This window comes from Chiroxiphia lanceolata, chromosome 3, assembly GCF_009829145.1.
Source record: "Chiroxiphia lanceolata isolate bChiLan1 chromosome 3, bChiLan1.pri, whole genome shotgun sequence".
In the NCBI taxonomy this organism is placed as follows: Eukaryota; Metazoa; Chordata; class Aves; order Passeriformes; family Pipridae; genus Chiroxiphia; species Chiroxiphia lanceolata.
In genome coordinates this window covers 43531413-43603501 of record NC_045639.1, presented here as the reverse complement: position 1 = coordinate 43603501, position 72089 = coordinate 43531413, and the positions used below count along the sequence as shown (strand labels likewise).

Sequence of the window (72089 nt, the reverse complement as noted above, 5' to 3'; positions counted from 1 at the left end):
GAAAAATTGTAAAGTCTTTCAATTCATTTTAAATTCATTAAATTTCATTAAGTTTGCAGCAGATCGTTTTCAATGAAAGCATTTGGCAGTAGATACTGTTGTGACTTTTTTTTCTAGTACACTTACTATTACACTGTGTCTGTTGTATCTTGTATTTCTCATTAATATTTGTGACAAAGGAAACAACAGACAGCTCAGAAATACAGTACTGGGTAGTTTTTATGGCCTTTACTTGTACCTATGCAGTGTTTCCAAATATGAAATACACAGAAGGCTATAAAAAGCTACAAAGACAGCATTTCCAAGAACCATAGACTCATTTTCACAGAACCATGGAATAATAGAATGGGTTGGGTCGGAGGGGACCTTAAAGATCATCTAGTTCCAGCCCCTCTGCCATGGGCAGGGACATCTTCTACTACATTAAGATGCTCAAAGCCCCATCCATCATGGCCTGGAACAATTCCAGGACTGTGGCAGCCACAACTTCTCTGGGCAACTTGTTCCTCCCCAACCTTACAATAAAGAATTTCTTCCTAATATCTAATCTAAACCTGTTCTTTTTCAGTTTAAAGCCATTCCTCCTTGTCCTATCACTTGAAGTAAGTTAGGTGCTTGTCATTTCCCACTGGATTTCAATGAGAGTTGGAGACCTGGTTCCTTTCAATATTTTAGGAAATCTCATCTAAGAGATGAGTTATAAGTTCTGTTGCTGTTACATTGTATTTAATTAGGTTCCTAATAAGCACAAAGTTAGGGAAGTACAGTATATTTTGCTGGAAATTCATGGAAAACAAGCCTGTGGCCTGAGGCAGCCACTGAGTTGGTGTGCGGGTTGTAGCCTGACAGAAGTGGATGTTATCTGCCTCACTCAAGCAAGAAGCAGCACTTAGGTACAACTTCTCTGACAGCAAAGGCTGACAGCAGTGTCAGGGCCTGGTGGGGGAACAGATGTCCTAGTGTCTGTATCAGGAGACTGAGCCTTGACCAACATGCTACACTGGAGTCCACTCTTCGTCCTGCCTAGACAGAGTCTTTTCGGTTTTCTCCTATGCAGAACAGAGCAGAACGTAGCAGGACGGGACATAACTTTATCTGGGAGTTTTTGAGGCTGCAGTCATGATCATGAGACACCATTCATCAAAAGTGTCAACATCCAGAGTTATCACTTGGGCCTTGAGAAAACTTTAGCATTAAAAAGATTTATGCCAGAGAACATATGATTTGATTTACAATGCATCATTATATCTGATAAAAAGAAGTGCAGAACAGTTGCCAAGAAAAGAGCAACAAGGAAAAAAAACAATGCAAGAAAACTGGTTTCATTTAGTTCACCTTTAAGAAATTGGCTAAATATCTAGAAATAATTCCCACATATATTTATCCCAAGCATGTAAAATGTTCCTTTCTGATCACTACAGAGCCTTTGCAGAATTTGCCCAGGTTTTCTTAGAGTGTTTTTCCCTATATGAAATGTCATGGTTTCAAGTACTTCCAAACAGTTTCAAATTCCAAATTATTAACTAGAGAATGAACAAATTTCAAATCTTAATCGTGCAAGGTTAACTCGGACAAAAAAATACAGTAAAATACAGTGAGATTAATAAAACAAGAGCTTTATGGGATATCACAGAGCAAAAATATCAGAATATTTGGGAAAAAAACAGATTAAAAACCCTTTTAGGTTTAGCTCAAGAGGACTTCCTAGAAAGATACAATTTATGAAACAGAGAGTAAGTTGCATCTTCATCTAATGAAAAAATATAGCTGTTCTGCATGTGTTCTGGACAAACATAACTGAATGGAGAAGCAATTCTCTCTTAGGACAAAAACGAAACCTCTGGTTTCAGCAGAGGATTTCCCATCCAAGAACAGCTGAACCAAGTCTGCCTGTGTAAACCATGACTGTAGCAATTAGTGACTACTACAGATCATGTCAACAGCTAGCAGTGATGCTATTCAAAGTTTTTTTTATAATCCCTGCATCTGATATGGTGCAGCGTTCTCTCAACAGTAAGAAGAGGTTTTGTAAGCAACCACACTGAAAAGTAAAGCTCTATTGCAATGGATCACTTTCCTTTCTTTTTGTTTCTAGTCCATTTTCTACAGTTTTATTTCACTTTATTGCACAAAATATGTCCTTCTAAAATAAAAGCATATAGAATGAGACATTTTACTCATTCTCTGTAAGTGGCATGACTACAGCTTACAAGGACAAGTGAAAGTTTGACTCTTAAATGTGCCCTGACAACAAAAAATTAAGGCACTGGCATAGATGTAATCTGTCTGTCATACTTAAAATTTTCTATTAAATGGGAAATGGTTTTCCGCATCTGCATATCACACAATATATGAAACTTAAATTTTTGGTTGTTGCTTTCCTAGGAAAGCATTATTTTATAGTGTTAGAACTGAGTAAAAATGTGAATTATGTCTACTAATTGACATAAATTTTAAGATAATTTGCTAGAATTACTGATTATCAAAACCTTACATTAGAACTAGAGATCAAAAGATCTCATATCATAAAATAGGAAAGTACAGTTTATCTCGTTGTAAAGAGCCAGTGAAGTTCAGATTTACTCTGGGTTTGAAATACCATAATTATTAGGTTTCCAAATCTGGGTATCAATTTGAGTTTTTCTGTTTTTCAACAGTATAACTTACCATCAGAAACTTTTGTATTACATTTCCTAAGGGATCAGAAGCCAGGATCATTAACCTGGAATACTGGGATGAGGTGAAAATTCATTTCACTAAATAACTGACTAACCTATGTTAAGATGCAGGTAATAGTAATATCAGAGCATCATAAAAGTATCTAAGCAACTATTGCAATATGAATGTAAAGAGAGACATGAAACACATGATTCAACTGTCTGAAAAATGGACAGCAATGAGACAAAGGAATAAGATCAGGCTAAAATGCTTCAGAACTCCACAGAGGACAAACTCTATGGTGAATGTTATGTTTTTTGAACCACAGAACCATCTATGAAATTTGAAAAATTTAACAGATGATGAAATTGTGCACAAATGACACCAGTGCAGAAAAGCTGACATTTATCTAAGCAATTTACCAAATTAATAAGTGAACATGCCCTTATTTAGGTTTGTTTTGTTTTTCTTATCACATATTATTTAAATGGTAATGGTATCCTACCTACACAATAATCAAAAAAGGAATAATGAAAGCAATTTGATTCTATAGAATTATATTTGCTTCTAAAAATAACATTAATAAAACTCTCCTCCCATTTTTTTACTTCCTCCCCTCAGTTGTGATTGAACTTTTTCTCCAGGGTTTAACTGGTTCATTCTTACATGCAACAGATTTCAACTGAGCACATGGCAGCCTAACGTGTATTGTCCCTGGCACTGCCAGGGACCATGACAATATGTACAGACTTGTTGAAACAGAAATTCCCTTTAATCATATCATCTGCTCTCGCATAATCACTCTGGCCGTTCTTCCACTAAATTATGTTATTACTAGATAATAAATGGAGAAGAGAGGCCTAGCTCAGCTTCTGTACAAAGATGTATCTGTTCAAACAGGTCTACCCTTCTGTCCTTTGTTCACTTTAATGTAAGCCCTGTAAATCAACAATGTAGTCAGGACTAAAAGAATTTTCTCCTATCTATTTATCAGCTGTCACTGCTTTGACACTGATACCATCCCAAAGCACTAGGAAAGGAGTAATTTAAGAAGGAACTGAGTGTGCTTGCCTAGAAGTGGCTCAGCATTGGCAGGATAGAGGACTAATAAGGGTACTACAGTAAGTTCTCCAATCATTAGGAAGAGTAAACATGTTCTTCTGGAGCAGTGGAAAGTATTCATAGCACAATTACAGTTACAAACATTTAGTATAATTTTTGAAAATTAATTCCCCATTTACTTCTCTCTGTGTTGTATTTTCAAAGTAGGAATTTCAAACACTGTAAGATCACCTATATAAATCTGAAACACACCTTTACATTTTGTTTTGACTATATCGTACAATTCACCACAGACAGCATTTCTCTCAATTTAATCCTGTGTTGGATCTGTCTGGGATGGAGTTAATTTTCTTAACAGCGTGGTAGTGTGTTCTAAATTTGTGACTAAAACAGCATTGATGACACAAACTGCTGAGCAGTTGTTGCACAACATCATGGTTTTGCCTTTTTCTAACTCAGCACCTCAATGAGTAGGTTTGGGATGCACAAGAAGTTGAGAGGTAATGCAAGCAGGACAGACGACCCTAACTGACAAAGGCGTATTCCATGCCATATAGCATCATGCTCAGCAATTGCTCAGTAATAAAACAAAATGGGGAGATTCTGGGATTATAGACCATGCTTGGACATTGTCTGGGCATCAATTTACTTGAGGGAAGTGATGAATGATTTGCATATGCATTACTTGTTTTGTTTTCTTTCTTCTTCCTATTTCCTTTGCTTACTTAACTTTCTACCTCTATCTCAACCTATTAGTTTTCTTAGTTTTGTTCTTCCTATAATTTCTCCTGTCCCACTGGAGAAGGAGAGAGGGAGAAGGTGGTTGAATGGTGCTTAGTTGCCTACTAGAGTTAATCTATAGCAGATCCTTAAAATGCTCACCCCATCTGACTTCAGCTATCAACAGTCATGGTTCAGATAGCAAAGCTAACTGATGTTACTTCCCCAAGTAACTGGGCTCATTTGCCCGGTTAGTTATTCCTGAACCTCTGTCGTAAACGTAGTCTTCTATGCTAGTCCAAGGCCATGTCGTTTTTGGAAAGTATAATATGCTGTACGCAGTAAGATGTAAGGAAACAAATGAAACAACCCGTCTATGAGAATCAGACCTGCTGGGCATTTTTTCTGAGCATGAGTAATAAATTTGACGTGTGCATGAGGCATTTAAGTTCTGCTGCATGTGCAGCCCACATGAGAAGAGCAGGTTCAAGAGGTTCAGCCAGTGCTTCCCAGAACTTGTGCAGTTGGGCTGACTGCATGTGGTAATCCACTGCAGCGTGCAGGAACAGCACTTCCAACCAAGGCACGCAGCAGTCTGGAATCCTGGGACATATGACTGAGAGAATGCCTAGGGTCTGCAGATGAAAAGTCTAATAAAACCATCTGCCCTGCAAAGGCCACCAGTCAGCCTAGGCACGTCCTATTTTTCCATTTCACAAAGAGATTCAAGGTGAGAAATAAATACGCCCAGGAAATCCCAGACACCTGATAGGCATTCCCACATTGGCTTCTGTGGTATCACAGCTCTCTTGCTAGCATTACCCATCAGCCTGCTGAAATCTTAGAGAGGTTTGTCTACACAAGGCTCAAACACAGTATTGAGTGCAGTGTGCAGACAGTAATTTTATTAATGTTATGACTGGAACAATAGAAAGAGGTGTGCTGCCAAGCACTCTTCTGAGTTGCAAAGAAAAGCAATGGAAGCGTGAGGCAAAATATTATTTTTGGATATTGGAGAATGCATAGTATGGAATATTTTGGAATTCATTTGTATTTGGTCAGTGGCTTGTTTGTTTGGGACAGATAGCATTTGGATTTTGTTTTGTGTTTTTTCTTCTTACTACATTTTTTGACTTTTAGACATGAAACAGTATGAATGGAAAATTAGGAGGAAAAAATTATTTCCATACTCTGAGAGCTCTTCTTTCCCTCTTATGTCTCTTTCTTTGCTCTTCAGGTTTTGTGACACACCTGTGTTAAAAACTCAGTGCTGAGCATGGAAGATAATACAATCTCCTCAAACTGCACAAGAATGTCTCTTAGATATCACTACTGACTGTTTGGATTGAAAGTGCATGAATAAGAAGAACATAGGGGATATGCTGAACTTAAAAAAAAAAAAAAAGGAAAAAAACCTCACACAAAAATGACTGATGAGTAGGAAAAAAAGATTAAAAAAATTATTTGCCATGAAGGTTCCTGCTGTGCCTTTGATGCTCATCAGTAGCATTTCAGAGTGATAATCTCTAAACTATCCCTATGAGGGGTGCAAATGGAGCGGTGAGTGAGTACTATGAATTAGTAGTGATAGCTGTGTATCAGTTGCTAAACTTTGAACTCAGGTCCTAAAATCAATCATCGTGGTGCACATCCAAACGAATCATCTTCCCTGCAAAAAAACATCGGGTTGTAAGTATGAGTAGCTAATATTCTCTGAATATGTCATGCTCTTTTAGACCACTTTTCTGTTTCAAATCCCCAGGAAAGTGACACCATGAGCCACTCTCTGCTCTGTTCATATACATGACATAGTTGGGTCTTTCAGATATTTTTCTTATCAGAGATTGTGCTGGTAAAATATGTGTATTAAGAGTAAAATTTCTGCCCTCAGAATTATCATATCTGGCACAGTAAAGAATTTTTTTTCTTAGAACATAGATTGCGACCATACACAGTGCAGCTCTTTTCCTCTTTTAACTGTTCCTGCTTTGTTTTCTGTCTCTTAGACAGTTCCCATACTGGAGAGCTCCTGGAAATAATTTTGGAGTCCGAAATTCTTTCTGTGTAAAAAATTTGAAACTTCCTCCAGCTGCGGGATATAAGCCAGCAGACAGGAGATTTGGACTTGCTTGCCAAGTCTTGCACAGTGCATGGCAGAAGAAAGGTCCATAATATCATCAAAGTTTAATGTGGAGGTTTTTCACTTCAAAAACAAGGTGGGAATGAGTGTTTAACACTAGAACAGAAAGAGAAATAAAAGTGTGATCTGGTTATTCAGGGCAGTTATGTATGTAGCTTTTTCACACTGATTTCCATGAAGAGTTAACAGCATCAGATGTGGCACATGGCCCACTTACTCCTCTCTCTGGCATGTCTCTTCCCTTTATTCACTCCACAGCCTGGACCTGGACCACACATAAGGGTTTATCAGATTAATGGTACCACATGAGAATCCCAAGTCCCCATTCCAGACAGAAGGGAGAACTGTTCCCAGAATGACTCCTCCCAGAACAACCTCAGGGGGACATGGTCTGCCCTGGAGATGGGAAAATATGCCAGTGGAGTCATAGGGGGCTAACACTTCTGTTTGCAAGATTGGAAAAAAGCGTACTCATTATGAGTGAAATTTGAGCTCTAGGAAAAGTCAAGAAGAGGTTGATATTAGTTTCAGTGATGGCAGGATTTAACTCTGTGTCTTTATTGTCAAATTTAAAGTTTTTTTAGGTAAGTACTGTAAAACATTATAAACATAATTGAAATCAAAATAACTCTGATTTCCCTAGTAAAACTTCCAACCAACCATGAACTGGTAAATTGACACCAGGTTATTATTTTTTATCGGTGACCTGGGCCAGCCCCGGAACGCGTCCGGTGTGGCAGTGTGGCCCGGCCAGCCCCGGACGCACGTGCAGCAGCCCGGCCCTGGGTGCTGCGACCCGGCCCCAGGTGTGGAAAGGAAGGAGAAAATGGGAGCTTCGCCTGTGCAGACAGTGCCATCGTGGGAGAGGAGAGGGGAGCCCCGGAACACACAGAAGAGAAGGACAACTCTAAACCCGGGTAGATGGAGCTCGTCAGCCCTGTAAGGCCATCCATCTAGGAGAAGGTCACTCTAAACAAATCTACATCCTGAGGACCTCACTGCCACCATCCAAGCTCGCTTGGCCCCAGCAGATGAACCTTAGGATTAAAGGGTGGGCTCAGTTCAGCACACACTGTGTCTCACCTAAAAAATCCATTACGCAGGCTCGAAGGCTTTACCCGCATTTGCAAAGCCCTGTATCACCAGCACACTTGTAACCAATGTGGGTGGAGACCTTTCCCAGATCTTTGTTCGCGAAGATGGGCCATGATGATGATTATTTTTTATCTGGAAATATTAACTGAGGTTACTATTAGTTCAGGAGTCTCTTCATGTCCTGTCGCTTTACTCATTCTAGGTTTCCCTAAGACATGTATTTTAAATGCATTTAAAATTAATTTAAAATGCAAATACAAAACTGGACAGAGACAAGGCCAAGGGTAGTGGTATCCAAGCTCGAAAATGTATGAGGAGAAGAGTATTTATGATTAAGAGGTGCAAAAATACATGTGTAAAAGGAAACAAAATCTTTAGGTATTGGACTGGAGTAGTAATTTATCCTTTGCCAGTTCCATCATGGACTTTTGACTATGGACCTCAAATGGGTCTGGCACCAGGGCTCTGATAAAGCAAATGAGGACCAAACTTCAGTGGCTGGCTTGATAGGACAGGCAACTGGACTTTTTCCTTTCTTTAATGAGATCTGCTCCAGCCATACTTCACCACAGCTCATGTTGCTACTGCTGTGCCATGTCCCATGCCATCTACCAAATGCCATGAGAACGAGCAGCAGAAGCAAACACAAACATTTATTCCTTGCCTCATAACAAATTCACGGTGTTTAGCTATGGTTAAAATGCTTAGGTATATGCTTGTCGTCTGTTTATTGCTGTGGCTTTGTTTTATGCTAAATAATATTTTTATCTACCTTGAAGTTCAGAAGTGGATTTAAGGGAGGGGAGGAGACTGATCTAATGCACCTCATGAGGGACAAATTTCTCATTTCCTCAAGGAAGGAGAAAACGCAGTGAATTTTTTAAAAATGTCTTTCATTACAGAAGCCAGCTACTAAGGAAAGAGTCTGCTGGGCCTCAGGAGCCTGAGTGAATCATAGTATTTAATATTTAGCCCTTACCTAAGCACTTTGCTAATACATGCTATTTAGTGTAGTGCTTTCTGAAGTGAGGTAGAGGCTAACCTAGCCATTCAGCATCCAAAGACACAGTACCAGAAAGTTTTGGTCAACAGCTGCCTAGCATCTGCTACACCTACTTAAAGGCACCTACTCCTCCTTGCTGATGCTTAGGTGTTATGGTCAACAGCGTTTAGTCTGTACAATCGAGAAAGCTTTATTCTGCTGCCCCTACACAGGCTGCTTCATTGGAAATGTACTGGGTGTCCAGGGGATCCACACGGGGCTGGCAAATATGTATAGGACCTGCGGGAGATCAGTGACTTGCTGGGGGTTAGATGGATGCCTTGGGGCATTAAATGCCCATGTGCAAGCAGCTGTATGGATGTTGATGAAATCTGGAAAGGTATTTAGCTAACTGTTGCCAAGTATCTGCCATAGGGTCAGGTTAATTATTCCCTATAGGTTCCATTGATTTTATTGGCTGGACTGCAGTGAGTGCTCAGATTTTAGTTCAGGTACAGAAACCTGAATAAAGCTGGAGCTGAATCCCACCCTCACTGAGCATAGCCTGGAATGGTTTATTCAGACCTTTTTTGATCTTAACACTGCTTTATTGCAATGGAGACAAGGATTCTCTTTCCTACTTAGAAAACAGAGGCAAGATCTCAGTTTTTCAGTTTTCTGTGCTTTTGATCACTGAGGTATTAAGTATCTAAGAATTTGTTTTTACCTTAGAATGTCTAGAAGCAGAGCTGGCCTAATTCCAATTGCCATGTTTGACCTCTTTAATTTGGGAAAATTCAGATCTCTAAATAGGCACAATTTCTTTGAGCATATGTCCACACATGGGCTTCAGCCTCCATATCCACATACCACAGGCTGGATTCCTCTGGCCAGGACGTGCCCAGGCTGTGTATGCAAGCTCAGCACTTCCTGGCCAAGAGAATGCTGACTGCCATGACCAAACCTCTGCTCCCTTCCCCCTTGCTGTCTGAGCTATATCCTGACATCTCCTTGTATGTAATTAACTGTCTCAGCTACAGTGTTTTCCAGCTGCAGGATTTTTACCCAATGACTCATTAACCCCCCTGCCAAAAAAGCTTTGGTTTTTTCCTTCTTTTTTTGTTTTGCTTTGCTTTGTTTTGTTTCTGTGTAACAGACAGCCAAACATGTTAGCCTTTCTTTACAGATTCCCATATTCTGGGGAACTGTACCAGATTCAAATCTTTCTCAAAGAAATTATCAAGACAAAGAAACATCAATTATACACATTTTTATTTTGTGACTAGGCAAGACCGCCTTCCCAGATTTTGGTATTCCTGGTCCATGACTCAGTCCATATTCTTCCAAAGTGTGCTTTCCTCAGCTGTGGATCACACACTTAGTTTAGACAGTCTTACACTCCCTTGCCACAGGCCATTTCTGCACCATTGTTTAAAAATCTCCCTGGTAGACATTGATAATGCAAACAGTTGGGAATCAAATGCATAGCTTTACAGAGAAGCATCAAGATAGATCATTTGATTGGCAGAGGTGTGCAGCAGTCTCATCTTACTTAGATTTCAGGCTTTGTTTGCCTTGGATGAACTAACTGTTCCTAAATCCCCCAAAGTGACATGTATGCATGAACAAAGCAGCCTAAGGTACTTCACTTAATTCTAGTTCTTTGAGAGGTGAGCAGGCAGACAGGCAGTGACCTGAAACTTGTGATGAAATCACATCTGAATGAAGGATCTGTGGCCATCATCTCCTTCATAGCATCCTTCACACGGAACAGAATCCACAGATAAAATTTGTCCAAAGGATCTGACTTCAAACTTGTGCAGTGCATAGTTACCTAAAGTAGAACATATTTCAGGGCAATATGTGGATAAATGTTAAACTTACTATACAAACACTTGGTATAAACACCATTTTCCAAAGAACTTTTTTTTTTTAATTGAATATTTCACTAGAGAATATATGTATTCACATGTGGGTTTTTGCCAGCTACTTTCAAGATAAACCTACCTAAGTAACATTAAAATCACCAGTGGCTTTAGCCACTGTCAGTGACTTGAAAACATATTGCAATCCAAGACAAATAGGAAGCACAGAGAAAAAGTTATAGTGGACGTGACAGAATTTTTGCAGTGCTGAGAGAACAGAACTTGTTTCACAAATAGCATTTTTTTAACCTACAAAACCAAACAATTTAAAAAACCACATGATGTGTCCTTGAATGACTCTTTTATAGAAATTGGAAACAGCAAAAGGAACTACACAGTAAAATGTGGTGCAACTCTGAATATGGAAAATGCTGTTGTGAATCAGAAGGGGGGTAGTTTCAAACAGACCTCCTTAGTTCTTTCACATGGCTGAAAATCATGAAATTATTTTTTGACCAATCATGAAATCTTTCTCTGTTGGTTGAAATGAAGTTTTTATTTCTGATCATTTCACACACATCAGGACAGAAGATTTTTTAACAGAGTTGAGATTGGAGTGTTTTTAATTGTTTTAAGGGCTGATGCAGATATTATGAAACAACAGATACATTTACACTTTACAAGATTAAGAATAATCTATTCCTTAAAGTCAGGATTTTTTTCCCCTACAAGACAAAATAGGACATAACAGATCAGGGAACAAACAGAAACAATTTTGCCCTGGTTGATTTAACACAGCGCATAAATGAGTTTCTGGGCACTGTAACACACTTTCTTTCTACGCCGACTTGGCTGAGAAAATATTTTAATTTTTTCTCTCAATTAATCTTTTACTCTGAAGTTCAACTAAGCAAAATTGACACCGTTCTACTCAAGATACCTGCTTTTTCCCCTCTAACAGCTTCCGAACTTCTAAATTTAGTGATTAAAAAAGCATTTTCTCTTCTCTATTCCAGGCCACACTGTACAATCTCTTCAGTATGATTTTACATAAATTGTGATTACAGAAGATTTATTGCTAACCCTGGAGCTAGAAAGAGCTCAGATAGACTTTTCAATTTTGTGATTAATTTTTCAAGGTTCTTAGCCAGTTAAGACACAATCTTTTAGTCATAATCTGAATAGATTTTATATGGAACTCCCGAAAGACAATATATACATATACACTAAAGACATACTCAGGCAGAATATTCAAACCATTCTAAAGTTCTACTGACATAAAATTATTAAAGTTTCCAAAAGGACACTACTGGTCTTTCATCTTTAATATCCAGGCAGAACTTCTGTCAGAACTTAAGTTACAGGTTTTTTTGTGAAATGAATATAAAATGGACTGAATCATGCAATGCACTTATACTTCTCTTAGTCAAAATGACACTTGTAACGTTGGCAGGCTACAGAGTAGCTGGTACTATTCAAACAATTATCTCTGTGATCTTAGCACCAGTGCAGAGAGATGGACGGAAGATGGTAAAATGTTTCTCTTTGGAATATTGGTAGCGTCTGTACAAACCTGGTCATTCAGATTATAGTTTAGTAGAGCTAATGCAGTATACTTAAATATTTCCAAAATTGCTAGTAAATCTCTATTAGGACCTCCCCAGGCTTATCTTCTAACCAGTTCTAATGTTCAAGTCCAAGCTGTTTTAAAAATGCCTATATATTGTCAGTGGAATCTGATTTTTTTTTTTTTATTTCTTAGGAGGCCTCATTTACATGGCTTCCTTGCTACAAAATTGATAATTCTGGATCTTAAGTGCAGAAGTGCAAAAACCATTCTTACTGAAGAGATAATACTCTGTTGATAGATCTATGGCAACTGAAGAAAACAATACACTGTCCACTGTAAAGCCACTCACACAGCTCCTGATGCTTCATCCTTTCTTTAGAACAACAACAAGCAAAAGCCAGGTGACTTGATCTTTTTCTTGAGCAGGTCATTCACTTCTTAATCTTCCTAAGGTGAAATCCATCCTGTTGGAATGGGATATATATTCGGTTTACATGCTACTTAGTCCTGCCTAAGTCCCACTTGTGTTTAGGAACATAAGTGACTCAGTGTTTGCACATGCCTTGTGCGGCCCACCAGAAATAAGCAGTGGTTAGAGATCATAGATAGTGATCTCTGTCCTAATACAGGCAAAAATTCACAGAATATGTACTGAGGGGTTTTTCCCTCTCCTGAAATTCATGGCTCCTCCTTATGTCTGACCCAAGTACACCACGTTATTTCAGGCTTCAGCAAAACTCCTCCTTCCTCCTTCTTCCTCACTTCCACCAGGCTTACAAATTGTCCTCATTCCAGTAGGGCAGCCACTGCTGGAAAAATTCATTTGGCTAATTCATTTGGCTAATTTCAATCTCGAAAGCTGAAAGCTGGAAACCTACTTTAAAATTAATAGAATTTAAATTTTCTCACAGCTTATCTGATTTGATCACATAACTTAGCAACGCAGACTGTATAACCAAGATACAATGTATCCCTAGTGAATTTCTACTTGGTTACCCATTTCACAAATCAACTACAGTGTGATCCAGTAAAGATATCAATTAGCTTATTTTGATAAATTTTTAAAAAGTTAAAATGACCAAATGTTTTCAGCAGCTTGACGTAAGCATAAACAGAAATTTTTCTGACAAACTTTAAGGAGTGCACAAAAATATATCATGGGGTAAGATTCAATGGAAAACCAGAGCATAAATATATGCACTAGAGAAAGAAAAGAGTCCGGAAAAAAACTGCATTTGTTGAATACTTACCAGTTGAACCCTGCTCCAAGAGTCAAGGCCAAATGCTTTTGGAACAATAGGCTAGGGCTAAAACCCATTTTGCAGTTGCTACTGTTTTGCTTGTAGTTGTTTGAGGTCCTTTTTTAAAATCTCCTTTTGCACATAAAAGAATCACGTGACTCCTTTACTAAATTGCATATTTGTAGTGAAATAGTTTGACATATAGACTCACAGAGAAGCAGTGACTAATACAATTTCTGTTTGATTGTTTTTCACATGTTTTTCAAAACTTACCTGGATTATTTGGATGCTGCCTTGTATAACTGAGTAAGCTTACATTTTTTCCAGGTCATTCATAAGTTTTACTGTAAAAGAGAAAGATAATGTCATTGCAGTAACCAAGACAGGAGAGGAGAAAAAAAATATGCAAAATCTTGTCTCCATACAGCTTCAACTCTACAGAGGAACCTCTCAGGGGAGAATAATTAGTTTTTAGTAAATTTCATATCAACTAGAATTTTGAACTGTATTCCAATGATAACTTATTCATTCATTGAAGTTTATTTAAGCTTTTGCGGTTTTTCTGATGGATGGACTTGGAAAGTGCCATGACACTTTTCGGCATCATGTCACAGCTAAACCAGAAAGATGATGTGGGTACTATTTTATCAGCTCTGCACTTTTCTGTATTTTTACTTTCATTTCCTCTAAGTATCAAACAGTTATATTGGCTTGGTGTGAGACACACAAACATTTTAGCCAGTAGCAATCAGGAGCAACAATGGGCTGTCATCTGGGCACTTCAGACTACCCAACTTGAAAACCAGGTGACCAGGAGTTAGCTCACAGCATGAAACCAAAGCAAGATTTGAGTTAAGCCCCAGTGGACCTTCAGAGAAACACCTCTGTTTGGAATGTTAAAGGCAGGAAAAAAAGTGGATGAAGGGCAGGCAGATCTGCCACTTCAGGGAGGGACACATTACTCCGTTGGTTTCAAGGATGGCAGACAGAATACTCTAGTTTTTGGCTGTCCTGTGGTCTGACATCTCATTGGCAGCAGCAAGTCATGGGGTTTTCTTCTGGAGTGCATTTGCTGATTTCATTTCATTCAAAAAACATCAGGTTCACGCACTCCAGGATGACTCTGCAGCAAGAATCACAATGTGAATAGTGAGAGTGATCAGGAGATTCCCATCAAAAGCACACATATCTACAACACTAAAATCCATCTGAGTTCATTTCCTAGGGTTTTCAATTAGACCTTGGAAAATTCCACAGATAGGGTCAGGAGGGAATAAAGTGATCTAAAACAATAGTCTCTCTCTCCTTCACTCACTGAAGCTGTACAGGGAAGGCTAACGATAGGATTAGGCATTATTCTACTCTTCCCGTCTCAAGGAGTTGCACAATAGAAAGAAAAATCTGTGTTACAACTGTACTGAGGATTGGTTCTAGCACTAAATATTTTCTCAGGGATCTTCAGGAATTGACATGGTTGTGAAAATATGCTCTCTACCTAGTTAATTTTTCCTTCTGTTCCTGAGCAAGGTCACCTGTCTGACTGAAGAGAAAGTTCATTCAGTTCACCGTCGTCCCTCATGTCTTTTCTTTTTCCTTTCATACCCACCATTGCTCTAGCTTACATTTGATATACTGTCTGAGATACAGTAAATAAAATTTTAGCCAATATATCACTGGATAAAAGCTGGAATAACTAAAAAAAAAAATAATTTTGAAACAACAGATTTGCAAATAATCGTGTGTCTTATGCCCTTCTATCCTTTCCTGAGCCTGTTTTTTAACACTGCAGGACCTTTCAAGAGAAGACTATCTCTTACCCTCTATTTACAGAATCAGCCCTTATGGTTACTGGAACCTCCAAGGACTACTGCATTTTAAACAAAAAGCAAAACAATAATGCACAAAAGAGAAGAATGTGTCTATCAGGCAGAATTATTTAGTTCTTCTATCTCTATTGCATAAATTTAATCAGATATGACCAAAATTTTTCATTCAAGTTTTCATTGCCAAGGAAGCTTTGATAGATCATTTTGACCCAGACAAAACAATTACAGAATTGTCTGAACTATAAATATTCCTGTTTCCTTCTTTAACCTTGGCTTGCATTTCATCTTCCTCTGCTTAAGAGATACTATTTCATTCTAAAAGGTTTAAGGAGAGTGAATAAAAAAATTAATAAATAAAACAAATAAAAGATAGATACATAACAGAACCCCTCTATGGTTTATCTAACCTTCTCTAGTCATGAGAAAAGAGCTCTGAGGTCTTCCAAGGGTTATACCCCTTGGGCAGATTTCCAAAGATTTGGAAAGATTTCCAAAGATTGAGACTACAGAGTTACCATGAATTAATAGCTGGTGTTCTCCAATCCCCTCCAAATATGATGTATTTGTGTGCTTATGAAGCAACTTGGGAGGTTAATGAGTAGAAGTACTTATTCCACATAATCATTTAAATTAATTATATTTGCAAAAAAGAATTAACACATTGTCTGCATCTTTGGTTTTGGGTATCTAATAAAATATGTTAAATGTTTCCTGATTACTATTATCTACTTATGTCTAAATAATATCAAACACTAGGTATTCCACGACACTTTTTTCTAACAGATTTTTCTGTTACTCAATTCCCTACATCCCCAATCCCACCTGCAGAGTTCTTCGGTTACAGGTCCATAACTTGAGGCCAGGTGATTTATCTACCAGTGCTTATATTAAGCACTTCTCTTGCCATATCAAATGTGATATGGCACCTTGTGAAACCATAAGTGTCACTGATAGGTAGGAACTATCTCACAGCAATTAAGCATGACAGAACTGTCCTAGGCCACAAGTTCATAGAACCATATATTCAGTACTTACTAACAATGTAAATATATACAACTACAAAATTAGTCATATTTTACAGTGGGAAGAGGCTATTACAAAGACTTTTTGCACTCTTAAAAACACAGTTAGACCACTGATGTGCAGCTGCACCTGGTTGCTGTGGAGTCCTTAGTTCATGCTCAACCCTTTCTGTTGAGGTACAGAGTGGTACTGTGTGGGGTACAGAGTGGTTCCTCCATCCATCTAAACAGTGCTGCAGGGCTGAAGTTTCATTTTGGAGTGTGCACCAGTAAGAGCAGAGATGAGCGCCATGAAAATGAGGAAACAATTTTATGACTTTTTAAACAAAACACTAGTGTTTCTCCATTACAGAACTTCTTGAAAGAGAAAGATGAAGCCTCCTCTACTATCACATCCTGAGTCAATATCATAACTTCTCTGAAAAAGCTGAAGGTCATTTCCAGTGGGATGCCAGCAAAGATGAAGCTCCATTTCAGTACAGCATCCCAGTTAATTCCCTAGTGAAGAAGCAGCAGAAATTTATGCAGTGAGATGACTGCTGTCCTGCTGGAAGGTAAAGCGTGGTATTGGAAAAGCAGAGGGAGTGGAGGGAGGAGGCGGGGAAATAGCTCTAGGGAACACATTCTGGCTCTAATTCCTATGTGGGATTAAGCATTTTATGTTCTGGTTTCTGACAAAGAGAGCATGAAAGCAATTGTAACTGATCTATACGGCTTAAAGAAACCTTTCACACAGTTTACAGCTCTGAACCACCTGGTCTGGCAGGCAGGACTGCTTTTTTGCTTCACTAAAAGACCACCAAACCTGGTATGAACCACAAATTATCTCAAATTTTACAAAAGATGCAGCCCTGCCAAGACTTTCAGACCAGAGAAATTCAGAATAACATTTGTGTGCATCTGAATATCAATTTCTCAGGACCCTGTGTGGCCTGCCCCCTTCCTTCCCTTCCTCTGTCTCCCTCCCTCTCTCCTAGAGGTTTAGCTGACCGCAGGCAGGGCTGTTGCCCACAGCAGAAGCTGCTGTGAGGGAAGAACTGGCAAATGCCCTATCCAAGGCTGTATAACCTTTATTTGGGGGCTGCCTCAGATGAGGCTCCCACCCTCAGTCTCACCATGTTTTCCTGCAGTCATGTCTGACCCTGGCTCGCCCCACCAGGCCCATATTCTGACTCCCACCTGCCGGCCCATGTCTTGGCCCATTCTCAGCCCATCACCGTCTCCAGGGACGTGACTTGATGCCTGGTGCTGGGGCTGCCCTGGTGTTCCCAGCTGCCCTGCTCCTTGCTGGGGGATAGGATGGACCCTGGCTCCTTAGTCATGCCCCAATGGACCCACATGGTCAGACCCACATCTCTCAGGGACCACAGAATCACAGAATACGCCGGGGTGGAAGGGACCCACAAGGATCATCGAGTGCAACTCCTAGCACTGCACCCATTCCCAAATCTGTGAGCCCTGGCCCTGAGTTCAGGACCCAGCCTTCAGCTCCTGACAAAAATTTGGACCACAAGCATTAGGACTGCAAGATAACCATGAATTTTTTAAGATGGGATTTAGCTTTTGAAGAGTTTCACTTTTCTGAAGAAATCTAGCCTAACAGATTTTGAGGAGAGTAGCATTAAAAAAACATGTCCCTTTCATCAAGTTGCACAATACCTTAGCTAGTAGTAAAAATGAAAATATCCTGTACACACTGCCATTGGCTACGGGATTTAAAATACTAAAAGTAATCCCATTATTATAGCCCTGGCCTCAGTAAACATTTGTTATACACCAGAAGGAACCCAGAACAACTAATATCAATACGCATTCAGAAAGAACAACAACCTTAAAACTTTCTTATGGGCAAAACTGCCTCATTATTTACTGTACAATCTTCAGGACTAGGATTTCTGAAGCTCTTTTTCAGTCCACTTTTAAAGTGAGAACGCATCCCATCTTTCCTGCAGGACTTCCCTATTTTTCAAGGCCTCATCACCTTACGCTTGTACATAATAGAGCTGTTTAACTGTGGCAATAGGAGGTCTAATGAAATATTACCACTCCATTTCTTCAAGGATTCCTTTGGATTCTTGTGTCATTTATCCTTCTCTGAATCATACTGTTTACTTTGGACTCTTTTTCTGGAATTGGTCTTCACTGTGTCTGATTGATTTGATGAATCACTGAGCTGCCAGTGACCTTTGACCCCACTCAAGAACAGAAATGTTTCTCTGAGGCTGGCAGCCTGTGCTCACTCTTGGCACTGCTCCAGGTTTCCTCTGAGGAGCAGCTCTTTGATGACACGTAGTCTGCTTGGAGGAGGCCTATTGACATCACTGGAATTGGCTTCCCTTGCACACTGGGGGTAGGAGATACAATTCAAGGAGATTTGAAAGGCACAGGAGGATGGGGGAAGGGATGGTCTTCTGCGAGTCACTGATCAAATGGCTTGTTTCTTCTCCAGAGTCAGAAACAGTTCTCTTCGAAGTGGTGCAAGGGATTTGAGGCCATTGGCCTGTGTGCAGCTGAGACTCCAGCTGAGTTGCTGCTGTCTGCTTAGTGACAACAATTTTTCTCAGTTAGAAACTTCAGAAAACAGCATGTGTTTGGAGAGGCAGGACAATACTGTTGCTGTTGCAAAGTATGGGGTATCCTCATCTCCCTACTCTGACTGCAGTGGAATCTGAGAGCTCTCAGCGCTTTGTTGGCAGTGATCATCACCTCGTGATTAGGTCCATGGACAATTAAGGCTTTCAGATATTCCCACACAGAAGTGATGAAGAGTTGCAAACATGAGGTTCTGATTCTCACTACTGTTATGAAGTGTGGCTGTTGAAACATTTATTTCCACTTCCAGTATTTGTCCATATGTATTCTCCACTATGGGTATGAGGACACAGTGTGGGGTTGCAATTTGAAATCTGACAAACAGGATCTGCTGGGGACATTCCTATTTCTCATATGTCCACCTCCTGTGATACCAAAAGTGTCAAGGGCAGTTCAGGTATAATAGCAGTTTCTTCTCAGCATTCATGTTCTCCCTGGATAATCACTGGTATTATAGTCTGCCACAGCTCGTGGGTTGTAAGGGAAAGGATAGGGCACTGCAAAAAGGACTAGGACACAGCTGAGGGTGAAGGAAGCAATGCCAAATTTATTGGGGGAAACACAGACTTATATAGGGTAGCTTCAGGGGTTGGACTCAAGCAAGGGGAGGAGGGAAGGATTGACAGGTCAGGAAAGATAGGGATTGGATATTATAACTAGGAGGGGTGGTAACATTGGGTCTCCAGGGGAAAGGACCAACGGGAGCTACCTCTGCACTGCGGCAAACTGTAGCCAATCACAGGCAGAGGAGCGGGAAAGCAGGGGAGAACAACAAGTTCTGGCGGGAAAACTGTGAGGGGAGGAAGAAGACAATATGGTGGGCAGGATTTTAAAACAACAACCAGGGGTACAAACACATTAATAACTCTGCAACAACAAACTGGGGTAAACTGGAAGCAACTGGGGGAAACAGGGGTATAACTGTCTAGTCCGGATACAGTCTTTTCAGACTGTAAATGTCCATTCCAGTGGTGAAAAGTCCTTTTATGAATTGTAAACTCTCCTCCACGCTTGGTATCTTTCCCATTCCTCTCGCTGATTCTCCTCTTCGTCCCCAACAATAGTCAGTAGGTGCAATAATGTTAGCTTAACAGTGCTGATTAGGTAGCTGTTCCCTGAAAGTTCTTTAATCAGATTTAGTTTGTAGTCAGAAATCAAATGAGATTCCTCCTTTGGGATAAGATGGATTGAAACAATGCCCATCTTTTAAGACAGAATCACTTCTTGCAACTAACCCCACCTGAATTCTCAGAGTTTAGAGTAACAATTCCTCCACAGTTCTGTGTTCCCAGGATTCATACTCACTCCCCCTGGTCCAGGAGGCTCTGCTCACCCTTATCATTTTTATCCTGAAGGAAATATCACTCTTGAAGGGTGTGTTTTTAGGACAATGGTAACTGAATATACAATCTAGATGAAAGAGGTCTCTTCAATCAACTTTTGCTAAAGAAATCTAATTGTTTTATTCAATCTTGTCCCAAAGGGCCTCTGCACAGAGAAGTATGGACTTCAGGAAATGGAAGAGACCTAGTCAGCATCTGTAACCATGTCCTTACCTAATTATCCACGTGGAGACTAGAATAACTGCTAGCATTGCTTACAGAGATCAGTGACTTTGTTAGGTTCATTAACACTATATGCTTTTGTTTCTTTAACCTATGTCCGTGCTGGTCCAGAATGAAATGCACAGCACTAAGTTCACAGTGGCAAAGGACATCCAGATTTTGAAAGAACAAGCTACTTCTGCCCTCAAATGTGTTGACCATTCCTCTAGTACACATGTAACAGGGGACAGCCTGATACAGACAAGTGGAAAAGCAACCAACTGTCCAAACAGAAAGTAGGTTGCACAAAATTTGGGCAGAATTGTAGAGAAAAGCACCTTACATGGGAGGTGATCACAAAATAAACTTTTGAAAAAAATAAAAACTTCATACTGGATATTTATAAACTGGAGTGTGGTTTTGCAAGACATATGATGCAATCCTTCTGCTCTGCTTGTAGTCAGATTTGAGTCCCATGCATGTAAGAAATACAGAACACCTGAAAACAGTCCAGTGAAAAACAAGAAAAGTATTTTGAGCCCTAGAATGTGTAACTTATGAGAAGAGATTGATACCGGCTTGCTTGGGAGGAAGGGATTTAGAAAAAAAATAGGTTAGCTTTCATAAACCATATTTCTGACTTACCTTTTACTTATAGTAGGAAAAATCACAGACAATGTATTAGAAGCCAAAAATCCAGGACATTATTTCACTGCCAACTATAATTACAGTAAAAGATCAGTCAGGGGAATATTAACAGAGGTATATAAAATGAGAAATTAGGAAATATGTTCAGCTCCTTTTGTAGAATGAAATGAATGAAGAGTCACTGTGTGCTTCAACAATTCATGTACCAGTGAGAAGTGGAAAAATTCAGCTAGGCCATTCAGGTAAAATAAGTGCTAATCTGGGATAAAAAAGTTTCTTATCCAACTAAATTATCTAAGTTTAAGTGCATGTAAATACTGGAATAGACACAGAGTCAGACAGGATTAGTTTCCTTAGTTCTGGATTAAAATGCTTTGTCAAGGCATGAACCAAAGTTGAATTGATCAAAATATTTGAAGGTTCTGGGGACGCAAAAATCAGTCAACAATTATGCAATTCCATATATTTATGGTTGGTTGATTCATTGGTTGGAGTGTGGTGTACATGTTTTCTTCTGTATGTCAAGAAGGAAGATAAAAATACCATGATCTTCTAAGAGGCTGTAAAGAGCAAAAGTGGCATGAAAGACGTTATAAAGTCTGCCAGGGAACTACCATACTGTTTTACTACTTCAAACTATTTTTTGTTGAAATACAAGTAGCAGGGCATTGAATGGCATGATTTTTTTCCCTAAGTCTTTCCTAGATGCATACCTGTTACTTTTATCCATTTTATCATAGACAACAATGTCTGTGTCCAACAAAATGGAGGAAGACAATTAAAGATCTTACCTACTAGAGGACAAACTAAACTCATTTCTCTTGCCTTTTCAAATCCTGACTAAGACTTCACATTAGATGCTAATGAGAAAAAACAAAAACTGGCATTTTTGAAAATTGTGTTTTGTTCTCAGTTCCTCAATGACCTTCTGTGGAAATCTGGAGAAACCCCCTTACCAATCTATTATACCATTCTCCATCTGTCCTTCCCTCCATTTATGGCTTCCATACAGGCTTGCACCTGTGTACCACACAGGTCACTTAACAGGTTTTCCAGGACAACAAAATACATCTTAAACTGTGCTTGTACAGTACCTAGCAAGTTATCCATGAAGCTTGATTAGAGCTTTCAGTACTGATACAGAACAAATAATGATGACTTGGTTTTGTTTGTTTCAAATTCATGTAAATGGGCCACTCATGAGGGGTCTCCAGGGACACAAGCAAGTCCATGGGCACTGGAACTAGTGACTCACTTTTAGTCCATTTATGTTTTTTAGCTGAATTTTGCCCCATGAGATTTATACTTCTAACACATGAAAGAGATTAGAGATCTAATTATAAGAAAAGATTTCAGTGTTTTTGTGACTTACTAGTAAAAAGAGAATCCACATGGAAATCTTAATCAATCGTATTGGCACAAATCTTATGTACTTAATAAACTTTGAAATGTCTGTCAAATTCAGCTCTGTCAAGTCAATTAAAACTGGCCAATGAACGTAAAACTTCTGTTAGTCATTTACTAGCAGATGATAGACAGATAGTTGTACCAGCTTCATTTCTTTGAGAAACCAGGATTAGTAAAAACCCTACTTTGAGTACTAGTTAATTTTTCACTGTCAGTACCTTATCTTCCTTCAGGATCTGTGTAATTTGATAGTCTGCATGTGATACCAAATACTGGTTAAATATAAGATAACTGTACAGCCTCACACATATCCCTGTTTCAAAGTCAGATCTAAGTCCAAAACTGAAATCCCAACCTACTTACAGATATTCTTATTCAGTCTAATTTGCTGTTGAAGCTTTGCCACTAACAAGGAAGCACCTGAATCCAGTGCTTCTAGCAGTTTATATAAGAGTTCATTTATTTTTCCATCATTTGCTATAAAATCATGTAGTGGCTGAAGTGGGAATGGACTGCTGGAAAACATCTAGCCCAAACCCCCTTCCCCAAGTAGAGCCAGTTGGAACAGTTGCTCAAAACTGATTTTTGGTTTAGTGATGAGGTTTCTCATATCCAAACAGTGACCTATATATCACAGGACCTTTACTTAATGTTTAGAGGAGGACTTGTATCTATTCCAATATTGTTAACATCTCTAAAAGTAGCAACCTCAAGTGAATGCAGCTGCTATGATCCAAAATCACAGTCCTTTGGGTCCTTCTGTCTGGTCAGAGTCTTTTTGCTTAAGCTCAGAAATAGGTCATTATTGAGTGATTCTATTTAAATGCCCCAGTGCAGTGATGTGAATAAAGCAAAGGTCACCTTTGATGAAGTCAGTCCAGTGAACACAGGTAATGAATGCTTCTGAATCAGCATGTTCAATCAAACACTTGCTCCCATTTGCCTGGATAAAATTAAGTGCGCCTTGAAAAACCTTTATGGAATGATTTTTGTTATACGCCACTAAGAGTGTGTAAGAGAAATGTTCTCACTTAAAGGCCATACCAGAAAAATATAGAATATCTATAGTGTTATATTCACTTATGAGTGAAACAGGAATGATGATTTCCTTCTGCATCCTGAAGAATAGGTTTTATAAATGCATACCGCTTTTGTCTTGGACTTGAACTTTTTAGCTTTACTTGTCTTATTTTATACATCTAAATTAAAATAAAAATTTTGTTCTTAGAATGCCTGTTTTTCTTTACTAACTGAGAAGAAAGCATAGGTGTAGATATCCTGTTAAGCCTGTTGACACCTGTTAAGCCAGGTGTAGATATCTACTCAGATGGTTAAATACCATTTCTGGTTGGGTTTGGTGGATGGTATTCTTGCTTTTTTTTTTTCTCCCATTTATTTACCATAATATCCTCTGTCTCACACATGTGGAAATGGACCTTTTATTACAGTTATATCTGCAAATGGGGCATTTTGAAACACAGACCAAATGGAATGGCCGATCCTTTATGGTCAGTATTCCTTTGGGAAACATAATTCAACAGTTGCCCTCGGCTCACCATTTACAATCTCAAACAATTTCTGTTTTCATCTTGAAAAACCTTTGGTATTTCTTAGTTATGAACATGGGTCAGTGGCCTTCAATCTCCTGAAAATATTAAGAAAACAGAAAAAGAGAAAAATCTCCCCAGCAAAAGGCATGTAAGTGAAAAATGCCACCTCTGTAAACTCAGTCTGAGGAAGATCTGTATTTTATCATACATCAAACTCTTCAGCCTCCCTTTGCACAAGTGAAGCAAGAATTTGGCTCTCTGGTTTTACAATTATTTAATAAAAAATACACAGCTATGAAGAAAGCATAGCAGCTGGCTTCTGATGCACACCATACTGCAGTTCCCCAGGGTATCCTGCCAGGCATCTCAGGTGGTTCAGATAGTGGCTGATGGTCTGTGCAGACTAAACCCTACATTTCTGCAAGTACTGACTATGACTTGAGCAGAGTATTTTATTTCCTCTGCCTACCTTTTTCGTATGGTTTGTCAGTCGCTATAAAATTTTGTGTGATTTTATTGTTGCTGCTTTCCCTGCACTCATTTCTCTAAGCCACATCTGGAATGTTACAGATTTCCCTCTGACAGATTTCTGCTGGCTTTTCAATAGTTTCAGTAAAGTGATATTGGCATAGATACTGTAAAAAAGTGGAGGCCCCTTTGCAGCACAAATCATCACAATATGTCTCCATCTGCCACTGAGCCTTTAAGTTTAGTACTGATATTTTTGTCCAAGACTATTTTGAGTTAGCAGCTATGCTTTTGTTAACAGGAATTGTGAAAGAACTGCATTTTTCATTGTGATTTGCATTCAAAACCCTGTGCACATGAGCATTTACTTTGTCTTTTTACAGGTTTGTCTATATGAAAGTGTACTTACAAATTGATACAGGCACAGGTGCATTTTGACTGATCCAGGGTGAGCAAAATTAACATCCTTGACCGTTAACTAGCAGAAAGCTTCTATTAATAAACTTTACTAATAGAGTGTCCAAAAGTTTTGTGTCTCACAGTTGAACCACACAAATTCAGATGCACTCCCCTCTCCTCCTCACCACACAATATCTCTGTCTCATCACAAGGGTCAGATTTTTCCCTTCCTCCCCTGGCAGTATCTCTGGCACGCATGAGCCTCCATAACACTTTCTGAATAAGAGCTCTCTTTGACAGTTGAATGGTTCTCTTTATAGTATACAAAATGTGTTTCATTTAATATGAAAAGAAGGAGGATTTTTTTTTGCAATGTGCCCCCTGAAGTGAAGTATCATCGATGCAAGAGAATGAAAACAAACTTTAGATAAATCAGGTGACAGATACATTTGGCATTCAAAGTTATGTATAAGACAAGTTTTTAAAAACAATCCCTTTGGCTTAATACACTTCAGGAAATTAATATTTAACCTGAAGAAAATTTAGAAATCCCTAAGAGCCCCCATCAGGAACTGCTATTTGATGTTGTCGGACCTGGAAAATAGCTGTACAGATTCCTCCCATCAACCTTTTTGTCTTCATTTTTCTCTGGTTTCATTCTCAGTACCTGCTGGACTGTGATGGTGGGAGACCGACTCCCACAAACTTAGCATTGCTACATTCTTCTGAGTGCTGTGGCAGGTAAAATGGGGAGGATATTCTACTTTTCCTGTAGGCTATCCCTGCTTATATCAGGAAATTAAAATGCTCTGAGAGCGTTTCCTTTTGAATTAATAACTCTTTCCACAACTTCAGTTTTATTTGACATTTCAAATGCAAAACACTTTCAACATAAGAAGTGTCAGGCTTTTTGCTAAAAGATGATTTATGTACTTCTAAATTATGAAGCAGTGTATGAAAAACTAGTAGTCCTAATAAGGCAAATTGACAACATTAGCTTATCCCACATGGACATATCTATGCAGTGTTTAATGACCAGTAGAAAAGGTAAAGATGTCTCAGGTACTTCCATTTCTTACTTATTATTCACAGTGAAATATTTACAGTTCCTTGCAAAAATTAATCTTTCTTCTTGAGAAATACAAGTTCAGTATCTTGAATTGTTTTGACATCAGAGCCCAAAGGTTTTCTAAGCCACTTTTCAGTGTTAAAACTTTTCAACAATGTGAAAACACAGCATTCATTTGTTTTGAAAACATAGATATTACTGCAGAAGTTTTTCAAGTAATCTTTTACTTCTGAAAGTACTGCAAAAACTATAGTGGCTCTCCTCTGTTTTGGGATGTGAGCATGACCTAAGAAGTTGATATGAAGTAACAGCTGATATGAAATAGGTTGTGATTTACCAAAAGCAGTGTTAAATTGCAATATTTCATGCTCTCTTGGTAGAAACAACACAGGGAGGAAAGTATGTATGTAATTATGGAGCTAAACAATGCACACTTTTTGAGAAATAGTAGCCATCACATTATGAACTTGTTCTGCGCAGGAATGAAAATGCACAAGTATCCTTCCAGTGTTACAACACTACAATGTTTTGCACTGGAGTTTTTTTAAGAATGCTTTCTAATCATTATTTCATGCTCTAGGACATACAGGAGCATTATTAAACCCCAGTTCATAGAAGAAAAAAGTCACACTGGCTTTTTCCAGAATATTCCAGAAATAAGTAAGACTGTTTAATTTTAGTATATATGCATCATTAAGAAAAAAAATGAATCTTAAGTGCAGTATTTGGGTGTTAAATCTGGAACTACATTGTACACAGATGCATTGGCATAAGGATAGGGGAAAATATTTTTAGTATAGGCAACACAGCAGCCATGGAGCCAATCTCCAAACTCCAGTGCTCAGGGGCTTAGCATATATCCCCCCTCTTCTCTGTAGGTGACTGCACACAAGGTAGGTGCATGCAGGATTTCTTACTGTGGCTATTTCTTTGGCTGTCAAAATACATTGAGTGGATTCGTGCCACAGGTGTGAGGTTCTGTTTCAATAACTCAGTTGTACTATCTCTCTCGAAGGTAGTCAACACCTTCTGGAAAAGAACTGAAAGAAAACAGTTCTTCCTCTCTGCAGAAAAGTGAAATGGTTCTGAATAGAACCTTCCTTTCCAGAACATGTGATTTCCATAAAAACTTAACCAGACTTCAGGTCTTCCATGTAATTAGAATGATTGCTAATAACAAAAATCATCTTCTCATTTTTATTCACAAAAAGTTACCACATATGGAAACAGAAAAAAAACCCTAATAACTGAAAAGATTTTACATGAAAGACCCTTCAATCACTACAAAAAACTGGATATTATCCACACGTATTCAAATGTAATATATTAAATATTTTCCCCCTTTGAAAATATTCCATAAATATTATTTGTCTTATTAAACTCAGATAATATATTAAATATCAGGATCATTTGTTAAAGTAGGCATTAGTTCTGAAACATTTTTCTTTACTCAAAAGAAGATATGTTTGAAATTCTGGGCCTTCCAGTGTATAGGTCTCATTCAAGTTAGCAGAAGAGCATTCTTTTGATCTACCGCTCCAGCACAATACCCCATGGTTGGATGAATAATTAGAACTTTCATAGGTAAACAAGGGAATATGGAAGCATTCAAATAAAATTGCCTATCTTAATTATTCTTAAAGGGAGATTAAATCATTTTTAGAGGAAATTCCAAACAGGAAATAACAAGAGCTGATTTTTTTTCATATTGCTGCCATAATGACTTGTGCTTGTTTCAAAATGGATGGCCTTGTGATAAAGACATTGACCAAGTTTTCAGAAGCCCTCTGCTTCATTTCTCTTCAGCCACAGCTTCTCTTTCCCTCATGTTTAAGAGTGGGAGCATATTATCTTCTCACACCACAGGGATGGCTGATGCTACACATGAAGAACAATAGGTTTCTTGATTGTCCAGTGATGACAACACATTTTCTCTGCAAGGTTGGGCAATCTTCCTATCTATAATCATGAATGGCTTAATTTCTTTCCATTTAATGAATAATACTGATTTTAGGTCTATTTCAAGCTCAGATACCAGTCTTTGGTGGAGGCATCAAGTAAGCTGATCCAATAAAGTAATTTATCACTGTTGACAATTTTAATATTGTTGGTTAAACTAAGAAAACTATAAAATCTTCAACCAAAAGCAAGCAATTAGATCCTATAGATTGATTTGGAACTATATAAATACCAAACATTGCAGTCCCCTCCATGTACAACTGAGTGTGCTTCCTTCTCAAATAAGTGGGAGTTTTACATTGACATATTAATGAAAAATCTGGAAGAGAAGTGACTCTTTATTTCTGTCTTTCTTTTAATGACTTAAAAAGAAGACTTTCAAAGAAGAAAAAGAACAAAAAAAGAATGTGTTTTCTTGCCATTTTACTGCTTGTGTATGCTCCATTTAACTGAAAATTGTGCAAATCTTAACAATGTTCTGGTTTTCCTCCTGTTCCTTTACAAACATTGGAACTTTTCTCTTTAAATGGAGAACTGCTCTTCTCTAGAACAGTAATTGACAGTATCTTCGGAACTTAATCTCACTTGAGAAAGCAAGTGATCTTCCAAGTGTCACTGGTTTCAGCTTGAGACACTGTTGCCATTTCTTCAGGCTGAGCTACTGCATGTAGTAAAACCCACTGGATTACATCCACAGCCAGTTGGGTGGTCCTTCACTTCTGACTGCAAAATTCTAGACACTGCAGCTGAATCTTCATAAATCAGGACAGGCCAATTTGCTTGGGCTTCATGTTCCAACTCTTAAGTACTCCAGTTTCACCACCAAGGAATGTCTTAACAACGTCTTTCTACTGGAGGTTGTTGCTACTTACAAGAAGGCAGCAGAGCAACTCCAGGAAGAAAACTAGATTGAATGATCAATCAGAAGAGTGAGAGAAATCTGCCTTGCATGAAATTGAAAACATTAAGTTTCATTTCCTTCACATGTATAAAAAAGCATTGGTCAAAAAATATCCATTGCAGCTGTTGACAGTGCCTGCAGCTTGCCATCCTCTCCCTTCTTTTTCCTGTCAACATTATTTAAAGAGAGAAAATCAGCTTACAGAGGGGGTGTAAAAACTATATCTGCTAGAAGTTACCAAAAGACTAGGTAATCTCAATGACTAAAAACAATTTGTAAATTACGAGATACCTTCTTAACAGCTGTTCCTAAGATTTGAAGTGTGATTTGCAATGCAGCCCTCCAGCTTCCATAGACTGGTGCATTTAGCAGTGCTGAAAAGAGTCCAGGAATGTAAGCAGGTGTCTGAAAAGAAATTCACAGAATCAAAGAATATGCCAAGTTGGAAGGGACCCACAAGGACTGAGTCCAATCCTTAGCCCTGCGCAGGACCATCCCTAAGAGTCACATCATGTGACTGACAGAATCATCCAAACACTTCTTGAACTCTGTCAGGCTTGACAGAGTCACAGTGCTGTGACCACTTCCCTGGGGAGCCTGTTTCAGCCCTCAACCACCCTCTGAGTGAAGAACCTCTTTCTAATATCCAACCTAACACCCTCTGAGTGAAGAACCTCTTTCTAATATCCAACCTAACACCCTCTGAGTGAAGAACCTCTTTCTAATATCCAACCTAAATATCCTCTGACACAACTGTGAGTTGTGCCCCTTGTGTTCTTTCACTGGTCACCACAGAGAAGAGATCAGTGCCTGCCTCTCCTCTTCCCCTCACAAGGAAGTTGAAGACTGTGATGATGCAGTTGCTTCTAAAGGAGCAACACCAAACATATTCATATTATCTCTAAAAATATCAAGAAGAACAGATAATGATTAACAACAATTGACAGGAGAAAAGGTTGTGAAAGATCTGTCCAACTTATCTGCACAAGAGCTAGACTGAGACTTGGAGAAGGCCATAAACATGGCCTGTACCAGAACAGAATTTCAAAAACATAGCAGCTGATCTTTTTATCAAGCAGAGTAAATTCTTCTACCTTTAATGTGCTGCATGAACCCGTTATAGACATATGCACATGAGCAGTAAAAGTAAAGTAGAATATTATTTTTCTAACATGCAATTTTATAATGAAATATATACTATTCATTCCTTTCTAAAGTCTGTGAGAAATAAAGCCTGTCAATGAAATTAAACAGTAACAGATCTGAAATCGGTAAAAGGAAATTTGTGCCGTGTATAGTATATAATCAATCTCCAGAGTTCTCAATAGGTGGAGAAGTGGGATTAAATATCTGAGATATTTATATGAATAAAAATATTTGCAGTTATATGAGTGTAAAAAAGGTCATGCAGGCACAAAGGCAGAACCCACCCATTAACTGCTGGGGCTAAGAATGATGTTTCCCTTCTAGGAGTGCTAATGTATCATTTTTAATGATAAATATTTGACACCTTCCTCTTGTGAATTTGGTACTGGTAGATTTCAAGAAGAAGGATAATGGATTAGAAGAACCTTTGTTTTCATCAGCACCAGGTTTCTTTTTCTTCGAAGTCTCCCTTCCTGATCTACAGGGGTGGTCTTCTCCACAATGGAAACAATGTGGTGCCAAGTTATTACATAGTTATATATTTTCTTCAAATGGCTTTAGAGAGCAGATGTTCTCATGCAAACATTATAGCTCTTCCTCTATGGAACTCTGCAGGACAAGCCGAACCCTGAATCTCATCCAGCTATCACTCAACTCCATAGCAAAACTCCCAGTGAGCCAACCAAGATGAAGGTTTGGCCCGCTGACTATGATAGTCTGTTCAGCTCCTGCCCCCATTGTGTAGCTAGCAAGCAGCAGACACAGATGTCAGCATTCATGATGCTAATATCTGGGCTGCCTGATGTGTGAAATCACAGGTATAATACTTGGGTAGAATTTTTTCCTTCCTTTCTGGAAGAAATTATGGCAGATGCATTACTCTTATAATGGACAAATCCTTAAATGCTGTGAGTTCAGCTTAATTTTTCAGAAGTCAGTGATTTATCCAAAGTTTATCCAAAACACCCATATTTTAAAAATTGTCAAGAAGTCTCATCAGAACTTAACTTCCAGGGGATTTCAGGATTTCAGTATTTCCTGGGTTTATGGCTGGCCCAGAAACAGTAAGATATGTAAAACATATCAAAAGCATTTTAAAGGGGAAGAAATTTACCCCTGACCTTTAGTAGATGGGAGCCTGACGCTCAAGGAAATGAAAAAAAAAGAAAAAAAGTTTTGCCTAGTATCACTCATGAGTGAGTGGCAGAATCCACACCTGCTCTACTCAGTTTCCCCTTGTGAGAAAGAACAGCCTCTCCTCAGAGATTTCAGACCTTCTTCTTCCATATCCGTATCTCTCTGGTGACCAGAAGTGCAGATGCCACAAAATGTTTAAATACGTATTTTTCCCAGATTATGTAAATACTCCTAAATATCTTCAAAAGACTTAAAAAAAGTAATTAGAAGAACTGACATAGGTCAGAGGATGCCTACTGCTATAGTGACCCTGCTCATTCACAGCATATTTTTTTTGGTCCATCCCTCCCTGTTTTTCTGAGAGACCCTGTACTAGTACTGAAATGCTGCTGTTATATTTCCACACATTTCCAGTCATTTTATGTCCCTGTGTTTAGTTTTGCGGGGTTTTGTTTGGTTGCCATCAAGAGATATTTTCCCTTAGAATCATAACTAAGTGTCCATGCTCATAACTCTCTTGCAGATTCATATCAGAGTTTTAAAAAAGCTGTTGAGAAAGTGGATAACAAGTTCTTGATCACTCTGTGAATAACGTCAATCATTGATGATCTTGCACCTCTTTACATGAATGAACATTTGTTTTGGTTTAAAGGATTCATAAAAAATTGTACTGAAGACTACATGGCTTTCTTGTATAATGTTCCAAGTACTCATACAGGAACAAAAAGCCAAGGAAACCAAATAGCTGGGATATTTGTAAGGCCAAGAAAAGTTAGAACTTGTGTCCATACCTCAAAATTTGCATTTTGACATGCTAGGCATCCTTACTTTTCCTAATTGCACTCAAATTCCCCTCCCTGCAAGCAGTTTATACGTGTAGGAAAGATCTCTCGTGCTAAGAATTTTTTCTTATATTTTATTCTGTTTGGTTTATAATGACTCACTCATTCCTGAAAATCTCCAGCTGGAAGGCAATCCCCATTCACACCAATAAATCCCAATGACTGAGATGGGACCCTCAGAAGCAGCAATTACAGAATGAGATATATTTGTTCAAACACATCGGCCAAGACAAATACAGAGAAGCAGGATCAATATTTCTCAGTAACAATGCTATAAATAAAATTTGTGATAGTTTGCCAGATAAAGACTTCATGGGGAATGATGTCTTGTCAGAGATACTGAGAAACCTGCTGCTTACAACTTAGAAGACACTGGTGATTTGTAACAAAGCAACAGATTTACTGGTTTGCTTGAAATGAACTGGCTTACAGCAAGGCAAGAGGCTTAAGTGAGGGCTTTGGAGAATGGTATATTTTCTTTAAAAAAACATTTTAACTATAAAAAAGGTAAAGAGATTTTGGTTTATAAAACCTTTTTACAGTTTATTTCCTATTATTAATTTCTTAATATATATATATATAAAATGAGGATCTGACTAAATGAATCAGGACGTTAATTGATAAAGTTCCGTCCATGTAAACAAATAAATAATTATTTACAATCTTTGGCAAAACAAAAGGAAATTTCATCACTCTCACTCTCTGACACACTCGCAAGGAAAAAAAAGAAATAAAAAAAATCATAAATAATTTACATAGAATAGGAAAATTATGATACAGTCCAAATATTAACATCTTCATCCCCACACTGATGTCTCTCTCTGACAAAACAAAAACCCTACACAGCTATTACTCATTACATTTAATGAAGTCACCCTACCTTCTGCTTGGAACTTGGGGATGCCACTTGAAACACCAAAAGAAACTGAAATATTTAAAAACCTCATAAAGAAGATTTGGGGGAAAAAAAGCCCAACTCAACCAAAACCAAAAATAAAATTAAAAAAAATTTGATAATATGAATACTACAAAATGTGCAATAAAGCCAGCAACTGTTGATTCCTTTCTAATGAATGTAGCAACAAAATCTATTTCAAGGGAGAAAAAGTTGATTCAACATTTAGCTCACTGTGCCATAGAAGGCGGCAGAGGTACTGTATTCTTCCATTACTTAACTCATCTATGAATAAAATTACACCAGCGTGCGTTTTTTTTTGTGAACAAAGCTCGTACAACTTAAACAAAACAAAACAAAAATGTTAAACATGTCTATACTATTGTATATCTGAGTAAATGTTGTATCTGTTTAGAATAAACACTGGTATCCTTTCAGCATTATTTAAGAAGTTCTATATACAGCAGACATAGGTAACAATACAAAAATATTAAAATCAGGGTAACTGGATATATATTAAGGTTCCATTTGTAAATTCCTTATTATTCATTTAATTTTAAAGTATACATGACTATAAACCATGAAACTATACTTAAGTGTAGGCCATGCTTTGACAATATCTACATATTGTGATATGCTTTCAAAAATAGCTTTAAAATATCATTATTTGTGAATGTATTACTGATGCATTATATGACATGCTTTAAAATAAATTATCAGAGAAGGTAGCTCCATGTGATAATCATAATAAATACTAACAAAATATTTATAAATGGAACCTTAAATTCATGTTACCAAATTAAGTAATAGTGGCGTTGCCACCTTTTCAAAAACCCACATCAGGATTCAGGATGTCAAAGTGCTTTTTGCAGCAGAGGTGGAAAAGTGGTTCTGGTTCATTTTGCTCCACATAGTCATGGTATGTTCTTTATTACAAGGCAATGCAGAATATAATGAAAACAGAGCAACTGAAAGTAATTTTTTGAAAGTCAAACAATAGTGATAGCTTTGGATGTTTAAATGAATCACTCTTCCCTTTCACATGAGAGTTTCTAGTTCAATTCCATTTGGCCTGAATTAAGCCTCTACTAGAGAATGCTCTGAGTTACAAATTTGACAATTCTACCACCTGTAATTTTAATGGATGTTATTAAGAGCATCCTCATTGGTTAAACCCCTTTTTGAATCAAGAAATGTTTAAAATTGATTTTTACTGTAATATCCAAAGCAATTTTCACTGTTGGTGTGGCCCGCCATTATTTTGCTAAAATTACACCCAGAGGCTTTGTGTTACTAAAGTCCAGTCCAGAGTAGAGCAAGGAAGTGTCAACCATATACCCAAAAAATTCAAACACATTTTTCCTCACTTAAACACAATGACTGATAATTATCACCCCCCCTCTTTTTCTCCATATATATAAATACATTAAGTAATTACATTTTTATATGTAAACGTCATTCTTTAAAAAAGACACATAAACAAACAAACAGGTTTTGCTAAGTTTTCACTCTACAAAAGTGTTCTAATGTATCAATCTGCTTTTGCTTCAGTGGTGGGTTGGACGTTCACGTTTAGGTTTCATTAGTCCTGGCTGTGAGAAGGCACTTGGGTGGAGGGATGGCTGAAGCACTCCTGGCAGCAGGGAGGTACCTGGTGAGTGGAGCATGAGGACAGAGGGCAGAAGGTACACAAATAGAAACTGGGAGTACAAGGATGTACTGAGGTGTCTAGGTTGCATAGCATCTACAGTACTTTGCTGGTAATGCAGCAACCATTGCTCAAGCATCTGAAAGAAATGGGAAAAAAAGATATTAATTGTGGTTGGGCTTTTTTTTTTGGTTAGGAAGTCATTCACACAAGAACAGAGCTCCACCATGGTACGCTATAGAGATGCAGCACAATACTTTCTGTTCTGAATTTTCCTACAAATGGGAGGATGTTTATATAAAAATACATATATGCCTATATATATAGAAAGAGAGACACACACATGTATGTGCAGCTATGCATCTAAATGTATATAAAAATAATATATAAGAAAACCTGGGAAAGCATTTTCTGAATTCCAAAACATTTCAGACAAGGCACTAGAGACAGATGTGCTCATTAAAGATATCTGCTCTCTCCTTTATGCCTCTTGAAAAAGGGGTAATCCAGAAGTAGCGCTCTGCCTGCAGAACACACTGAAATAGAATACAGAGGACAGTGCATATACAGAGAGAATTCTAAGCACCGTTCTCTCTCAGAGATTTTTACCTCATTTTTTCCATGTGGACAGTATTAAACATCTGGGTTTTACTATTCAAACTGAGTTTACTATAAGGGCAAGGGGTATTCATGCCATTTCACCAAATCAAGGTTTACGCCATGCTATGATATTACAGATTGCTTTCAGTAACTGGAGGATACTTTTCATTTCCACATTTTGTGTTTGCTCATCAAGTTATTAAAGGCTTCAGCATTTTTCAGACATTTTCTGTAACTAACCTCTGCATTCATACTTGAGGTCAGAGAAATAGACCATCTCTTGAGAGAAGACAAAAAGACCTAATCGTCCACCAGCAAAGGTTGTGTCATAGATCGGTCCAGAATCCACCATGACTTGTTTCCCTTCATACACTAAAACTCTGTAAAGAACATATTTTAAATTAGACAAGGAGGATAATGCAGTGTCTAGTGTAAGAGCTGAAACAGAATTAATTTTAACAAAGCACCAGAAAACCCAACTTAATTGTAGAAATCACTTCTTATCTCTCTCTCACACCCACCTGGCTGGCAGCCATAACACATTTATCAGAAAGAGCGGGCTGTTCCAGAAGTAATTTTATGCACACCATCTGCAAAATATTTCCCAGTTCTTTATTTAGAACATTTGTGTCTCCTAGAATGAACTATGTCATGTACTAGAATTCACTGATAAGCCCCTGTCCCTGTGAACTCAGAGGTTAGCACACGGCCTTGTCACATCACTGAGCAAAGCTGTCTTTACAGCTGTGTGAATGCTTGATTTATTTATCTTTAGTGCAAGGGCCAACATCAGAAATTGGAAGAACCATTCCTTTAGAGTCAAACAAAAAATTAATTGGAGACATGCTGAATCTCAATTTCAGACATTTTAAGAGCTTAATGAAAGCTGGACGGATTTGGATACAAATAGCTAGACTAATAATAAACTGGAAAAGAAGGAGAATTTGATTTTTTTCCTCTCTCTCTCTTTTTCTTTTTAGCATTTCAGGCATCCTCCCTAGAGACAAAAGACCTCTAAAGACATCTCTTCATTTCCTTCTCTATCAGAGAGACTGCATTTCTTTGAACTTGGATTCTCCACTTTTCATGGGAGACCTTGAAACTGTCAAGGTTCTTAGGCTCTCAGCCTCTTGGGCCAAATGAAGTTACTCTGTAGTTTGTTAATTAGAGCAGTCTCTGGAGTGAGGGCTTATGATCCTGCTTCAGTCAACAGTACATTAGTTATACACAGCAAAATGCCTTCACAAAAGGATGAAAACACTTGAGCGGCTTCTTATAACTCAGGGGTTAGGGACAGATTTCTGCTTAGGCAAAAATATTTTCCCAGCACTTGCTCTGTCTTGAAGTGTTTTATTTCCTGTGAGGTGCACAAAGACAAGTATGAAACTGCTCCCTGAAATCAGTATTTAAAGGACGGTAAAAAGAACAGCAAAAAGGAGTGATGGGTTTAATATACTTCTCAAAATATCAAGAACCCAAACAGTTTAATGGAAAGAGTTTAATATTCATCCCACCAAAAAAATTACATAGCTCTAATCATGTTCATATGAAATTGATATTTCTGTATAAATAAAATTGTTTCATGACCACATTAGGAAAATAATTCATTTATTTTCTATAACAACACCCTGAAGTTAAATGAAGGAATTTAATGCCCTGGACCACAGAATTTGTCATGCTAGATTAATCTAATGAGATACCAATGGAATCATGCTTTGTCTGACACTACATAGATCCTGCAAAGGAAGTTACAGGTAACAGTAACATGAATCAAGTTTCCTTTTGACCTGTATCAGTCAATGCTTTGCACTGCAAGAATTTGATGCATAAAGAAGCTCTTTCCAGTAAACAGGTAGCAGTCTGTCCAAATTTGTCTACACTTTGTCTTTCACAGACAAATGAAAATCCCCTGCTCATAAGCACAAAGAAACCTTTAGAAGTAAGGTCTGACTCTGTCCCATGAAAAATGTTCTTCAGTTCCAGTAGTTAGTAGAAGATAAAACTGACATGGACAGTTAATGCTTAATCTTTGCAACATCAGATAAACAGCTGGGCTCTAAAGAAAGTCATATGCCATAGCTCCTTGTTGCGTGCATTACAGATGTGCTCATGGCCACTTCTGCAGTGTCTTGTATAAGACACTACAGGAGACAGGATGCTGAAGTAGACAGGCTGTTGGCCTTCTTCCCTGTGGCGATGCTAATGTTTCTAATTAATTTCATTCACTGAAATTCCAGAGGCTGGAGAGCAATCTCATGTTTTAATCTTGCTTTGAGTTTTGATGGGGAATTTTTGGTATCTTTACAGAAAAGCTATTGAGAAAGCTTTTTAACTTAAGAGTATTTAGCTGATGTAAATATTGAACAATCCAGACTAAATTAAATACATATGAAAAGTAAAATAACTTATTCTGAACACAACAAAATGTCCCCCAAAATGTCACAAGTATCACAATTATCAGAACTAACAAAGAAACTGATAACATAGTTTTTATATCAGAGACAAAAGTTTTGCTACTAGAAAATATAGAGATGCAGAAATATTTCTTACTTTATTAGTCCTGTTTTAGGCCTATGAATCAAATGCCACCTGTAAGCCGTATAATCTTTCCAGCCAATGTTCTTGGGATCATGCCACAAAGTACGCACCTACAGTAGGAATAAAAATGCCTTAGTAGAAACAGACCATGCTCCACTAGCTGTACAGCCACTATAGTAACTGTACATGAAGCCAAAGCTTATTTTCTGCAGAGCATGAAACTGAAAACAGAGTTTAATATTTGACGGTATGATCAGAAGACTTCTTTTTAGAGTCAGAGTAACGGAAAGTTCTGTCTTAAACTGATGGTCATTTACTCATTTGCAGTTCCATAGCTAAGAGTCACTGCAGCATTGAACCTGACTTCCCTTATGAAGTCCTTCAGGTTTGCAAATACACACCCATGCTGACAGACTGGATTCTATTTTTTCTATCTGTACAAGTGTCTTCAATGACGGAGAGGGACTGCAGCTTGCACAGATGTTACTGCCTGTGACTCACATTCAGTCATGGTCCATGATCAATTCCTATCCATATGTGAATCCCCACTAATTTCATTTCCAAATGGCACAAGTTCCTTCCACGGTTGGACATTATTAGGAACAGCAGCAGTTTTTCTCTCTAATTTCTTTTTCTCTTTTTCTGTCATTGGTTACTGTACTCTAAACCATGTATAAGTCAAACAAGCTGGAACACCAAAGAAGCAAGTGCCAATACAGAAGTAACAAAGGATTTGTGGATAACTGAGACTTCTCACTCCTTTCCTTTGGATCACCTCATCTTCCTTTTGTACATGCAGTATTCTTTGTTATTATTGACACTACTAATATGGGAATTGAAGAAAAGCTGATAAACATCTGCAAAAAATTGAGGTCTGAAAGGAAATTCTTTTTGAGACATCTCCCTTATTTTTCAAATATTAGTCATGCACTGTTGGTCTGAGGTTTTAAATCTCTCACCTGTCCAGGGGTGTTTCCTGTGTGCCAGAGAGCATTTCGTAAGTGTTCACCGGTACCAGTTGTTGAATTCACTACTTTGAGTGACACACCAGAATAGCCATAAGCCCTGGTGGGTTTGTCCTCCCAGTAGGTCTGAGTGACTTGCTTCCACATCAGAACATAAAACCGACTGCTGGACTGGTAACCAAACACAAAACCAGCATAGTCATCATCGCGGTCTGTGTTAACATAGAATGTCCCACTGAAGTCAACAGAGCTGAACTCATCGTAGCCTGGGAGAGTACAAAACAGACAAACCATTGAGTTACAATCCTGTATCCAGTTGTCCACACCCAAGAGTCCCAGTTACATCCTGAATTTTGGCAGGAGTGGTAAACAGCCTTTCTCAGTTTCCTTACCTATAGAAGAGGTAATTACACTTGCCCACCTATCACAGGGAGACTTCTGGAGAGAAATAATCTTTTCAGTTGTGTATATTATGAATGTTACAGTCAGTGATGAGATGAGTGGACAACAAACGCAAACAGCATTGAGCTGTTTTTACTTTGGGCATATACACTGTCCTTGTGCTTAGTCCAAAGTTTGCAACAAGTGCATTTATCTACCTTTTTTTCCCTTTCCTTATCACAGGATCACTCGTTACTTTTCCAAAGATGATGACTGACATGTGATACTCACCTACAGCTATTCCAGGATCAGAGTTGGCAGTCTGCACCAGTTCCTTCCCTTGGTGGCGAATAACCCAGTTGGGATCAATCTGAGCTGTTCCCTTGGGGTCCAGGGGGACCATCTGGAACTTTCTGAAATCAGTTTCACTGATGGCATTGTTTTCAGGGCATACATCATAAATATCTGGAACATTGTCATTGTCAAAATCATCTTTGCAAATATCACCTCTGCCATCACCTGTAAGCAATATGAATAACCAAATGTAACTTTTAGCAATTTATCCAGCCTAGTCTGCACACCACTTTGGAATTAGGGTGGGAAAAGTTGGATATTTGCTATATCAATGTAGTTCACTAATGTTTGCATTGCATTTTCAGTTTGATTTGTCCTGGATGTGGATACAAAACCACATTTTAATATATGCTGTGCAAATTAATTCAAACAATAGCATTAAAATCTTTATCTTTCCACACATTACTACATCTTTATATATTGTTGATCATATTAAATTTTTTCAGACTCTTTTATCACTGTCTCAAGATTCTTTCTGCAACAAACCATCTAAGGTGCTTCAGATTGCAAAAGTGTCACCTTTATTTCAAAAAAAAGTGGGGAGAATGTTGCAGTAAAATATGCATAGATGCTTAGTTGCTCTTTCACTCATAGGTAAAACAATTTGACTTATAAAAAATACAATGCTTCAGAAAAATGTATGAGAAAAGAACGCAGCACTATATCCAATACGACTAACCTCGGAGGAATGAAAAAATTAAGTTTTGTTACATGAATTGCAACAAGTTTTTTAGAGAACCAAAAAAATACATCCTTACAGCTAATCTACACTTGTGCTTCTGCTCAACGCTTTTACTACACTCAATATTTTAAAAAACCCACAAATTATTTCCTTTGTTAATTTACCCATACTATTGATGGAAACCAGGAGATGTGACTTGCCTCAAACAGCAGGCAGTGAAAGGAGGTAACTATAAAAAAATATCTCATTGCCAATGCCACTGTTATTGCAAGGCATACAAAAGTACAAAGACTAGAAAATAAGGCAGAAAAACTTGGCTAGACAAGGATGGAACCACAAATGGTTCCAACTTTTACAACAGAAACCACTGGATATTGCACTGGGTAGTAACGTAAAAGCAGTACTGTCAGCTAATTCTGTTTCTATCCTCATGTAGCTGAGCATTTATTATTGCTCTAAGAACATGGGAATTAACACAATGGGAAATAGCAACGATGGAGTTCATTCCATATTGGCCTACTACTAGATGCTTCACAGAAAAATGGAAAGCTCCATTACCGTGACTAACTAACACAGCATTACCCAAGTATGGAGCTTTCAGAGAGAAAACAGAATGAGTTTTAGGCAAGAACCAAAAAGAAAAGAGCAGTTAGAGACAGCTGAAGCATCTAATATCTCAAAGACTTTCTGCAGTTCAGATACGTGATAAAATGGTCCCATTTTCCACCCTGGATATCTGCCATGGAGAACTCCAAATCCTGACCAGCTGTGTGCTCCTCCACCTGTTTGTCTTGGAGAAAAGGGAATGAATTTCCTATCTTGTTTCCTTTGCCAAATCATAGAGCTAATTCACAGAAGAATCTAATTATTCACTGCAAGTCCAGCTGATGTTCATTTGGCAGTGAGCTGCTGCTGACAACATTGATTCCCTGTCAAGGAAAGTTATAAAGTGTTTGTTTACCCAGTCACATTGAACAGCTCTCTCCACAGTCTCATCTTCACATGCTACAGCTCACATTTTCAAGAGCGTGGGAGCAATTTTTGCCTTTACTTACCCCTTTTCCAAGACTTGTTGGACCTGCCACTAAAGACAGTGATGAGCTGGCTAAACCAATTAAATATATGCTTTTTGTGAATTGTTAATCCATACATAAATGTAGTCTTCCTTACAAGATCCAGGTGACAGACGACTATAACAAACTATCTCAGCTTGGGGTCACCTTTATTCTGGATTTATGAAATAAAGGGGCTATTCCAGAGTCTGGCAAGTACGAAGATATTCCAGATATATATTACAGGACTGAAAGGTTAAATAATTTAAGAACTACTACTGACTACCAATGAGAAACTACCTACTGCCAGCAGCTGTCTTACCAGGAAATCAGTCAGGGCTCAGTATTTTATCTTTCTAAATGTATGTAAAACTGTATTGTGCAGATACTAAATTCTGCTTTCACTTTCAACAGCATAACCATGGAATGACTCCAGCAAGTTGTATAAATTCGAAGAGAAATTGCTCACCTGTATTTATTGCAAGGGCCATTACTTGTAAACATATTTTGTAGTTTTCAAAGGATAATAACTGTTTTCTAAATTAAATTCATGAGAGTGAAACTGTCACTGTTTCATTATTTAAATAATGCCAAGCATAAAGAAGGACTGTTTGAGAGTAACCAGCAACACTTTACCACAGAACTGGAAAAAAGAACAATTATGTATCCATTTTTTTAACACTGACACATCCATCCATCAAGTAACTTAAAGCAACCTATGCGGGAAATTTGAGAAAAGCTGCTCAGGAGTCTTTTTTACAAAAATAGTTAAAAATTAACATGACTTTGTTAAAGGTGTTCTTCTATAATTTGTGCATATTTGGTCTCCAGTCAAAGATGATTCCTAATGCCCTAACCCTGGACCAAGCTGGCCAGTTCAGTTCCATTGAAGTCTGTGGTGTCTAAAACAGCAAAAGCAGCTCAGTTTGATCTGCAGCCATTATCTTCACCAGATATTAATATTCCAAGATCAAAATTGGATACTAAGAACTAAATGAAATTCATATGATCTTGTTCTTACCATCTGAGTCCTCCTGCTCAGGGTTGTATCTGAGGCGACAGTTGTCCCTGTCATCTGGGACACCATCATTGTCATCATCAGGATCACAGGCATCACCTTTACCATCTTGATCATGGTCAGCCTGGTTAGCATTGGGGATGTAAGGGCAGTTATCCTGGTTGTTCTGGTGACCATCTTCATCTATGTCCTCATTATTGTCACACTGGTCACCAACAAGGTCATTGTCTGCATCAGTCTACCCCAAAAAAATTGTAAAGAGTAATTTTATTATTTTTATTAAACACAGAACTACAGCCTGATACTTAACTGCTCAACACTTCTCTTCAAGGACTTCTGTAGACAAGTGATACCACAATGACAGCCATGCCTAAAGCACGAACATAATTTCAAACTAGCGTGGCTACTTAATTCTTCTAGACAAGACAAGATCTGGTCCCCAAGATATTTCCAGGGCAGGGCTTTGACAGTTTTCACTGTTGCCATTCTAGAGATGACAGGGTGGTGTCAGTATGGGCAGCACATTTTCTGATTGCTTCTGTGTATGTGATGTTACTTATCTGCACATGAACCAAAACACTCAGGCACGACAAATGCAGCCCTGAAGCTGTACTCACTTGCCATAGGGGAAGAAAACAGTTCACCAAAGTGTTGCAGATGGAATGAAGGCATCATCACTCTACTTCCCTTTTATCTGATACTAAGAGATCTCACAGCCTGATACTAAGAGATCTCACAGATGTGAAAGTGAGCAATACAGATCCACCTCTTCAGCTGTCCAGTAAACAAGGACTGATAGCAATTCCTGTGCTCTTTTCTCTGCCCTTTTTCTAACGTTACCATTAAGGAAACTTTTCATCATTTACCTGGTCTGGATTATGCATCAGTGGACAATTATCACACTGATCACCAACTCCGTCACCATCTGTATCACTCTGGTCTGTGTTATAGACGTAAGGACAATTATCTCGTTCATTAAAAATGTCTATGAGGAAAAAAAAAACAACAAAAAATTGAAGAAATCAGAATTATGTAACATTCAAAACAGACAGCCATAAACTATAGGACTCACCAGTAAAGAAGTAAGGCTCTTAAGGGGTTCATTGGCTTTCTGATTGCTACATCATTACTACCACACGAAACAGTTAGGATGTATTATAAAGAAAAATTATGGTATTAATTCCATTTTTATTGCTATGATAAAGTCTTCTATATGTATTTTCTAATGAATTTTGCTAGAGTAAGGGCTCATTATGTCTTAAGAATTTACTCCTTTTTTAAAGAATGACAGATAAAAATTTTAAATAATTTGGTTTGGATTTTTTGCCCACGCTCTAAGAAATGGCATAGAATGCATAGCTATATCAGGTTTGAATTTCTGAAATTTTGTATAGTAACAACTGTATTAATGTTCAACTGTCTCAGCATTAAATAATTTAATTTTACCAGAACATGTTCATCATTTATTGCATAGCATGCCAAAGTTTCAAAAGAAACTGCTCTTCCTCTGGAAACTTTATTAAAAAACCAACAATCTCCTTCAGAATTATAGTAAGATTAAAAAAAATGAACACATATTGGTATATCTGTCTGGAAAAGATACAGGGACCCTTTCCTATTTTATATGGTCCCTGGATATTTATGTAACCTTTCAGCCAATAACAATATGATTTCATTTTTCTTCAAATGCAGAACTACCATCAATACTATTATGACCTTGATGATCAGAAGAAGAAAATGTTCAGAAGCTGAAGTCAGATAGGTGTCCAAAAGTTTAAAACATTACTGAAGGAAACTCAAAACTAGATTTCTTCAACTTTTAGTATTTATGGATTCTCATACACTTTAAATGCTGCAGGGATATGATTTTTGAGAGATATTTAAGTGTTTTTCTCCCTTTTTAATTCTCATTAAATTAGGGTCATATAGGCATGAAAAGGTAGATGAAATAAATACCTTTAATAATATTTTAAGACATACAAAACATGTGTATTTGGATTCCTGTGAGCTTTGCATACATTCATAGAAAAGCTGATTACTTTCCTATGGATATTGTCTTAACCACATGAATGTTCTGATGTTCTTATCCCTCCCTCAAAGGAAAATGAAAAGTCAACAGAAGTGTTATATTAGACCCTGATTACTTTGGAACACAGATAAATGAAAGATTTTTTTTTTTTTTAAGACTACACTGATAAAAGACTTGCTGTGATTTATTCTTCAACAATATCCTTTATAGTCATTTAGGGACTATATGGGCAAATATACTACACAGGACAGATGAACCTCAGTCTTCTCTTTTTTCCCCTGCGTTTTTGAGCTGCTAGACACAATTTTATTCCATGTATAAAAGCAGGTAGTCAATCTTACTGGCCATAAAGCAAAGTGCACTTTTGGAACAGTAGTCAATTCTCAAAACTGAAAGCATACCATCTCCGTCAATATCCACAGCACATGAGTCGCCCTCCCCATTATTATCTGTGTCAATCTGAGCGGGGTTGTGCACATAGGGGCAGTTATCACAACGGTCACCAACTTCATCCTTGTCATAATCAAACTGACGAGGGTTGAACAGAAGAGGGCAATTGTCCTAGTAAAAAGAAAGAAGATTCCACAATATAAATCACAGCTCATGAGAGAATACGACGAAGTGGTAACTCTCCTGTTCATCTTCGACAGAGGTCAAGAATCAGAATATTAACCCATTATTTTTTCAATGGACAAGCTGTACCTACACTGAAGATCTTGGTGGTAACAGAATGGCATGTGGACAGCCTGGCTCACTGTCTGGTTTTGTGGTTTTGCACAAAGCATGTGAATTGTGCTCCACATCTCACAAGGAGAGCAACAGGGATTTTAAACTGGATCTGTACTCAGATACTTAAATAAAGGTGCATCACTGGTACATGTCTTTAAAAAAAAAAATCAGAATATGTTGCAAAATCAGGCCAAATTTAGCTGCATTTTATAATTTTTGGAACACAAAAAAGACAACTAGAACTGTTATTCTGACTTTTTTTGGAACAAAGTAGTGTCAGTATTTTCAATTTCATATCACATATTTTGATTTTTCCATTTAAACAAGGATTGACTTTTTTGTTGGTTGTGTTCTTCTGCACATGATAATAAAATTTTAAAAGCTTTATAAAAATTAAAATTAAATACTCTCATTTACCAAAAATATTTTTTCCCTGAGACCATTCCTTTTAATGGACTTGTGAAAATTTAGTCTATAATTTCAAACTCTGCCAGAAGAAGAATGCTTATGTTTCACAAATCCCCAAATTACAGATGCTCTTTTGCACAGGCACAAGAAACTACTCAGTGTGAAAAGCAAAGAACAAAATCAAATCAAAGCAGTGGGAATGAGGGCTACATCAGCATCATCAAATTTGAGAGAGGTCATAAAGAATAAGTCTTTAAATTACTTTTTCTCTGCTAGCACAAAAAAAAATTACTAGGAAATATATTTTTTTTAGCACAATATTTAAAATTCCCCAGGAATACATTTTATATAATCAATGACAAGATATAGAGGCAAATCAAAATTTTATACTGCTCACAAAAGAAGTTCTGGCTACAATTTTAAAAAAATACATACTAAATCATATCACTTTATAAAATTATTCTTTGGATTATTTTTTTCTAATATTCCAAATAGAGAACCCATGAGCATAACTCTAAGCCAGCTTTAACCATCTGAAACTCTAGAGCATCTAGGCTCCCTCTGAAGGGAACAAAGAGGAACAGTAAAATTCTAAAACCAATTCACTCATCCTCACTCAGAGGATGAGTCATTTTCATTCAGAAAAGTCAGAGTGAAGCCCACTCTGGAAGCGCCTCTGTCTTTTTACCAGACATACAGGAACAACAGTTTTAGATTAACTGGCTATCTTTTAGGCTCTGCAGGTAATCGAATTTTAATCTTCTGGGAAAATCTGAAGGAAAGTATGAACTAGGCTAGGTATTTTCCTCCTGTCATTTCCCCTTGATGCTGGCTGTGTTTATTTTTATTCATCATAACATGTTTCTAACACATCTCATATATAACACTTACCAGCTTTTCAAATACAATAGATCTGTCATTCTCCCATTACAACATAAAAAATCCAGTGCCACTTTCCATTAAACTGTTTTCGTGTACATAACTGAACTCAAATCTGATATAGAGAACATAATTCATCCCCAGGTTCCCCAGGCTGCTTTGCTCTGCACAGTGCTCCTCTCCTTTGACTGAACACAGATTTACTCTGCACTACATATCTTTCAGTGCAGAATAATTCAGCTGAAGCTCTGAACAGTAAAGTTCACATCTATTGTAATGGTTTTCCTTAAAACCAGATGTTTAAGCCAAATGTATTACAGACAGACACACATCTTACTTTGTCATCTTCAACACCATCATTGTCGTCATCCTCATCACAGGCATCTCCTTTACCATCTTTATCAAAGTCTTCTTGGCCAGAGTTAGGCAGAAGGGGGCAGTTATCCTAGCCAAAATAAATAATCAATACATTATGTTTACATTATGTCAGAATAACTTGCCTGGGTAGAAGAGTAGATATGGTACACCAGAGACTATAAAACAAAAGCAATCAGTCACAAACACTTTTTAAAGTGCCTGTTTGTTTGCTGCCAGAGATAGTAGTTCATTTGCTGTTTTCATATTGTAAAGTTATTGATATGCATCTGCAAATCATTCTATTTCTCAGCTCCTATTAAAATAATGTTTCCAGTAAATTTTAGAAGAAACTAACAGAGAACATACACACCACATGCACAGACATGCACTCTTACGTCAACTTTTTATAGATAATTCCTGAAATATGCTTGAAGATTACATAAAAAATGTGCAGGTTTGGTTGCCAGAAAAATAAAGATAAAAGCCAGGAGAAGGTCTTCAGAAATAGCTGTTCATATGGAAAGTTACTGGAACGGAGCAGTACACAGCAATGAAGGGGAACACTGTAAGAAAGGGTTTTGAAAAAAGTGTCTTTATACTGTTCTGCGAAACAGTAACTTTGCACTCCCATGGCTTTGAAACCAAAAGGCAAATGTATCTCTTTATTTTTATCAGCTTTGTAAAGAATGACTATTTTAAATGAGCAAGTCTTATGATATACTGAAAAAACTAAGTAAAGTAGCTTGCTCAACTTTAAAATGCATTTCTTTTTAAAATAATGAAATCAGTTAAAATGGATTGCAATTCTACCACTTGCTATGAATAAATACACCTAGAAAAACACACCATTATTCTCATTTTTACTCACATTCCAGATATACCTCAGCCCAAAACTGAATCTGCCAATAAATTGCAGAAATATCTTCTTTGTAACACATATTCTAAAAAATGAATATTATAAGAAGATTACTAGTCCTGTTTTCAATCTCGGTGGTTCTAACAGAATAGATAATTTAAGAAAAAGAGAACTGGAAAATCTGTGATAATTACCAAACCCCCAAAATTTTTACCAAATATCTGTGAACAGTCTTAACTGTCCAGCTCAACACTGCTTACCAGTGATAAAAAAAAAAATTGAAATTATGAAACAAATTAATCAAGATGGTAAGTTAATTTTCAATCATCATCAGCTCAAGGAAAAAAGCTTTTTTAAAATCAAAGTACTCAACTAGGATATTTATATATCTTTATATTTAAGGATATATAAGAACCTGAAAAATGTGGTATTTTTGGGGAGTTTGGAGGCGTCCCCTTAAATGAGGTACTTGTGTCTATGAGATCAACACACATAATATAGAAAACATGAATCAGTATTTGGAAACAGGTTTTTTTCTGAATGGGTTCAGCATGTTGGATTTAATAAAAGCTAATCCTTTGTGTCACATCATGGGTCAACATGTTGCAGATTCTGATGACAGGAACCAAAAAAAAAGGATGTATGAACTGCAATAGCCAAATTGGCTGAATCCACAATAAACAGACACCAGCTAGAGTGCGGAAGATCAACATTTTGGACTCAAATTTCCATCCATATCTGAAACTCTTCGGCTGATAAAGTCCAGATTCACACCTTCAAGTGGATTACATGAGTAACATATTCTCTCAAAGAGCCCAATTTCAAACTTTCCTAGTCTCTTGCTCTGTATTTGTTTTAACCACCGTAGTGGGCTAGAACACATTTATTTTTGCATTCCTTTCCTCATTTTTAAAGCAAAAGTTATTGTGTTAGAACTTCGTGAGATCACTTTAACATGGAGAAAGAGGAACCAAGGAACGTACCACAATGGGCACGCATTGCTAAACCTACATGCCACCATTTTTAGGCTCCCTGCTGCTTATTTTCTCCTTGGCGTAGTAATATTTCATTTTTCACTACAGTTGCACAGCTGCACAAGATCTAGGTGTAGAACCAGTGGTGGTAGGCAGGTCATTCTCTAGGGGAAGGTGAGAGTTGGGACTTCACATCTCTGAAGGGTGAAAGAGGCTGAATCCCCCATCCTCTCCCCCTGAGCTTTTGCAATAAAGAGAACTCTTCTGTCCAATTATTCATATTCATTCCTCTCTTACAGTCCTATTGTCAAAAATTATCTCACGCTCTGAATCCAGTCTTCACAGAGTGTGGTCTGCTTAACTCTTTTAAAAGGAAGGGGTAGTTCAAGAAAGGATTTCGAAGTGTAGCCCTTACATGGCTGTGTCTTGTTAAAAGCCTTGCAGGTGGGATTTCACAACAACCTGGGGCCCTGAGATTCCTGTTTGGTGTTCACTAGCTGTGTGCTCCATGCCCATGCTTTAGGCAGCTCCTGCTCATTGTGCTAACTCTATTCACAAGCATCCCAGTCTTCCATGTATTCTGAGTAGGAAGAAATTCAAAGCAGAGGACTCCTGATTTAATTTTGAGAATCCCTTACTAGATCTCACTGGATTAAGTGAATACACATTTCACAGCATCTCCTAGAAAATGAGCATGCTGTAACAGTCAAAAGTCAACAAAAGCAACCACCGGCTTCATGAATTAAAAGCATTACTCACAATTGTTTAGGACAAAGAAAATATTGTTATCACATGGCATTTTATCAACCTTTTTCACTTACCTTCACACAGTGGTATGTTGCATTAGCAGCACAGACCAAGTTATTATTAGGCCAGCCATCCAAATCCGAATCCTCACCACAGATGCGTCCATCACCAGCATAACCTGTCCTACATTCACATTTGTACATTGGATCACTGAAATGGCCCAGATAGATGCACTCGGCAGACTTATGGCAGCTGTGTGTCTTGTCCTTGCATGGATTCTCAGGTTCACAGACCTATAAAAGATAGAGCATATTCACTGAAGTTTGATATTCACAGCCAGCTGTGTGTGCCTCACCTTTGTCAAAATCAAGCCAGTTATTTAGAGGCCTGAAGACAGCAATTTTGTTTTAATTGCGATTAGTAAATCATACTGCTCTGTCAGTTCACAATTCAAGCAAATGTGTACAATGAAAATAATTTAAAAAAAAAAACCACAGGAAAATGTGGACATTATTAAAAAAGCAATTAAAATGATTAACACTTTCAGAACTCTATCTGCCTTCTTCCAGATGTCGTTAATCCCCAGAAATGAACTGCGACAGAAAGTACACAGTTCTCACCTCTTTCCTTTAGTGTTCTGCCTGACAGTATGCAAGGACTCTTATTTTCTTAAATCAAAGAGACCCTAAGGAATTATCATGTTCACCTCCACTAAGTTTTTGTTACCTCTTTCCTATCACTGCTTATTTTCTTGACAGTATCTGTGAATCTTACACAGATGTTTCATATGTAGACTTCATACGTTGCACAAACCACAGACTGATTCAACAGCAACAAAGAGAAGGCATCCCATCATATCCATTTTAATGTTTTTGTTTCGTCTATCTAACTGCAGTCTTCAATGTCACTTCCTCTTCTTACTGTCTTTCACCACTGACAGGATTTGGCCCAATGGAATTGAGGGAGTGAGAATGTCAGACATATATGTCTGATGACATCGACATTAACGGTAGTACAGTTATGAAGACAATCCTAATTCTTTAGTTTCCAATCTCCAGAATAGGTATACACACCCCAGTGAAAGAAGTGCAAAGCAGGGAAATGTTTGCTCCTGAAATTTTAAACTCATTTGGTGAAACTGTGCAGATGTCTAGAGAAAACAAAATCCTTAAAAAGTCCAACCCCAAATTCAGTGTTTTGTTACTCAAATCAAAAATACTCTGGAACAGCAGTTATCTATCTCAGGTTCTTTTTGTCTGGTATTCAAGTTTATCATATGCTGTCATTAACAGATATATTCAGTTGAGAATTACTCAGTTTCAAAGCCATTAAATTCTCTTCAACATCACTTACTTGCTTCTCCGTCTTGGCTACTTCCAGCCCTACTCCATAAGGCTGACTTCCTTTATAGCGTGGAGGACATGGCAAGCAGTGGAAACCTGGATTTGTGTTAACACAACGATGGACCTGATTCACTTTAAAGCAGACATCTGACACAGCTATACACTGCAAGTAAGGAAAGAAAGAGGAAAACAATTAGATGTCTGCGTAATTCCTAGATAATGAAAATTTCATGGTGATTTCCTAATGTTAATGGAAACAAGTCCATACCTCATCAAGATCCTCACAGACAGTACCATTGCCAAGATATCCTGCTGGGCATGGCCCACATGACCAAGACCCATCTGGGTAACTGCTGCATTCTGCTCCAGGAAAACAAGGATTTGACAAACACCCATCTGGCAAAGACACACAAAAGTGTAAATTAAGTAAGGAGCATAAAATGCATTTAAAACTTCATTTAAGAAACAGATATTCTCTGTTCACTAGCTTAAATGACACCTGATGCAACAGACTCTTACAAAAACCCTTAGAATTAGGGTTATTAAGTGCATTTAATATACTACTGATTTAATATGAAAAGTCTACAGATTGCTACATCCAGCTGAATACATTAGAGCATATTGAATTCCTATTGCAGAAATGAACACTTGTTCAGGAAAAGTCAGTATCAAGAATATATATAAAATTCCACTAAACAGCACCCAAAATAGTTAAATATCCTGTACTGAAACAAAGGTATAATTAGTGGATTTCTGTAGTGTCAATTCATAATTGCCTGTTATAAAAATAACAGCATCAATAACTATTCAGACTGAACAACGAATGACTAAATACCAACCAATTGGGCAATCCTTCTTATTGCACATATCATGTTGCTTGGTATCTCCCACACATGGCTTTCCTCCATACTGTGGCTCTGGACTGTTACAGAGGCGAGACCTCTCCCGAATTCCTCCTCCACAGGTAACAGTGCAGGCAGACCACGGAGACCAAGGACCCCACTGGCCATTCACTAAGAGATGCAGAAGAGAAGAGCATCACAGGCAATATAGCGGGGACAACATTTGATGCCAATGACAACAACCCTTTCTTCAGATCCCTGGAGAAATTCGAGACAGTTTCTCACTATGTACATAGAAAGATGCTGGCAGAGCTTTGCACTGAGATAGCAATATTTCAGAAACAAACAAATAAATGAAAAATACCCAACTGCTTTATAGGCATTTTTTGGCCAATAAATAAAGACAGCATGCCATGCCAACTGGCATGGTGTATTTCTATTTAAGTTGATCAGAACCAGTATGATGCCTTTAAAGCTCCCTGCTAAGTTTTCATTTTGTACAGAAAGCAAGGTGTGACCACAGGATAAAACTTCTGCCAAGTCAAATATGAGATCTATGGCTTTTTTTTTACGGCAACAGTAGGGTTTATGCTCAGTAAGGTTGCAACTATTATTCTTGTTTTGTAATACATTCATCAGTGTATCTTCAATAGTACTTCTTGATTCAGTATAAATAATTAATTTCAATGATGCTTCTGCATGTTTTATATTGGTAAAAATCTACTGATCCTGTTGTCATCAATTCTGAATTTTCTTGAAATACAAACATCTTTGAATCAAATTGTTTGTGCTTGGTACTGATAAAAACCCCAAACATAAAGACAATAGTGTACATCCTTAACTAAATAAACTTTCACTAACTTCACATGCATAGATAGATCAAAAAATAGATGAAGTGTTTTTAGCTATTCAAATACTATTGGGTTTGAAGCCTGACATCAGTTTCAAGCTCATATCCTGTTAGTAGAAAGGAAAGGCTGAAGAAAGGAAGGACTGAAGGTAGATATACAAAGAGAAAAAAGTGAGGAAAAATGACATGAAAGAAAAGTGAAAATGAGTGGAATGAATGGTCTCTAAAAAGGTTTAAAAGTGTAGATGAGTAAGAAAGAATTATAATAACAACTGAATGTGGTGACTACATGTAAAATATATATGCATACTTTCAAAGAAGCCTGACTATTGGGGGACTCTGTGGCTGTTCTTAACAAGTACAGTGACAGCTTCCTTTTAGATAGAAAGTGGAGGTTTTTTGGATATGCAGAGATAAATTGCTAAAATGAAAATTTCTCAAACTCTTACTATTTAAAGCCAAATTGTAGCTTGGAACATTTACAAAATTTCTGACTGCACTGTTGTCTTCATTTTCAAAGCACCCTTTTGTACTATTTAACTCAAAAGCCAGAATTAAATTTTCTGTTACAGAAAATCACTGTAATTTAGATCTGAATAAAGAAGAAATTCAGCTGGAATATTATTGTATCATTTTTGATTCAAAACCACAGACATACCTGGACATGGAACCTTCTCACACTTCTCTGTTTCACGCCCATTTCCCATACAGTTTTTCCCACCCATCTGGGGAATAGGAGAATTGCAGAGGCGGATGCGGGTGATATTTCCTACTCCACAGGTAACTGAACAGGAAGACCAGGGAGACCAGTGACTCCAGCCACCATCTTGACGTACTGTCAGAGAAAAGTGCAAAACTCAAGGAAACAGCCCACTTGCAGCTCTAGTAAAAACTCACTTGTGAAGTTAACCTTCTAATGAGCCTCTCGCTACATCTGATGTATGTCCAATCCCTTTCCCATCACTGTCATTTACAAAGCCCAGAATGCCAGTTCAGGCATTCAAGTAAAGCTTTCTTAGGAATTTCAGTGACCAACAAATGACTAAAATTGATGTTAGATATTTAACACAAAAAATAACTCATTTCAATGAAACAAACACTTGTTTAAAATGCACATTTGGATATCGAGCAGCTTCAGCTGTTAGATACTGTCATGGGTACTGTATTAGCCTCAATATAGCAGGTACCTGCAATAGCATTAACTACATTTCTGGAGTATAATCCCTCTAAGTGCCTTAAATATAAAAGCAGTTTGATATTTTGCAAAAGTCTTCCATGATTATCGCATTCCTAAACACAACTAAGCTAATGGAATGGGCCAATAACCATGAATGAATGCCAGATCTAAATGTGGTCCCATATATCATGATTTTTGTTTCTAAACTGAATTTGAACAAGAGACTCCAGTTCATAATGCTGAAGAAAGGATCACTCACTATCTGTTTGTTTAACAGAGCTGAGCCCAAAATGAACATACCCATTAAATTGTCAGGAAAAAGGATGATTATATGAAAGGGGGAAGATGACACAGAATCTAAACATAGCTACTTTAACTATGCATATATGAGTGTTTAAGTACATACTGTCCTGTCTAAGCTTGGTTTTGCTTGTCCAAAAAAGCTTTTAAAAAGGGAGAAATTTTATTACTTACTTCGATGGTCACATTTCTTAAAGCTGCACATCCTTGTCTGGATGTGTGGACCTGTACATGCACTCCTGGTGACATCACATGACCTTCCTCGCATCTGAGTCCCAGAGCCACAGGTAACTGAGCACTTTGTCCAATCTGACCACGGTGACCAGCCTTCCTCACTGTCATCAGCTGCAGAGCAAAAGGTAAGAAAAAGTGCTTAGTTTCAAAAGTTGCTCTATTATCCTATTCAGAAGATTTTCACTTCTCTTTTTCTGTAGAATATGGACTTTAGCATTTAGATCTCTCCATTTCCACTTTTGCTTTCCCAAGCTGCCACTGAAGTTAGGGAATTATGATTTAATATAATGAGAGGTTAGTTCAGATAAGAATCCTGAATCTTTATGAACTTGCGTGCAGTGTGTTTGCACAAGGCACTGATCTCTAGAGGAAGAATATTTTATCTCTAGAATGGACTGAGCCAAAAACTCAAGTCCCAGCTGCCTTTGACTTCAGGAGATAGGTCAGTATGATCAGATGTGGCCCCACCTTTGAACACTAGATAACAGTGAACATGATTAAGAGCTCATTGTAAGAATATGCCTTATACTCTGAATGGGGAAAAAAATCTTCCAAGTATATTACAATGCATTTTTATTTAGAACTTCTAAGCAACCATTTTCTTCTGTAACAGACCTGTCTGGCACAAAGTGAAACATAATGTACCCACACTGAAGTCAATTAATTAGTGAAGTTCTTAAAACTACTGTCAGTCCAAAGTCTAATTCATGGTCTGTGATGCTGTCACAAATGTGGAGCACACTGTCCAGGTAGTCTAGATTTATACATAAAGCAATGCACCAAAAAGAGAATATATGACAGAGAAGAAATAAAACAGAGTAACAGAATGACAGTAGAGAGAAAAAATAATTTGCACTCAATAAATATTGCATCAAACTGCATAAAACTTCTGGTCTGAAACTTAAACATCCTCCATAAGGAGTTAAGAAGACGTCCTAACATGTTAGTCTGTTTTAATTAGGTAGTATGGAAAAGAAACAGTAGGAGACAGTGCTACTACAAACCAACAAAAATCAGAATGTCCACCCTTGGAAAACACGAGTGGGGAGAAGGATGCTTTTACTGTTTTGTGTCCAAAACAGCTAAGCAGGTTATCAGCTTAATTCTAAGCAACCAATATAATCACTGAAGAGAGAGCAACTCTTCCAGAAGGTAACTTCAAGAAGCCAAGTTATTTCATCTGATCTTTGTTTACATAAATGTTTTATATTTGATCTCACCTGCCTTGGCCTCTTACTTGTTTTGACTTTTCCAAAACACTACTAATGATTTTAACTATTGTCAAAGACTATTTTTCTCTTTGGCTAAATACTCACAGTGAGAGCAGACTGGGCAGCATTCACCTTCAACAAAAGATGGATCAGCACAGGAGACTGCTGGGCAGGTGATTTGATGGCACACAATTTTAGAATCCTACAAGCAAAGAAATCAACTTACTGACTTATGCTTACATACAGAGGGCAAATGAAGGTGGGTATCTGAGAAAGTTTCGTGTGTGGAAATTCTCTGATTTGTTTTAACTGTCGTGGACATGGAGACTACTTTTTATAAATATCAGTAAGTCCAGGACAAGATCTGAGTAAATATGACCTGACCTGCACAGCTGAGCTGGATTACATCTGCTATCCATTTCTACAGAGAAGACGACTATTTCCAAAACCTTACCTGGCAGGTGCACTTGGTGCAGCTATCTACAATCCAGCTTTCATTATCTGCAAAGACACGGCCATCTTGCCAGCAAACCGACTGGTTCTTCAGTGTTTTGTTAGGCCCAATCAATTCCCACATAATTTGGTTCTCTTCAGACTAGAAGATGAAGTAAATGAAAACAAATTGTGTATTTTGTAAGTAAATTGTTTTAACTAAACAAATTGAGACACCATTGGATTTAATTCTTCCATTTTCACATATTTCTGTACATAAAGAAGATGATCTCAAGTATCGTAATACTGCATAGCAATCCCTCTAGTAATGGTACAAACACAATATTAAGGGAAATCTGTTCTTAGAAGTTTTGCTTTCCTCTAGTATATCTCGTTTTTAGATGAGAAGATTTTAGTCCTGAGACATATGGCATAGTAATAAAATTCCTTCAGAAATTATTAACTGATTCAGAATAAGAGGGGCAGACTCTTCTTCAACTATGAAAAACCCATGCATTTACTTACAGTTCAGGTACTCTGTGTAGCCACTTACTGATGTAATCATAAATGGTATAAGCATGGTAACAATGCTTTAACACTACACAGGTAAGGCTGGGATTGCTTGCTTTAAATTTCCAGACCTGCAGTAACCTTTAAGAGGATTGATTTCCCCTGTGTACGAGTGCACGTGTGTGTGCTCTTTTAAATCCAGTCCACGAAAACCAAGCCTTCATTAAAGTGCTATACTCAAGAACTGCATAACCACTCACAATGAAAACAGGACTCCTCTACATCATGTAGGTATACCAACATGTAATATTAACTGTCTCTGGCGTAAAAGCAAGAGGAAAGAGCACTTCACAGCAGACCTCTTTCAGTTTTTCAGACTTACAGGTACCTACCACTTTTTGGAGATTATCAGCTAAGTTGTTCACCACAATGCGCAGGCCAGTGAGCTCCGTGAACATTGATCCCAGCTCCTCACAAGAGCGGTCACAGAACTCAGCCTTTCCTGGTTTCTCACCCACATACTCCGTTGTGATCGCAGGGCTCAAGTGAAGGATTTCAGTGCTCTCATTGATGGTGTTCACTTCAGCTGGTAGCAAGAGAAGGAAAGGGAAGAGCAGCATATACAAAGTTCTTCCACAGATTATAGATTCCTGCTGAAATCACAGATTGGCACCCATGGGTAGGATTTAAACACATCTATTTTGGCACAGCTTCATGCTTATTATACCCATGAATAAAAGAGAGGGGTTAGATGTCAGCTGGTTCCAATTACAAGCTTTCTCTTTTCAAAATTAAGAGCCAAGCTGTGTCTCACATGGCCTTCACTTTAAAACTGTTGGCACTGCAACACATTCATTTAAGAAGAAGGCTAACGAAAGAACACAGTATCAAAAAATCAAACCCATTTTATCTACTCAAGAGATGTGAAACGTTTCGGATTTTTTCATGACCTATCACATTTTCTTGATGCAAAAAACGTGGGAGAAAGTTTTCTTGCAGAAAGGTATTGTCCTTGTTCCGTCCATAAACTCCATAGTGACCCAGATGACATTTGGGCCATTATCCAATTTATACCAGACTTTGGGCTGCTCTATATTGCACTGCCTGGTGCTCTTATAATAATAGTTTAATTCTGAAGTGAAATGGAGGTCAAGCTAAGATCAGACAGAATATTTGATCTATCACTCCAAACACTCCTCCAACAGGCAAACTGTAATTAAAACAGGACCTTGCATGCATTATATAGGGAGAACTGGACATTTTCTAATACTATTTTAAAAGACATCCTTGTCTACAGCAAATTTCTGAAAAATAGTATCACAGAAAGCATAATTTTTAATTAATAAAAAATCACATAGATAACCAAATAAAACAGTCTGTGCTCTGTTGTACATTCAAATTTGGTATCAGCTACACTGAAATTCACACTACCCCATCTCTCAGTAAAGACTTATTTACCAGATTTAGCGATGTTGGAATGGCTCGAGGTTACCAACAAGAAAAGGTAAGCAAAGGATATAGCAAGTTAAAAAGAAAGCATCAGCACAGAAATGTGTGTCATAAAACACATGGTTCAAAACACCCCAATACCATTCTGTATTGATAAGTCACAGAAGGTGGCAAGGCTTCAAAATTTTAAGGGCTTGATTTGGTGCTTTACCATGGAATGTAAAGTGCATATTTAAATACAAAAGGAAATGAAAATGGGAGCAAAGTACTCTTCATTCATTTAGAAGGCTAGAAATAAAAGAACAAAGGACTAACCCATAATATGACATTAAATGATTACTTCTCAACCATAGTTAAAATTATTGGCTTGATGTGCTTTTAAACTAGCTATGAAGCATCTACCACTAGCCAAGGTCTACAAAAAATTATTCGCAGTTTTCCAAAGTTGAAATAATTGTCCAGCTTCATTTACAGGATGGGAGAAAACCACATAGCAGACCAGAATTCTGTGTCATAACAGTTTACTTCAGCTGCTTTTTGATTCCCTGGAAAGAATGCAATTTTCCTACCACACTGAAACACTAGATTTCTCAGATCCTCCCATAGCACTTCTCAGGTCATTAGTTTCATATTTTTCAAGCCAACATGGAGTGTGCCTTGACCGGAACATTCTGAGGACATTAATAAAGCTGCAATCTCAGCAGGAAACATAAACCAAAACTATGTTAGAAGAACTAAATCCACACTTCCTACTGGTACTTGGCAGTGACTGAAATAAGATGCCTGAGGAACACTGGGAAATCAGTTCTCTGCTGCTGGCTTCCTGCTAATTTCCTAAGGACCATATGATTATCTTTAAAATGAGAAACCAGAAGAGCAAAATGTGAATCCTTTCACATATGTAAATGACATTCTGTTGATATAGCTCAAGAAGGGATTTTATTGATGTTTTTAGGCATGTTTTTGTCATCTCTCCTATCCAGTGCTGCACATAAATCCTGCCTAAAGGATTTGCTGCCACCACACTACAGACATACTTTCCTACCCTCAACCCAACAGCAATCCCAAGCTACCATTTCACCATACCTCACATTCTCGTATTAGGATGAAAGATACATTGGAAAAACACAGTCCTACCCCTTTTTTGTGTCCTTGAAGCTGAGGGCACTTCACTGGTAACATCTGCCTTGCTGTTACAGGACATTCACACATAAATATGGCATCTTTGGGCTCAACGAGTGGCCCATCAAAATGGGGAAATATGTACCTTGTGGTCAGTAACACAGCACCCATGGTTTTTCACCTGTGGTAATTGTCACAAGCAGTGTCCCCCAAGGTTCAAAACTGGGCACAGTATCATTTAACTCATTCATCAATGACTTGGATGAAGAGGCAGATGCCTCCTCACCAAGTGTGCTGACAACACAAAGCTGGGACAAGTGGCTGATACCCCAGAGAGTTGTGCAGCCCTTCAGAGGGACATCAACAGGTTGGAGAGACAGACAGACAAGAACTGTCCTGCCCATCTACCCAGCCATGGTGAGGCCACATCTGGAGTCCTATGTCCAGTTCTGGGCTCCTCAGTACAAGAGAGACACGGAGCTCCTGGAGCAGTTCCAGCAGAGGGTTACAAAGATAGTTAAGGGACTCAAGCATCTCCCTTACAAGGACAGGCTGAGGGATCTGAGCCTGTTGTCTTGTGAAGACATGGCTGAGAGGGATCTCATCAATGTCTATAAGTATCTAAAAGGTGGGTGTCAACATCTAAAAGGTGGGTGTCAAGAGGATGGAGCCAGGCTCTTCTTGGCAGTGCCAAGCAATAGGACAAGAGGCAGCAGGCAGAAACGGATGCACAGGAAGTTCCACTGGGATATGAGGAAGAACTTCTTTATTGTGCGGGTGACTGTGAACTGGAATAGATTGCCCAGAGAGGTTGTGGTGTCTCCCTCACCGGAGATACTCCATGTGCTCTAGAATGACTCTGATGGAGCAAGGACACTGGACCAGAAGACCCACTGTGGTGCCTTCCAAACTTACCCATTCTTGATTCCGTAATTAAGCTGGATAGGAAATGTCAGAAAATCAGACATGCACATAACAATCCTCTCAAGTAATTTTGATGGCCTCAAGCCAGTGTGCTTTCTTTTTGTTGCTGCACAAGAACTTTCCATCTTGTAATGTTCTCTTCGTGTTGCAAAGCAAAAATAAAAATACTGTGAATTGAACTATTTGCTAAATACTTTCCAGGAAGGATAAAACAAAAAATCCAAATCTGTATCATTTATAGGACCTGAAAATTCGATAGCTGACAAATGTGATAAAAAATACATTAAGAAAATATTATCTGTTGGTTATAGCTGCAACAGCTAAATGGTATAAGAATTCCCCCTAAGGTATGTATCAGAACTCAAATTATTCTTTTAGGCTCCCATAGGCTTCCTCTTCATAGTAGAAGTATAGTGGTATCTCATTTCTGCTTAGTGATATTTCAAAACATTGGTCACACTATTTCCCTTTGCGGTAATCAACCAATAATAATATAAAAGATTTGCAGACACTGACTTTCACCGGCTTTCCTGTTGCAAACCATTTACACCTAGGGACCCCATCCACTTGACTGAGACTGTTCTGCCTCTGACTGCTGGATGTGTCCTCAAAGTTCTACCTTGACTTCTAGGGTTTTTGTTTCCTCTGATAAATGTCAAAGGATATCTTAACTGTATCCTTTGTGAAACCATCCTTTTATTCAGACTACAATTAGACCTAAATTTTCCCACAGCAGTTCTGCTTCTTAAGCATTTACTTCCACTAACAAAGTTGAAAACTAGTAATCAGTAGTTCCAAGTAATTTCTGAGTACAGAAAGCAGCTTGGCTGGGAAAGATGACAGCCACCAATATCAGGCCATGTCTTCTTGCCTGTGCCATTTAAGGCCACTTCCATTCTAGCCCACTTGACTCATTTCTAACACACCATCACACTTGTGACTAAGATCCTGCACCAGGACACACCTCTGAAACATATGAAATATTTAAGATTCTTTATCAACATTTAAAAACTGACTAGAGAGCCCAGTTAATTTTTCTAGGCATACACACTCCTATAGATACATATATATATATATATACACATACACACATTTATATACCTTCTAGAGTGTTTTTATTACAAAATCTCAATACTCTGTCCCCCTTTGAAGGAGTAAAGACCTGCTATGGATTAATTTCTGGGTTCTGCATAAACAATGAAAAAAATTGAGCTCACTCTGCTTAACTGATTGGCTCTTTGTCACATGTTTTAACAAAGTGACAAAAATCATGGCATTTCAGATGGCAGGAGTTTCAAACAAAACCCTGAAGTCCTGAGTGGCTTGTGCACCCACCACATTCCTCTGATAGATTGAGTTAGCTCTGATTCTTGCCAGTTACAGATAATGGGAAGTAAAACAGACAGAACCTTCCACGAGCTCGAGTACAAACCTTAGTGCATACTTGACAATTAATCACAATTCTTTCATGAGGAATCCAGTACACTCCTACACACAGAGTGCTCCCCTCCTGGTGAGGTCAGCATGAATTGGACTAAAAAGAACATGTCAGCCTATCATATACATGCTTTCCATATCTCTTCCTTTTATTTCTTATTTTCCTGAGGTTGTTTTGATTAACAATACTTCAGGATTCAAACCCAAAGCCTCTTCCAGTCAATGAAGTTATTGCCAAGGAATTCAGTGTCTCTAAGACTGGCAGACTAGTTCATGTGCCCACTGACAGTCAGAAGCAGAATTCAGAAGCAACATTACTTGTCTCGTGCTCAAAGAATCACAGAAAACTCATTGAAGAATGTAGATATTTTTACACATACGCTTTTTTCCTTCTATTTCTGTTAATTTCTTGCTCGACAGCTTATCTCTCAAAAACAAGAGGTTCAAAGTTGTAAACCTAAGCAACATGATAAAAACAGTAGTCTAGAGAGTAGAAATGGTATCTCAAGATAGCTAAAAATATGCTTCTATTACCACCACAAAGCAATTAATTCTTTTTTTCATTTCAAAGGGATCTGTTTTAGGATAATACGTCATCACTGACATTTCAAATTTTCAGAGTCAACTGAACAGTATAATAAGATAAAAAAAAGCCTTACTTGACTGGCTTCTCTGGCATCCTCTTTTATGCAGAACATCCTCTATTGAAGTATCAAAGATTAACTGAATATTTTGCAAAAGACCCTGTAATAATAATTTAAAAAACAATTAAAAACAGTATGATCAATTTGGGAGTAACTGATAACTGATCTGTCTCACTCCCATGCTACTGACTGGATTCAGCTATAAGTAAATATATTAAAACCAGTCTAGAAGGCATTAAACCTCACACACACAGAAAAAAGTGTTTATGGTTCTGTTATATACAATTTCAGAACTAAAAGCAACAAAACTAGGTACGTTCTGAAATAAGTTCTTATAAAAGTTATTAATCTGCTATGAGCTCAAATCTCCATTTTCACAGTGAATTTTAGACTGTAGTTCTACAAGACATTAATCATAAGGTCAGAGCCAACTTTCCTTCACCACTGCACTTCCATCCTTAGCCAGTTATTCCCAGGCATCATAGTTCACTGCTTCCTCAATTGTGCTAACACTACTCAGAGACAACACTATAAAACCAGACTGTATCCATTTCACTTAAAAAAAAAAATCAAAAAAAACCCCAAAACCCTAAAAAACAGATTGTTTCAGCAACCAACTTAACAGTACAGCTTCAGAGTCAACTCTATAAGCACAACTGATGGAGAAATTTAGTCACAGAAGCTGTGGCAACAACTTCTGATGTCCTTGCCAGAACTGGTCACCCCATGGAACCACTCCAGCATGTCATGCTCTGGCTGAAAGCTAGAGGGCACATGATGAGAAAGCAAGCCTTTTTGACATTTTTGAAGCCATGAGTTCAAGTTTGATTTCAGCTGCCAGCGAAAAGATGTCATCCTTAAAGCACTTGAGCCAGATCACATCACTATATGAGGCAGAAGGTAACTTTCATTTGACAGGAAAACCAGAAAGTTTATAATTGCTTCATTTTAAATGCTTTCCACAAAAGGAAAAAAATCTTCATTCACAGGGCTGATCAAAACATTTTATTCTATTTATTTTGTCTTCTTTTTAAATTTTTTTTTCAATTTAAATTGAAATTAAATGTTCAAAATGCCAAACCAGGATGTTCTGTTAGGGAATGGACCAACACCACAAACTTCAGCTCCATTAAAAATTCATTTTTTTCTTCTTCTTTCAAATAAGAAGTAAAAATATTGATGTGCTTTTATGATTGGAATAGATAGATTTCAATGGAAAAACAGTTCTTCAAAAAATTTCCAAAGAATTCTACAAATCACCACAAAAATGCAATATGTCTAGGAGTCTTACATCTGGAAAAGAAAATGGAAGGTTGCATAGGAAAGCCCAAAAATTGGTTTTGCACACTTTTCCTGGACTTTGACTTTGCTTTACCAGTTCTTTGCTTTCAGGAACCCCAAATTCACAGAATACAGACCCAGCAATTAATGAAAACACACTCTGAAGAAAGTCTGCTTGAGAACACCTGCGACCCCACCAAATCCAGGAGGTGCTAGAAAAAAACTGCACCTATTGCATCTTCTCAAACTACTTGCAGTTACCTTCTTACCTCACTAGAGACCTAAGCTTCTGCAGGTCACCTACCCTGAAATGATTCTCCCGAATGGATCCTTTTGCCACGTACAGTCTACTGTTCTCTGCTTTCAGCTGTTCATAGAAAGGCTCCTCCAGGATGAAGCTGTCAATAAGGTCACAGCCAACATAGAGGTTGTAGTTCTCCCCTGTTATTTGCATGGTGAGGTTCTTCCACTGTGAGTCAGCAAGGTCCACATCTTCCAGGGAAATCACATTCTGGAAGCCATCCACCCAGTAGATAAGGTCCAGGGTGTTGGCCCGGCCATTGGAAATTATCTCAAATTGCCTCTCACTGATGCCAGGACCCTCTAAAGCAAGGATAGTGCCTCTGGATTGCCTGTCCTGCCTCAGGGTGGCTGAAAGGATAAAGCCCTCATTCTGTCGTATTAGTCTGACAATCTTTTTTAATTTCTCTGGCTTACATGGAGGTATATGGTCAAACCGAATGAAACGATATGCTGGGACAGTGGGGTCTGGACCCCGAAACACTTTTGCTCCGACTGTTTTTCGGTTTATGTTACTGACTTGAAGTAAATCAAAGGTAGTCTCCTCTTCCTTGTCACCATCTGAAAAAAGTTAACAGCATGTGACAATGTGGCTACAAAAAGTTTTACAAGAAACAACTCTGCACACTATACTCAGTAACTGCAATCATATGACAGATGAAAGGACCAGCAGAGTAAACATAGTACTTTCCTACTTCCACAAATAGAACTTTTTCTACTAGCACGCAAGTGAATCATATTTTCTACCTGTCACTTTCATCTACATGACAATTCTCTCCTTCTATAAGTACAGATAAAAATACTTTTGATTATATAATCAAACGTGGCTTTATATTTTATAGCACTATATAGTACACACTTGTAGATATATATATATACATGCTGCATACCATGGATATGCCTACACATGGATGCGTGCAGCAATTTATTCATTAAATATTTTTAATATATATGAATGGATAAGGAAGATGAGGCAATTTCTATGTTTTGCCTATCAGCTAATAAAAATAAAATTATGGGAATCCATGTGGCTATGTGACAACAGGAAGCAAGGAATTTGTTTTAAAGATTCCAACCAAGAAGTCAGACATAAATGAGGGTCTGGCACTCTGCCAATTTTCATTCTACTTATATTTGGTCTGTAGATGTCTATTTCTCTACCTCTGTCTTTTTAAAATGTCCATCCTACTCAGTGATTCTGTTTATGTTGCTTTCACCATACGTTTCCACTGCACAGGAAAGTGTAATAGCAATTATTTCTGAGACTATATATATTTTGATCAATAATTTTTAAAGACAGCAATTTTTGGATATTTATTGTGGAACTTTCATTGGTAGGATACGCCTACCAAAACTAATCCAGGCACTTCTAAAAAAATCCTCTATGATTACTTTGCCCATTCTAGCTCAGGTAAGCCAACATTTTACACCAACTTTTAGCTTTGAAAGTTACTCTATATCTTCTAGTTAAGAAGTGTCAGAACTTACCCTGAGCATTTGAGGAAACCCACAGGGTTATCGAGACAGCAAGCCACAACAGCCCTCTCCTCTGCAGCATTACTCCTATGAATAAACCAAAATGCAGTACGTATTAGAGAAATATTATTTATCAAATTCAAATATTTTAATTTACCTCATGAAATGCCATAAACAGCAACTATACATATAAAATCACAATTTTTATCTTGTCTGATTCTTGTAATACTAATTTTGGGGCTATTCTTGATGCTAGAAATAAAATGACATCAAGTGAAGGGAAGAGGAATTACAGATGATAAAGCTCCATTTTATCTAAATGCCTTTAATTAAAAAAAAAGGAAAGAAGCACAGAAATATACATTATTATTTTCTCCACAAAATTTCAGTAGCTGGCAGAGACCAGATGATACTACAGGAGATACAGCATATTGCTAGCTTTGGAGCACAACATTCAGGTAAAAATCCTTGTAGGATAATGGGATCTCACTAGATGTTGGTTCTGAGTAATAGGGGTACTTTTCAGTACCAGCATAAAAACTTCTCTTTCTTGTGTGTGTGTATATATATATGTCCATATATAATTTATTCATTCATACAATTCTCCATACTCATCCATAGCTGGACAAAGTGACTTTTAACGTGACGCTGTTTTTGCCGTCTGGCACTATGCAGTTATAAGCCACATAATTGCATTTCCATATGTGTCTGCACTCACAATGAATGGAGCAGAAGTATTCCCCGGAATGCGCAGGCATCCAGTCCTCCAGATACAGCCAAATCACTTCAGCACTGCCAACTCCACAAATTTTTGTAAGGACGCAGGGATACCGCCACCTCTTACTGTCTGCATTCTCTTTGTCCTACGGGGAATCCTTATTACCTGTCACCCCCAGGGTACCACCGCTACACCCAACTACCGTCAGGCGCCAAGACGCCTCCCTCCCCTCTCGCACTCAGCGGTTCCACGTCGGTCCCTGCCCGGACGGGGGGCACGGAGGGGGGCAGGGCTGCTGCGGGCAGCGGGGGTGCCGCACACGGCCCCCCGGCCCCTTGTCCCGCGGCCGCTCCTTTCATCCCGCTCCCCGAACATCCGCGGGGGTGGCAGCGCGGGCGGCTGCCCACGGCGAGCTCCGACCGGGCGGCGGGCGGAGTAGTCCCCGCCGCCTTCCCCGGCCCCCCCGGGCGGCAGCCGCCCCCCAGGGACTTTCGCGGCGGGGCACGGCACCTCCCCGCCTTGCTCCTCACCTGGCATGGGGGAGCCGACGGTGCGCTGGGGCTCTGCCGGGGTGAGGCCGCTGGGGAGTGAAGCGCGATGCGATGCGATGCGATGCTGATGCTGATGCTACTGCTGCCGCCCTCGCAAGTCCCTCCGCGGCCCCGCGCCCCGCGCCGCTGCCTTTATGGACTGCGGGCTGGGCCCCGCTGTCAATCAGCGGCGCCGGGGCGCGCCCCAGGCTCGCCCCTCCGCGGCGGTGACATAACCCCCCACCGCCCCCTCCCCACCTCGGCTACCTGCGGGGCCATCGCGGGCCCGGGCCCGCCCTCGGCGGGCGGTGCAGGGGCGGTGCGGGAGGCCGGCAGAGCGGCCGTGGCCTCCCCCCGGGGAGCGGAGCGGCGCGGAGGGGCGGGAGTGGCCCGAGTCGTTGTGGCGGGGGCCCGAGCGCGGCCGCCCCGGCGCGGAGCAGCCCCCGGGAGGCGGCGCCAGGCCCCGGCAGCGGGGACGTGAGCGCGGGCGGGACCCGCCGTCGGAGCGTCCGATCCCGGTTCCCGCGGGCGGGAAGCCCGTCCTCGGCCCCTCTGTCCTGGCTCCCCCTGGGGCTTAGCGGCACCTGGACGGCTGAAAGCTCGGTGCTCCTGCCGCCACCGCAACAAAACTCAGCCTTCCCGAGGGCTCAATTCCCTATCACTTTAATCCTTTTTATTTGTAAATTGCACGGCTGCTGAAATAAACACAGCCCCATGCAGCGCTACAGGCTGGGCACATAGTGTCTGGAGAGTAGCCAGGCAGAAAGGGACCTGGGAGTTTGAATTGACAGGAAGCTGAACATGAGCCAGCAGTGTGCCCAGGTGGCCAAGAAGGCCAATGGCATCCTGGCCTGGATCAGGAACAGTGTGGCCAACAGGTCCAGGGAAGTGATTCTTCCCCTGTACTCAGCACTGGTGAGGCCACACCTGGAGTACTGTGTCCAGTTCTGGGCCCCTCAGTTCAGGAAGGATGTCGAGATGCTGGAGCAAGTCCAGAGAAAAGCAACAAGGCTGGTGAAGGGACTTGAACACAAGTCCTATGAGGAGAGACTGAAGGAGCTGGGGTTATTCAGCCTGGAGAAGAGGAGGCTCAGGGGACACCTCATCACTATCTTCAACTCCCTGAAAGGAGGCTGTCACCAGGTGGGGGGTTGGTCTCTTCTCCCAGGCAGCTATCAGTAAGACAAGAGGGTACGGTCTTAAGCTGTGCCAGGGGAGGTCTAGGTTAGATATTAAGAAGAAATTCCTTGCAGAAAGGGTAATCAGGCATTGGAATGGGCTGTCCAGGGAAGTGGTGGATTCTCTGTCCCTGGAGATTTTTAAGATGAGACTGGATGTGGCACTTAGTGCCATGGTCTAGCAACCACGGTGATAGTGGATCAAGGGTTGGACTTGATGATCTCCGAGGTCTTTTCCAACCTGGCTGATTCTATGATTCTATGAAAGGCGAGACTTGTCCCAGTCACCCCCACACACTCCATTGGTAAAGTGCTCAGTGGAGGTCAGTCAGCAGCTCCTCAAGTGAGCCCAGCACCTTGGTCCTGCTATTCTCCACAAGAAGCCTTTGATTCCAAGGAAGGTGTTCTGGGCTTACTGAAGCATGCTCCTCTTGGAGGGAATCTTGCTTTGGGGTAATGCAAGTGGCACACAAGAAACCTCACTGTTAGGCTGATCCCACTTACATTGGGAGGAGTGGGAAGTATCTCCAAAAGCAAGGACTGCAGTAACAACTCTTGAATTAAATGGTCACCGTACTGAGGAGTAGCCAGCGCAGCTGCCAGCACTATACTCTGCATGGAACAGGAGAATGGATCCCTATCGTGGGTCCACAGAACCTGCCCTGACGTGGAAACATTTCAGAAGTCAAACGAGAAGACCAGGATCCCATCTACTGAGTCCTGAACTGGGATTGCAGAATATCCATGGAAGGATCCTTCAGCCAATTTAAAGAGGCATGGATTTGGCTCATTTACCCTCAGAATCCAAGAAATGGAGCCCTACCAAATGTATAGGTGGACAAATTTCACTAATGTTAACACAAAAAAAAAAAAGGAAAGAAGAAAGAGCATAGGAGGTCACCAACTTTGCTCATCACAATTTGAAATTCCAGTAGAAAAAGTTGTTGAAGTTTCAAAACTCAGAAGACTTCAAAAATTTCAATCTGTCACTAGAGCAGAAAATGCCAACGCAAGCACTGCTCCCTTTCCTTTTGCCATGGAATCTCCTTCCAACTTGGCTGGCCTTGGCCCTGCAGGGGAGCAAGAGCCAAGGAGCCTTCCCCATTCTCACAAGGTCCAGGGGACTGAGCCAAGCTAGGAGGGAGAGGGCATTTTGTCTTCCCAAGACATTTGGTTTTCAGTTTTGCAAAACCTCAAGAATTTTAAAAAATAGCTAATGATGTTCACAAAACCTCAAATTCTACTAAGTTTGCTCACTCTCCCTGCTATAGTAAGAGTCTTTATATCTATATATGTAGCTGTATGGTGTGTTTTCCACAAGATTTGAACAGCACTGGCACAACTCTCATCAGGAAGCTACTCTGGGATTATAGTTGGAGAAGAGAGTGCAGCAAAGTGTTTAAGAGACCAGGAAAGTATCTTTGAGATAATGTGGTGCATTATTTGTACGTGCATATGTGAAGTGCTTTTACATTTTTAAGTCAGTAAAATGATAATAAAGAGACATTTTATTGTGACTGCTTTTAACCAGTTACCTCATAGCAAAACTCTTGTTTCCATCTGTGTGGGTGTTACAGGAATGAAGGATTGATAGCATATTGTTTCAAGCTTAGTTGCTTATGTACAGGACAATGACCTTTGAGAGGACAGATTTGGTTGTGTTTTTTCCAAAACTGTGAAAATGCTCACTGCTCACTTTCCTCCGGCCACCTCAGAAGAGGTAATAATCTTCTTTCCAAGATTCCTGATGGAAAGTCTCAAGGAACAAATATGCGCTTTGCTTTCCTCAGCTAGCCAATGTGCACATGCAAACATTGGAATTACGTTCACATTTCTCAATCTACCTGATTTTTCAGTACAAAGTGAAAGTGAACAATGATAATTAAAGAGATTTTTATAAAGTCAGATTTACTAACATCTAGGAACACAATTGAGGTAACAGTAGATCTCATAGTAATGTTTTTCTGTAGTGTTTTACCTTCCATTGTATTTTGCTTCAGACTGGCACATCAGGCACAAGCAGAGTTTCTTAAGTTCTCATTTCTTTATGCACCTCCCTTTGCCTTTTTCATTCTACTATTTTCCTTCTGCACCAGCCCTAGGGGCCCTCCATGTTGGATCATGTGAGCATTTTGCGAGGTGACATGCGTTACTGAAAATCAGTGTGGGGAATGTCATGACTCTGGTATGGCACTGTCTCAGAAAGAACTGTGATTTGATGGATCTCCACCAAATATTCCGTGGTTTTGCCTAGGAGTTATCACTGACATTCTGACTTAGCTTGACTTCAGGTAAGGCTTGAACTCTTCTACATTAGAAGAAATCCCAATAAAGTCGAATATGCTATACATGCTAAAAATTTTGTTTTACTGCTTTTCTGATAGAATTGAAGCTTCATGCTTTTGGCATGATCCAAAAGACAAAGTCAGTGACTTTACCTGAGTGAAATTCTTATCTATTTTTTTTTCTTTTTTCCCACAAAAGCATCCCTACTAATTGAAATGGATCTAATTGCATGAACATGATGAGGAGTCCATCAGGTTTTATCCTTCAGTCCTGGATGTTCACCTGATGCTGGTAAACATTCTTTGTGAAATGCTGTCCCATAGTCCTGAAGACTTTTTCATTTTCTTCTTCCTGTGGTGAAGTTTGATTCTCATAATTCACTATAGCGAGGATCCAAAACTGAAACCGATGACTTGAGATGAGCACGTGACCAAGTCATTCAGTTTTTTGAGTCAGCTAGTAGGGACAGGGAGAGAGCTGGGTGTTTCCTCAGACATCATGTTGTAAGTACTTCAGCTAAATGCAGCTTTTAAGTCCTGGTAGAGAATACACAAGGGAGAGTGAATTCATCTATGATAAAGGAGAAAGTTATTTTTGACAAAGCTTTATGTATGCTTTAGTTTAAGTTCTGATGCTAGTTAAAAATGTGCATCATAATCAGGTACTTAGTTTTCTGCTCTTTGATTCAGAGGGAGAAATACTTTGGTTTGTTGGGTTTTTTTAAACCTTTCTAAAGTAATTTCTAGGTATAAAATATATCCATATCCCAGGTATAAAATATATCCAAAATGCCAACACATTCTATCAGAACAAATGGCCATAGGCTGCACAAGCACAATTGCTGTACTTTTACAACAAACTTGTCAAAGAGGGAAGTCTTGCTACCACGCATTTACAAACTTCATCTTTACTCAACAAAGTGCTGTATACAAAAGCTCATGCAGTGGTTTTGGCAGGACAACATTGAGTTTAAAGGTAAGGGCACGTTTGAGTGTTTTGCTAAATTGGTTCCTACATGATTTAACTGGTGTCACACAGTAACTTATGGAAAGAGCTGTAAGTTGGAACTCAAGGCTTCCAACTCATGGCTGGAAACTTTAATCTGGAAACTTTTGTTCCCTGTTCTTACAGTACATATGACAAAGCAAATATCCATCTACAGACAGTTGACTTTGTCCTTAACCATTTTATAGAATTTTTGTATTTTGTCCCCACATGTGAGCTGCTGAATATATTAGGACTGCCAAGTAGTTTCAGCCTCCAAAAAGGAACATTCCCCTACCAAGTGCAATGCAAATGAGCACTGAAAATGTTCAGTAAATCCCACATTGTTGCTCTGGATTCCAAAAAAACCCTTTTACCAGATTCAGAACAGATTTATTACCCAAAGACCTGCTTTTATAATGACATTTTTACATAGTTTCACATTCTATTACAGAAGTATTGATATTTTCACTTATAAAAGAATACATCACTATAGCACTGATTTTTAAATAACAAAGACTATCCTTATTGTTGAGGCTGTAACATTGTAATTTTTATTTATTTGCAGTACTGTGGTTTTTGTCTGTCAAATGGGATTTGGTCTGTTGTATTTATATATGTTCAAAGGCAACCCAAATCTTGAAGCTTTTAGATGAATGGGATTCAATCCTTACTTACAAGGAAAACATACTGAAATAGATTGTGGTTTTAGCAGAGGAGCAAATGAATATAACTAAAATTATAACTTGAGTAATCCAGCTGGATTCTAAAAGTTGTTCATGGGACCGGATGCCATTCATTTCAGAAGGAGGTAGAGGCAAACTACTTTTTAAGGCTTGGGCCTAATTTGGTTTTATTTAGTCAGGTGAAATAAAGTAGTAAATGCTTACTGAGAGCTTAACAAGTTATACCAAATGTTTGAATGATCTCAGCCTAAAAAAGAATTTTTTTATTGCAATGAGACCCTCATTTTTGTTTCACCAGTATCATGATGGGTCCCTGCCTTACCTGAACAACTGACCTGTGAAATGTGGGTTATTTCCACTGTTGCATGTGTGCTGAGGGGGCCCATTCTGACAGGACTTTAGGTGCAAACACAGGACAGGAGTCCCTTTCCTTGACTGACATGCAGTCCCATGCCTGAGAGTGATGCCTCTGCTATGCTTTCTTCGCCCTCCTAGCAAGGGCCCTGGGCATCTGAACCCTTCACTTTGACCCCCATTTTTCTATAGGTACAGCAGGGTCGCTAGCTGACAGCAAAGTATGGACTCGCCAGGTAGTGTGTCTCTGAAACATGGGATTCATTGAGTTTGAAGAGATCAGGAGGCACAACTGGGCAGAGAAACTGAATGAATGAAGGTTCCAACAGACCAAGAAAAAAAAACCTCAAAAGAATTTAAATTGATTGCAAAAAAACTTTAGAGACCACAGAGAACAGTCTGGGGTTTTGATATCTCTCCATATGTTCAAAACTCCCATAGATGGAGTCATGAATCCCACAGGATCAAGTGAAGAGATGAAAGAAGGCAATTCATGAAACTACTACAGCTGGCTATGTGTCTCTAACTGGGAGAAGGAGTGTCACTGAGCTGTGGCCTGATAATAATTACGAAGAATAAAGCTAACAAATAATTCCTATATTATTTTTTTTAATTTAATATATGTTTTGTCTCTTTTTCCCCTCATAAGAACATCCACACTCAGACCACAGCTTCCCCTAGCACATTAATTATTCGAGTGTGCTCATATAACTATTACTTGCGTTGTTGATGAATATTTAAAATCCAAATCATCTTGCTTATCTGTGAATGCTCAGAGGACTCAGATGGCACCATTTCAGCTCCATAGTTAGCACACCATCACTTCAAAACAAATATTTGGCCATATGTATTAAAAGTGGGGCCTT

General features: G+C 38.7%; 1 protein-coding gene and 1 long non-coding RNA gene across 5 annotated transcripts; both read right to left on the bottom strand.

Moving 5' to 3' along the window:
• Positions 1-11873: 11873 nt before the first annotated feature.
• LOC116784400 lies at positions 11874-18359 on the bottom strand. 2 transcript variants are annotated; one of them, XR_004356046.1, is made up of 4 exons: positions 18225-18359; positions 14296-14456; positions 13607-13677; positions 11874-12556 (listed from the first exon to the last, which is right to left on the bottom strand). It is a non-coding gene; the product is annotated as an uncharacterized LOC116784400 (long non-coding RNA). The 2 variants fall into 2 exon arrangements; XR_004356045.1 differs by lacking the exon at positions 18225-18359 and having other exon boundaries at positions 14296-15245.
• Positions 18360-32027: 13668 nt separating this feature from the next.
• THBS2 (thrombospondin 2) lies at positions 32028-66083 on the bottom strand. Of its 3 annotated transcripts, none has more exons than XM_032684044.1 (22): positions 66003-66083; positions 64500-64574; positions 63016-63572; positions 61446-61530; positions 56247-56440; positions 55367-55507; positions 55018-55114; positions 53642-53812; positions 52649-52825; positions 51138-51311; positions 50567-50694; positions 50309-50461; positions 49030-49248; positions 46359-46466; positions 44407-44566; positions 42843-42961; positions 41980-42214; positions 39162-39389; positions 38484-38755; positions 37537-37634; positions 35227-35366; positions 32028-34525 (listed from the first exon to the last, which is right to left on the bottom strand). In XM_032684044.1, the coding sequence occupies exons 2-22, from the start codon at positions 64567-64569 to the stop codon at positions 34518-34520; spliced, it is 3534 nt and encodes a 1177-aa protein (XP_032539935.1). In that variant the 5' UTR covers positions 64570-64574; positions 66003-66083; the 3' UTR covers positions 32028-34517. The 3 variants fall into 3 exon arrangements, with proteins under 3 accessions (XP_032539935.1, XP_032539934.1, XP_032539936.1); XM_032684043.1 differs by lacking the exon at positions 66003-66083 and adding an exon at positions 65736-65939; XM_032684045.1 differs by lacking the exon at positions 66003-66083 and adding an exon at positions 65371-65420.
• Positions 66084-72089: the final 6006 nt, after the last annotated feature.

Excerpts from the sequence above, each read along its gene's own strand:
- THBS2 (XM_032684043.1), bottom strand. Across the intron at positions 56,441-61,445 it reads ATGCCAGAGAAGCCAGTCAA|CTGAAGTGAACACCATCAAT; the intron begins GTAAGGCTTTTT and ends TCTTGCTACCAG. Across the intron at positions 39,390-41,979 it reads TGAGCAGGAGGACTCAGATG|GTGATGGCAGAGGTGATATT; the intron begins GTAAGAACAAGA and ends TATTGCTTACAG.